The following is a 72,089-nucleotide window of genomic DNA, read 5'->3' on the forward strand; positions in this document are numbered from 1 at the left end:
TATTATTTTTTGCTTGAATGCAGTCCAAAAGGGACGAAAATTAGTCGGTGCTTTTTTCCAACAGTAACAATATGATAAAACAGTAAACACAATACACAGAGTTATTGTGGAAAACCTCCTTGCTCAAGGGGAGAAAAACCACAACCTACACCTCGTAGAATTTCCAACAAACTTCACTGACCTCAAAAAGTTTAAATTACAACTCAATAATCAAAGGGACTAACTCTAGTACCTCAACTTTTAACAATTAACTATAACCGCTAACTAAACTCTCTCAAGTAGTCAAACCCACTTTTTATTACAAACCTCACTTTCTACCTTAGAGAATTATCCCTCAATAACAACCCTAAGTAGAACTTCAATTACATCAACTTTCAGAAAGAAAACCTAACTCTAGTTCTTCTTTCTTCAATTATTTTTCTCTTGGAATACTGCGTTGTTCTTGCTTGAGAAATTCTTGATATTGGATTTACAAACACCACCGTGTTTATCAAAGGCCCTTTCCTTTTATAGTGCATGTGAGAAAACCTAGTTGAGTTGTACAAGGAAAGTAATTTGCCTAGCTAATTCTTTTACTTATAGAAGTCTTGTTGCACTTGTTTTCCTTATTTGGTGCCTTTTGACTTTTGATATTGATTTATTTTACTCTCGCATCCTCGGTGTTTATGTCATACTGCTAAGTAAACCTGGTTCACTTTGTCATCATCAAAACTCAGAACACTGTCATGTCAATTCTTTTCTTTTTGATGATGACAAATTAAAGTCTCCTTCGTGGTGGGTACCTGTACCTGTAACCAACCTATTCCCTATGTTTCCCTTTTTTACATCAACAAAAGAAAAACAAGTAAGACAGCAACATGACATAAATACAAACAAATTCATAGTCAGTAAAGACTATACAACTGGAGAATGAAGAAACAAGCAACACACAAAGTCTAATGATATTAGCCATCCACAAACATTCCAAGCATAGACAGTTCGCATATCAAAAAAAATTGTGATAACAAAAGAACAGGTAAGCACAACCATTAAGCCACCAAGAGGCATCCACATAATCTATCCACAAAAAGAAACATTAGTCTAACAACCTGCACACTAGGAATATGGTAAACTGAAAGGTGAACTACGAGCGGATCAAGGTGAGTGGGTAAGGGACTGAAAGGGAGGAGGAGTAGAGGTTGAAGGAGGTGGTGCAATGAGCTTGAGCAGCTTATCCATACGAAGGATATTGTCCTGCTACCATTGAATCTTCTCCTTTATAGCAACCACTTCACCACGTGAAGCCTCAAGTTTAGTCCTCAATGCATCATTTTCATCCCAGACACCAACATTTTGTTCCCATGTTAGATTTAGGTCAGCCATAAGACACTGGACCAACAACTTTAGGAGCAAAAGCATGAGGCGGATTCACAACTGAAATACAATCACACTCCACCAAGATGTTGCAATCAATCATATACTTTTTTGTAATGTCCCTACTTTTCCACAAAGGTGCCTTAAAAGAAGAAAAGACTTAGGTGAGAAGGTTGCCAAAAGCCAATGGATGTGGACCGAGTTTTGGATCAGACACATTTCCATGTGTTTAATCATCAGGAAAGGACAATAATGGGCTCCTCCTGATCCAGAGCATAAGTCAGTCCCATATCACTAAAGGTAGATTTATACCTACATTCCCCCAGGAACAATCCCTTTGTGAACAATCTTATACAACGGCTTGTGAAAGGGATGCATCTCCCCTTTTAGAACATTCTAGGATGCACTATAACATGCCCGTGTGTAAACTTCAAAGTGAGAAAGAAATTTTCATCATTCTTCCAAACATATCAACTAAACTAACAGTAGGAACCTTTAAAATTTCACCCAATCGAATAGAATCAAACACCAACTCGACTTCACGTACCACAGATGTCACTACATTATCTTCTAGTACATTGAGGTTGGTGTAAAACTCAACCACCTAATTCTCATGTATCTCTAATGAAGTGTCAAGAAACAAATATGTCCATTCTTGAATAGTAAGTTTTTTAATTAACTATTGCGCATGAGGTGAGTCCCTAATTAACCTCCAGATCAATGACCATCCCATAGAGAAAAGCCTTAGATGCAAATTAAATCTCCTTTCCAATTACAAGAAACTTGGTCAAGTATTTATTTATTTTAGTAGAGGTGAGGAAAGGGCCAGAGTGAACTGGATTAAGAGCCTCATAATGGCTAGACTCTAGGTTTACAAGTGAGGAAAGAGGATGGACGGGAGACTTACCCTTTGTGCAAGCACTTTTCAGACTAAATTCAGCTACTTTGTCTTTCTTTGTAAGATTTTTACTGTAAGTGACCAGAGTACGAGCCTAGTCCACTTGACAACAATGTGTTTTCTAGGACACTTGGGGGGTTCTGACGAAGCTAGCTGAGGGGAACATCATCACTGGAGCCCAGAGAAGGATGTGGCTAGGTAGAAGGGAGGTTGTGAGTCGGAGAGGGTTTTGAGAATAAAGGGATGGGGTTAATGACAAAGTCTAATAGAGGGGTCCAAAAGGCAATAGGGTTTTGAGAGGAACGGAGAGGAGAGTGGTAGGGTTTTATAAAAGGTAGAGAGATGGAGATAGTCAAATGATTAAGGAAGGATAGAGGTGAAGGAAACAAGGTGAAGGGTTCAGTGAATGCAAAATGAGGTAGTGGGGAGGGAGGCAGACATCTAATTTTTCAGTGACGAGTTATGATGGGGTAAAGGGGGGATATTTTCAGATTTGATGGAAATTTCTTCCACCCCTGAGAGTGAACCATGGTGGGGAGGAATAGTGATGGTACTTGAGAAGATGAAACCCTGAGCGAATGGAGGGGTAATGGTGTCCCTAGAGATGCATCCGTCGGTGAAGCGATAGGTGGTGACATTTGAGGGGACAGAGCTTTTTGTGATAAAAGAGGTAAAAATTTCCCTTGAGGCATTACCATTAGGAAAGCAATGAGCAACGAGAGTGGGAATGGATCCTTGGGAAAATGAGATGTTATCGCCCTGAGATGATGCAGTTTATTCATTATTCGAGTAAATTACTAGTGAGTTCATTTTGGAGATGAGAGATAGAAGAGAAGAGGGTGAGGTATCAAAGAGGTATGGAGGTATATTTAGTATATTTTAGATTTTAATGGCGGTGAAGGGGGATTTTATTTTGATGGGATTGAGGTATGATGATTTGTATCTGAAAGTTGACGTGATGGAGAAGTGATGGTTTAGGTTTCAAGATAGACAAGAAAGATGGGTTATTTAAGTGAATGCAAATCGTCTTCCTAGTACCTTGGTGAAGATGTCGGCGACTTGGTCTTCCATTTTGTAGAAGCTCATGATGATGTGTCCCTTTTCAACATAGTCCAAAAAAAAATAATAACGTATGTCAATGTGGTTGGTTCATTTAATAATGGACCAGGTTCTTGGCCATATTGACAGCACTAGTATTGTCACATAGAATGGGTATACATCTAACCTTGATGCCATAATCTAAAAGTTGTTGTTTAATTCATAGGAGCTGAGTATAGCATGATGATGCAACAACGTACTTTACTTCAGCAATAGACAAGGCGATAGTGTTTTGCTTTTATGTAGCCCATGACACTAGACATGGTCCAAGAAAGTGGATCATTCCAGATGTGTTCTTCCTATCTATGAGATAACCTGCGTAGTTAGCATCATCAAAGGAGTCACCTGTAGGGTACCACAAAACCAGGTTCAGGGTGCCTTTGAGATATCTGAGAATTCGTTTAATAGCCTTTATGTGTGACTCTTTTGGATATGATTGAAAATGTGCACATAATACCACACATAACCTCTTGAGTACCCATGTGTGAGGAAAAATATGGAGAATCTATCATACGATGCTTGTGGTGTCTGCTTAAGATGGATTTGTCCAATTTTTACACATAATGCAGATATTCATCGCTTTCAAAACCAGATGGTTGTCGAACATATATTTCCTCCTGCAAATATCCATCCAAAAAAGCACTCTTGACATCTATTTAATAGAGCTTGAATCCATGTGTGCTACAAAGGCGATCAACATTCTGAAAGCTTCCATTCGTGCCACTGGTGCAAATGTTTCATCATAGACTATGCCTTCCTCCTGGTGGTAGCCTTAAACAACTAGTTGAGCTTTGTTTCCTATGTGACTCCTTGATTATCAAGCTTGTTCTTGAACACCCATCTGATTCCTTTCATAGTTCGACTTTGAGGTCTGGGAACCAGGTTCCATACCTTACTTCGCTCAAACTGATTCAACTTTTCCTGCATGGTAATGATTTAATCTACATCTAGTAGTGCCAGTTTGATATTATTAGGTTCTATCAATGGAAGATATGCGGAGAAGGCACATAGATTTCTGAGTTTGGATCTAACTTAAATTCCTGAATAAAGAGAGGTGAGCGGATTTTGTATGACATGAGAGCTTTTATGTTTCCAGTTATTAGTTTGACTGGTTTTACCTTCCACTAGGGAAGAAGGATCGAGTTTTGTAGGGTCAGTGTTGAAAATAGGTAGTGTAGTCTCATCATGCTCATTTGGTTCAGAAACTGGATTCACAATTCCAACAACATTGTTTGGGAGCTCTGTATCACCATCTTCAGAGTCCTCGATGATATCCTTTAGGAGACTTGTCATCCCTATCTCCTCAAGTTTTTTCTACATTTCTTTCTCGACCAAGTGATTAGCTTCATTAAATATAGCATGTGCACTTTCTTCAACATGATTGGTTCTGTTATTGAAGACTTTATATGCTTTACTTTGAGAAGAGTAACCAAGAAAAATTCCCTCATCGGTTTTGGCATCGAATTTTCCTAGTACGTCTTTTCCATTGCTATGTGCATAACATACAAAGTCAAAAGATCTTTGGTGCGCTAAGCTTAGTTTTCTGCCTTTTAGCAATTCATAGGAAATTTTATTTAGCAACAGACTTAATCATGCATCTATTAATTAGGCAATATGCATTGTTCACAGCTTCTGCCCAGTACCCCTTAGAAATACCACTGGCAATCAACATGTTGCCATATCTTCCAAGGTTATGTTTTTTCATTCTACCACACCATTTTATTGTGGTGTATGCGGTGCAGAGAAATTGTGATCGACGCCATTTTAAGCGCAGAATTCAAGAAACTTAGAGTTTTCAAATTTAGAACTAGTTTCACAAAGATGAAAAATATTGTAACGATCTGAATCCGGATGTGATGTCACCTGTCCTTTTCAATCGAACAAGTCATCCAAAAACCCAATATTTACGAAAAATAAAGCGAAAAAATAGTTTAAATAAGCAAGTAATAATAAAAGCAAAAGTCTTTCAACTTAAATACCCCTAAATATTAATTTTCACATGTACAAACCGCTAAATAATAAAACGAAAATGAAATACAACTCTCAATATGCCTTCAACTCCCAAATAGAGTAAGGCATAAAAACACAGGGAAATTTGATAGTTCCTGAATGTTACTAGCTACATCTCTCAAACTCCTTGAAGCCTTGAATGATCAGAAAGAACAGTGATCAAAGTCCACGCTCAGAACCTACACAAGTGTAAAAGCACGGGTACCCAGTAAGCTAACTAGCAAAACTAAGTAAATCTAATAGGATACACGAACTCTTTTCCAACCCAACCAAACCTCCATAGCTACAACCTATATAGAAATGAGCCTAACCTAAAAGTTCATACTAAATAGTTTAATAAAGTTCATATCACAACCCAATATCACAAGATATTATGTACAAGTAGTGACAAGTCACATATAAGCATCAAGTTTGTCAGACACATATATGCAGTAAATGTATATGCACAGTCAATGTTCATACGTGTGTGCAATCACCGGGAAAGACCTTGGCATGATAATCTCTAATCGAAAATGACCTCAGTCTCACAATCTCTGAACAAAAATGACCTTGGTCCCATAATCTCCTGTCGAAAATGACCTCAATAATGTAATCCCACCATAAATGACCTCGACAATATAATCCCATCAAAAATGACATCGACAATATAATACTGCCAGAAATGACCTTGATAATAACATATCTCTAATCGAAAATGACCTTGGCCTCACAATCATATACATCTCATCAATTCAAACAAACCACAATCACGTTCAGACTATCAAGTATTTCATCAAATATATATAGATATCTAGATCAGGGAATATAATATTCAAATATCTACAATATCACACATCATCTTTTATTAACCTCGCTGAATAATTTAGAATAGTTTATATCATAATTCAACCTGTATCCTCATCCCCATTACTCTCCAACACATAAACAAAGGGAAATTCGGGATTCTAATAGATTCACGGAGTTTAAGAGTCCACTTGCCTTATCCAAATCGTGATTAATCAACCAACGTGAGCCTTTTCCTTCTGAATATACTCCGAATTTCCATAATCTATTCAAATAGTATTTAACAATCAACACCCAAGTCCCACGACATAAAGAATGAAAGATTCGATGAAAAAGGGTCAAAAGGCTAAAAATCCAATTTTGAAACGGGGACTTAAATCTGAAAGTTTTTGGATAAAATCATTCCTCAAAGTCTTAGGAACTCAATGGCGACAACCATTTGTAAAAAAAATCAAATCAGGTCATAATCACCATTTAAAGAATTTCTCAAAGTTGTTGAAAAAGGACCATTTTCACCCATTGAAATCCTCAAATTCTTGTTTAAATCTAGAATAAATCAATGGGTAATGAGGGTTTGAAGTTAAAAGAGCTTACCAATGTTTTTGCCATTAAATTCCTCTTGAAAAACGCTTACATAAGCTTCTCAACCTCAAAAATGGTGGAAAAGGCTTAAACCCCAGCTAATCCCATCTTTAATGTCGCTTAAGCGACGCTGGGTTCGCTTAAGCGAAGCCCCAAAAAATTTCAACCTTCGCTTTAGCGACAAGGTGTCGCTTAAGCGAACATCGCTTTTGCGACACAACCATCTCTTTAGCGAAGCCTGCACAAATGTTGGCCTTAGCTTTAGAAACAGGTTGTTCGCTTAAGCAAAGGTCTCTTTCATGACCCACCCTTCTCTTTAGTAAAGCCTGCGACCTTTCTAACACAACAGAAAGCTGTGGATATCGGGCATGCATGTCGTCCTCTAAATCCCAAGTCGCCTCTACGACTGAGCGATGCCTCTACTATACATTCACTGAAGCTATCTCCTTGGTCCTAAGCTTACATACCTGTTTATCAAGAATGGCTATGGGTTCCTCCTCAAAAGTCAAATCTGGACCCAACTCTACGGTGTCAAGAGATAACACATGAGACTCTTCCGTAACATACTTCCAGAGCATGAAAATATGAAACATAGAATGCACCACTGACAAGCTAGGTGGAAAGACCAATCTATAAGCCACCTCTCCCACTCACGCCCTTCATAGGAGACACTCGAAACCAAACATGGTCATCCTCCATGAACTCCAATGGTAAAACTCTCTTATCCGTGTACCTCTTTTGCCTACTCTAGGCTGTCAAGAGTCTAGCCTGAATCATCTGAACCTGCTCCATGGTATTTCTAAGCAAGTCCATATCTACAGAGTCCATTCAGCTGAATCGAACCACCTAATAGGAGATCGACACCGCCTACCATACAATGCCTTGAATGGGGCCATCTAAATATTAGAGTGATAACTGTTGTTGTAGGCAAACTCTGCTAAGGGTAAATACTGATTCCACCTTGCACCAAAATCAATAACATATGCTCAAAGTATATCCTCCAACAACTGAATCATCTGCTCGGATTGGCCATCTATATGTGGGTGAAAAGGTATACTCATATCAAGCCTAGTACCCAGACCATGCTGTAATTCCTACAAAAAGTGTGAAGTAAACATTGAACCCCAATCCGAAATAATGGATACTGGATATTATGAATTTGAATGATCTGATCGATAAACAATTGGGGTAGCTTATCCGTTATATACCTCACCTTAACTGGAAGGAAATGGGCGGACTTGGTCAGTTTTTCAACAACACCCATATAGAATCATAACCACCCACGATAGGAGGTAAGCCCATAACAAAGTTCATGGTGATCCTTTTCCACTTCTAAGTAGGAATAAGAATCCTCTGAGACACACCTCTGTGCTGCTGGTGCTCACATTTGGCCTATTGACAGGCCAAACACTTAGACATAAACTCTGCGATGTCCTTCTTCATACCACACCACCAATAATGCCGACTAAGGTCATGATACAAATGGAATATCGAGAATAATGAGGCTCCTCTAGTATCAATCTAATCAGATCACCCATATTGGGCACACAAATCTTGCCCTCAATCCTCAAGACACCCTCTGAATCAAGACTAGCCTCCTTGGCTTCAGCCCTCATCACCTTATCTTGAATAAGACATAGCTTCTCATCATCGAATTATCACTCCCAAATCTGCTCAACTAATAAGGAACAAGCCTCAATGAAAGCTATAAATCATCCACTCTCCTCAGAAACCCATAGTCAGACGAAGTTGTTGGCTAACCTCTGAACATCTCTAGTCAAGGGCCTTATGTCCATACTAATCGCTGCAAAACTCCCCATACTAGGAGCCTTCCTACTCAAAGCATCAGCCACCACATTAGCCTTCCTAGGTGATACAAAATAGTCATGTCATAGTCCTTTAGTGGATCAAGCTATCTACGCTACCTCAAGTTCAAATCCCTTTGACTAAAGATGTACTGAAGATTCTGGTGATAAGTGAATACCTTATAATACACACCATACAAGTAATGACGCCACAGCTTAAAAACAAACACCATCGCTTCTAACTATAAGTTATGGTTAGGGTAGTTCTTCTCATGAGCCTTCAATTGTCTAGACGCATAGGCAACTACCCTCTTTTTCTGCATTAGAACTCTACCCAAACCAACACCTGAAGCATTGTAATAAACAGTGAATTCCACACCTTCCTCGGGTAAGGTCAAAACAGGAGCTGAATCAACAAGGTATTAAGCTATTAGAAGCTCACCTCACACTCATCAGACCAATAGAAATCTATTACCTTCTGAGTAGGTCTTGTTAATGGAGCCGCAATAGTACAGAATCCCTACACGAAGCATCGATAATACCCATCCAAACCCATAAAACTCCGAATCTTGGTGGGGAAGTAGGCTTAGTCCAGCCTCTAACTGCCTCAATCTTGGCCGGATCCATACTAATACCCTTCTTAGACACCACGTGTCCTAGAAATACCACAGAATCAAGCCAAAACTCACATTTGGAGAACTTTGCATATAACTTCTTTTCCCTCAACTTTGGAAGCACTAACCTCGAATAACAACCATGATCCTCCTTTTGACTTGGATTATACCAAGATATCATCTATGAAAACAATCATAAAAGAGTCAAAATATGGACTAAACACCCCTTTCATCACCTCTATAAATGTTGTCAGGGCATTATTCAGCCTAAATAACATAACCAAAAACTCATAATGGCCATAACGAGTCCAAAATTGGTCTTAGGATTATCTGACGGTCTAATACTCAACTGATGGTACCAAGATCTCAAATCGATCTTAGAGAATAAGGTCGCTCCCTGAAGTTGGTCAAATAAATCATCAATACGAGGAAGAAGATATTTGTTCTTGATCGTCACCTCATTCAATTGCCTATAATCGATACACATCCTCATAGACCCATCATTCTTCTTCACAAATAGAATCAGTGCACCCCAAGGAGACACACTAGGGCGAATAAACTCCTTACTCAATAAATAATGCAACTGGTCCTTCAATTCCTTCAACTCTACCAGAGCCATGCGATAAGGTGCAATAAAAATGAGCTTAGCATTGGCAAACTTCTTAACTACGGTAATAGACTCCATTGAAGGTGACTCAGTACTAGTATCCCGAATAAAAGCCAATTAGGACATACACTTTCTATCAATCAATCTCTGAGAATGTGTCCTAACATGACCTTACTAGGATAAGAACCACTAGTGCCCTTCCACTCGATCCTCGGAACACTAATATTGCTAGAGTCATAGTCTTAACATTGTAATAAATAATGACACAATAAGGAAAAAGCCAATGCATACCCAATATCATATCAAAGTCTACTATCCCCATTATAATCATGCCTACCCAAAGTATCATACCCGGCTAAAGAAACAAGACAAGATTGATGCACTCGATCCACCACTAAGGGCTCACCCATGGGTAAAAGACATGTACAGGCACGGGCATGCGATCACAAGTCAAATCAAATCTAGATGCAAAATAGATAGACATATAGGAGAATATAGATCCAGGATTAAATAACACAGATGCAGGTCGATGGCAAACCGAGATGATACCAATAATAACAGCATCAAAAGACTAAACCTTGGGTCTCCCCAGAAAAGCATAGCACTAAGAACCTGTACCACCACCCGCCTGAACTGTACCTCTACCTCACAAAACCACACCACCACCACCAAAGGCTCTACGACCTCTATTTGTCTGAGCTCTACCCCGACCTCTAGTGGGAGGCAATGAATCTCTCTCTAGAGCTACTAAATAAGTATGTTGGGGCCCTGAATAAGTCTGTAGTGGACACTGGCATATCAAATGACCCAGATCTCCACAACTAAAACATGATCTTGAGATAAAAGACTATTACGATGACCTTAATGGAATAACATAACCACCTTGGACCTAACTCTGAGATCCTCAAAATATCTACCCACTCTTAGCTGCTGGCATAAAAGCGTGAACAGATCTCTAGCACTGAAACTGACTGTCACCTCTACCTCTAGACGAGGTACCCAAAAACTGAGAACTAGCAAGGGCCCTCTAGAGATCCTAAACTTCTCTCTGACCATCAATATTTCCTCCTTTGCGGTGCTCACAATGGATTGGAAGAAATCCCCCTCATGGGCCAATCTGAACATATAAGATTGAATAGATAAGGTCAATTCCTTCACGAACCTGTAGACTCTCTCCACCTTATCTAGGATCAATGTTGTAGCATGCCTCGACAATTAGCAAAAATGTGACTCATACTCCACAACTGACATACCTCCCTAAATTAAACTCTCAAATCTTAATATGCTCTCCTCCCATACACTCCATGGGATAAAGCGATCCTCATTGGCACTAGCAAACACTCCCCACTCAACTGGAGGGGATCGAACTGATTTGGACCTCATGAAGTCCTCTATCACTCTCTAGCCAGCCCATGGAGCTGGAGTGCAACAAATCAAACACCTCGGGCATCAGCCATGCTTACTGCCTCCAATATCTCATGACAAAATAACAAGAGATCATATGCATCCTCGCTCCTACCATCCTGGAACTAAGGTGGTTTTATCTTTTAGAACATCTCATAGCACTACTCTTCTGCTATAGTCATAACCATGTCTGGAGTAATTTGCGCACCGACAGCTAGTGCGGGAACCAAAGGGGGCTAGACCCACCTAACCCTGAACCACTAGGACCTAATGCTACTAAGGAGTCTGTACACCAACTCTAGTCTATGAACCCTGTGGCATGCCTGCTGCACCTTGTGTAAAATTCTCTAACATAACCAGCATCCTCAATAAGGTCTCCTGAAGTAATGATGAAGTGGGATCGGTATGAACCGGGTCTTCAACAATCTCAACATGTGGCTCTAGAGTGGTCTCTCAAGCACGACCTCGGGCGGGTGCTGCTCTTAGGGCACGACCTCTACCAGCAACCTCTCCACTACCTCGGCCTCTCACTCAGCCTTTACCTCTACCCTAGTTGGGGTCACAATAGCTATCTCAAGAACTGCCTCTCCTCTACCAATAGATATAGATTTGGTCCTCGACATCTGCCAAAATAACACATGACACTCAATACTAGCGATAATGACTTGACACAATAAGAAAGAATGAATAAATAATGTTTTCTAACAATCTTTATAGCCTCTCAAAGATAAATACAGATGTCTCTGTACCGATCCTCGAGACTCTACTTAGACTTGGCTAGTGCACGTGAGACCTATGAATCTGGGATTTTGATATTATTTTTTCATGACCCGAATCTGGGTGTGATAGCAACTATCCTTTTTCACCAGATAAGTCAGCTTAAAATCTAACATTTATGGAAAATAAAGCGGAACAACAGTCCAAATAGGAAAGTAATAACAAAAGCAGAAGTCTTTCAACTTAAATACCCTCAAACATTGGTTGTCATATGTACAAATAGCTATGACAAGACGGAAATGAAAATCAAACTCTCAATACGTCTTCAACTCCCAAATAGAGTAAAGCATAAAAGTAAAGGAAAATCTAAGTCCGCTAGATTTCAATAGCTACCTTTCTCAAACTCCTGGAAGCCTCAAATGATTAGAAATAATGGTGATCAAAGTCCAGGCTCAGAATCTACACAAGTGTAGAAGCAAGAGTGAGTACCAAATAACACAGTACCCAGCAAGCTAACTAGAAAAACTAAGTAAATCTAATGGGATATACGAAGTCCTTTCCAACCCAACCGAACCTACATAACGACAACATGTACAGAAATAAGCTCAACCTAACAGTTCATACTAACCAGTTCAATAAAGTTCAGATCACAGCTCAATATCACAAGATATGATGTACAAGTAGTGATAAGTCACATATAAGCATCAAGTCTGTCACACACAAATATGCAGTAAATGTACATGCACACTCAATAATCATGCATGTGTGCAATCATCGGGAAATACCTCGGCATAATAATCTATGACCAGAAATGACCTCAATCTCACAATCTATGATCGAAAAAATGACCTTTGTTCTATGTAATGACCTTGAGGGTGATTTTCGTAAATTTGTACAAAACACGCGTGAACAGTAACACGCGTGAACAGTAACACGCATGAATAGTAACTTTTTGGGTAGAAAATGCCCCTTTCTTCCCATTTCAATATTTTTCAACATTTGTTTGAGTTCTTGAACTCCTTGAGGTGATTTGAGAAGAGATTTTTGAGGCAAAGTGTTGGATAAGTGATTTTTGACCTAAAACCTTCCTTTTTCATTAAGTTTTTGACGATTTTAACTCTTAAATTTTAGTTTCAAACCCCAAAAATTCTTGTTTCTTCCCTAATCCGAATTTAAGGAAAATTGTGATTTCCAACTCGTTTTGAGCTCTATTTTTATGGGTTTTTCAATCATGAGTTCCTTATTACCAATAGAATGGGATTGTTCAATAAATTTACAGATTTGACCCTTTTCGAAAATAGTTAATTTTTGGACCATTTTACCCCCGGTTCCGAAACCTATCAATATGGGTGTCATTGGACTCCTTGTGACATGTGTGTTTCATTGTTGATAGTGGGTTGTCATTCCGAGCACTGAATTCGAGAGTTGCTTATCCGGTGGAGGTATTCGGGTGCGGTTTCGGCAATTGAGGTAGGTTTGGCTATCTTTCTTTGAGATTGAGATGGGGTAATTAATCATTCATATGTTATAGACTTTGGGATGGGTTGTAGTATGAGTTGAGAATGTTATATATATTGTGATGCCCATGTGGGGTCTCATTTATTAATGTGTTGCCGTGTGGGGGTTTATTCATATTACATAGCCCGTGGGGGGGGCTTATTTGTTATCTTATTTGCTTTGAGAGCATGTGAATTGTGATTTGCCTAAGAGAGGCTTGAGTATATTATTTGACTTGTGATTTGCCTAATAGAGGCTTGAGTATATTATTTGACTTGCGATGCCGCTTGAGAGATTGAATTGGGGGTTTTGAGCATACTTGAGTATTGAAATATTGTTGAGAAATGGGTGAATATTTAAATGAAAGTATGTTCTTCCCGTTACTATTTATTGAGGGTGAATATCATGTGTAGGTTAAGTTTTGAGAACTTTGAACCTTATACCACATGTGAGTTGATTATTACTTCCATGCATATATGTTTTAATGCATTCATCCTCATTCATCATATCATGAAACATGGGAAGTTGAGAAATATGGAAATTCTTTTTGAGAAAGAAAATGAAACATCTTTAAACCTTTGTATCTTGAGTCCCTGACCGAGGCAGTTTTCCGGCAGGGTAGTGGATGCATTGTGATCCCTTGACCACGAGGAGGTGGCAAGGATAATGAGATATTGTGATTGAGGTATATGGTCTGCGAGACCCCCATGGGTCCTGCTTGGTAGCACAGCTCGGCAGGTGTATACGACAGGCTGTGCGACAGTCTTGATTCCACCATACCACCACATCATTGCATCATCATATTGTATTGCATTGACATTTGTGCTGCTTGAATTATTTGATTAATTGTGATTATGAGTTGTTATTATGGGTTTACTTTACTCGTGCCACTATATATATAAACTGGCGGCACCGATGCCGAAGTGGGACTTTTCTGTATGCAGGTGGAAGCGTTCCTTAGTTTATTTCATAGGTTTGATTAATTCCTTATACTCAGTCAGCTAAAACCTACTGAGTACATGTGAATTGTACTCACCCCTACTTCTGTGTCCCTTTTTGATGCAGATACTAGTCGGAGTACCCCACGTGGCAGTTAATATTCTAGCGGATTGTGTATTCTCAAATTAGTGGTGAGGTCCCAGAATTCGGATCGTCACTAGTCTATCTTTATTTTCAGTCTTTTGTATCATTCAGAGACTTATGTTGTATCTTCAGATTCGAACCTTGTATTAGATGCTCTTTATACTTATGACACCAGGTTTTGGGATAATTTCTTCATTGTTTTTTTTTCTTCTTTTTATTTAAATCGTGGCATCACTTTCCCCTTTGGGAGTCTTGTATGAGTTTTATTTTTAGGGTTACACATCAGATTGGGTTTTGAGATGTGTGCCATCATGACCTCAGTTTTTGGGTCGTGACAATTGGTATCAGAGCACTAGGTTCACCGGTCTTATAAGTTAAAGAGTAGGGTGTCTAGTAGAGTCTTGCGGATCGGTACGTAGACGTCCGTACTTATCTTCGAGAGGCTACAAGATACTTAATAGGAGAATTTCTTTCTTTTTACTCCCTTCGTGCGATTTATTCATATCAAGTGTTGTATACCTCTGATCTATTCCTTCTACGCAGATGGTGAGGACTAGAGCCACAATTACTGAGGGTGAGGCTGCACCTGCTGCTCAAGCCCCAGTACGCGGGCGAGGTAGAGGACGTGGTGGAGTCAGGGGACGGGGCCGAGCAAGGGGAGCGGCACTTGCTCGTGGACGAGCTAGAGAGCTATCACCTGAGCCCATGTATGAGCATGAGGATGACTTAGAGCAGAAGACTGAGGAGCAGAGGCCATCCCAGCCACCTGTGGTTCCCGATAGTACTCCAATGCTTCAGGAGCTATTGGTTCGATTATTGGCTAGACTGGATGGTGCTCCTACCTCTGGTATTATTTCAGGTACTATAGGTTCTCCTATCACAGTTGGTGCTACACCGCCAGTTCAGGGGCCTAGTGTAGGATTTCAGACTCCTGGTTCATCTTCAATGCCTTCTATTGCACCTCCGAGATTTGTAGCTCTGCCAGTTTTTGCTAATGTTGCCATGTCGGTAGCTGAGCAGAAGAGTTTCGAGAGGTTCGTTCGATTGGCACCTCCAAGGTTTGATGGTAAAGCCGGAGAGAAAGCCTATGACTTTTTGACTGAGTGTCAAGATAGGTTGTTCAACCTAGGCATTTTAGAGGCACATGGAGTTGCTTACACTTCATATCAATTTGCGGGAGTGGCCAAAGAATGGTGGAGGTCAGTTCTTGCTCGTAGACCTATTGGTTCTCCTATGATGAGTTGGGAACAGTTTATTGAGGTGTTCCTTGAGAGATTTGTGCCATATAGCCTTCGTGATCAGCGTAGGGATGAGTTTGACAGACTGGAGCAGGGCTTCCTATCTGTATCTGAGTACGAGACTCGCTTCCATGAGTTATCTCGTTATGCTATGTCGAGTATTCCCACCGAGTTCGAGCGGATTCGCAAACTAGTGAAGGGATTCGCCGGTTATCTCCAGGAGGCTACAACCTCTCTTGTACTATCTTGGGGTACGTTTCAGAGTATTATTGATCATGCCAGGATGATAGAGAGTATCCGACATGCTAGACAGGGCGGGGCCAAGAGGTTCCCTTGGCAGGGTCAATTCAGCGATCATTCCTCCAAGGGTAGAGAATATTCGAGTTCAGGAACCCATGGTTATCAGGGCAGACCAGTCCAGGCAGCTATTCAGGGTTCTTCGAGCTCCGGAGGTCATTTTGACACTTCTAGTTATTCCCCATGGAGTTCAGGTCCTCGAGGTTGTTATGTGTGTGATGAGTTTGGGCATAAGGCCCAAGATTGCCCCAAACGTGCTCCTTCTAATGGACGGCCTGGGGCACCAGTTGTTCATTCTATAGATGCTCCAACTGTTCGAGGTTCTTCGCAGAATACTAGAGGTGGCACCCATGGTGCTAGGGGTAGAGTACGAGGTGGTGCTAGTGGTGTTTCGCAGGCTAAGGGTGACTGTCAGTTATGCTATGCTATACCGGGTAGATATGAGGCAGAAGCCTCTGATGTAGTTATTACAGGTATTGTTCCAGTTTGCCATCGTTCTGCTTCAGTATTATTTGACCTAGGGTCTACCTATTCTTATGTGTCGACTTATTTTGATGTGGGTATTGATTATGTGAGTGAGTCCCTTATTGTGCCTATTACTATTTCTACCCCAATAGGTGAATCTTTAGTAGTGGATCGGGTATACAAGGGATGTTTGGTGATATTTTCGGGTAGAGAGACCCGTGCAGACTTGATTTTATTAGACATGCTTGATTTTGATGTGATACTGGGTATGGACTGGTTATCTCCTTATCATGCTATATTAGATTGTTATGCAAAGACCGTGACCATAGTTTATCCCGGTTTACCTAGCTTAGTATGGAAGGGTAATCCGAGTTCATATCCTAAGGGGGTGATATCTTATATTCGTGCTCGTCGCTTGATGGATAAGGGTTGTTTGTCTTATTTGGCTCATGTGCGTGATCTCACCACGAAGTCATCTCATATAGAGACTACGAGGGTGGTGAGAGAGTTTATGGATGTATTTCCTACAGACTTGCCGGGAGTTCCTACTGACCGTGATATCGATTTTGTGATTGATTTGGAGCATGACACTAAACCCATCTCTATTTCTCCTTATCGGATGGCTCCGGCAGAATTGAAAGAGTTGAAAGAACAATTGGAAGATTTATTGAAGAAAGGGTTTATTAGACCTAGTGTATCACCGTGGGGTGCACCAGTTTTATTTGTGAAGAAGAAAGATGGTACTATGAGGATGTGTATTGACTATCGACAGTTGAACAAAGTCACTATCAAGAACAAGTATCCTCTCCCTCGCATTGATGATTTATTTGACCAGCTTCAAGGTGCATCGGTGTTCTCAAAGATTGATTTGAGGTTGGGTTACCATCAGTTGAGAGTTCGGGAATCTGACATCCCGAAGACTGCATTCAGGACTCGTTATGGGCATTATGAGTTTGTGTTTATGTCCTTCGGGTTGACTAATGCCCCGGCTGCTTTTATGGAGTTGATGAACCGGGTATTTCGACCTTATTTGGACTTGTTTGTGATCGTGTTTATTGATGACATCTTGGTTTATTCTAAGAATGAGGCGGATCATGGTAGGCACCTGAAGACAGTCCTTTAGAGATTGAGAGAGGAGAAGTTGTATGCAAAATTCTCCAAATATGAGTTTTGGCTTGAGTCTGTGACATTCTTGGGTCATATAGTGACCAAGGATGGTATTATGGTTGATCCAGCCAAAGTTGCAGCGGTTCGTGATTGGGTTAGGCCTACTTCGGTTACCGAGATTCGGAGTTTTATTGGGTTGGCAGGCTACTATCGTCGGTTTGTTTAAGGATTCTCTTCTATTGCAGCTCCATTGACTAGGCTAACTCAAAAGACCGTGGCATTTCAGTGGACTGATGAGTGTGAGGCGAGCTTTCAAAAGCTCAAGGAATTATTGTCTTCAGCACCTATTCTAGCCTTACCCGAGGAGGGCGTGGCATTTATTGTGTTTTGTGATGCTTCGGGAGTCGGCTTGGGTGGTGTATTGATGCAAAAAGGTAGAGTTATAGCTTATGCTTCTCGACAGTTGAAGGAACATGAGAAGAACTATCCTACCCACGACTTAGAGTTAGCAGCAGTGGTGTTTGTTCTGAAATTGTGGAGGCATTATCTCTATGGAGTGCATTGCGAGGTCTATACTGACCACCGTAGCCTTAAGTATATCTTTTCTCAGCCGAATCTGAACATGCGGCAGCGTAGGTGGTTAGATTTATTGAAAGACTATGACATTACCATACTTTATCATCCGGGCAAAGCTAATGTGGTAGCGGATGCCCTGAGTCGCAAAGCATCTAGCATGGGTAGTTTGGCCTTTCTTAAGGCTGTGGAGAGGCCTTTGGCGTTGGAGATTCAGTCATTGGCTAGACAGTTGGTCCGACTGGATATTTCTACACATCATGGTATTTTGGCATTTGTGGAGGCTAGGTCTACTTTGATGGACCAGATTCGTACACACCAGTTTGAAGATGAAAAGTTGAGGGTCATTCGAGACAAAGTGTTGAGTGGTGAAGCAAAATCAGCCTCTCTTGATCAGGAAGGAGTTTTGAGGATTAATGGTCACATTTGTGTGCCCAAGGTTAGTGAATGGGTACGTATGATATTAGAGGAGGCTCATTGTTCCAAGTATTCGATTCACCCGGGAGTGGCAAAGATGTTTCATGACTTGAAACAACACTATTGGTGGTGTGGCATGAAGAGAGACATTATTGATTTTGTGGCTAAGTGTCTAAATTACCAACAAGTGAAGTATGAGCATCAGAAACCAGGTGGTCCTATGCAAAGGATGCCCATTCCTGAGTGGAAATGGGAGCGTATCACTATGGACTTCGTGTCTGGATTACCCATGGCATTGGGTAAGTATGACTCTGTCTGGGTGATTGTGGATCGATTGACCAAATCAGCCCATTTCCTTCCGGTGAAGAGTAGCTACAATGCGGATCAGTTAGCTAGGATCTATCTTCGTGAGATTGTTAGGCTGCATGGGGTGCCTATCTCTATTGTATCGGATCGGGGTTCAGTGTTCACCTCTCACTTTTGGAAGGCATTACAGCGTGGTTTAGGTACGCGGCTAGAGATGAGTTCAGCATTTCATCCCCAAACCGATGGTCAGTCTGAGCGGACTATTCAGGTGTTGGAGGATATGCTTAGGGCCTGTGTGATTGATTTTGGTGCCCGATGGGACCAACACTTGCCTTTAGCAGAGTTTGCCTATAATAACAGTTATCACTCCAGCATTCAAATGGCACCATTTGAGGCATTGTATGGTCGTAGGTGTCGATCACCCATTGGATGGTTTGATTTTGTTGCGGTTGATGCATTGGATACTGACTTACTTAGGGATGCTGTGGAGCGGGTACGTTTGATTCAGGGTCGACTATTGACAGCTCAGAGTCGTCAGAAGAGTTATGCTGATAGGAGGGTTCGTCCCTTAGAGTTTATGGTAGGTGATTGTGTGTGGCTTAAAATATCGCCCATGAAGGGTGTGATGAGGTTCGGAAAGAAGGGCAAGCTGAGCCCAAGGTTTGTTGTCCCGTTTGAAATCCTGAGGAGAGTAGGTGGAGTGGCGTATAAGTTGGCCTTACCCCCTAAATTGTCAGCTGTCCATCCGGTGTTTCATGTTTCCATGCTTCGCAAGTATATACCGGATGAGTCTCATATGATTTCTTATGATGCGGTAGAGTTGAGTCCGGATTTGACTTATGAGGAGGAGCCGACAGTTATTCTAGATAGGCGGCTTCGTAGACTCAGGACCAAGGAGGTCGCTTCGGTCAAGGTGCAGTGGCAGCATCGGCCTGCTGAGGAGGCGACTTGGGAGTTAGAGTCTGATATGCAGGCTCGGTACCCTCAGCTTTTTGAGACCCCAGGTACTTTATTTTATCTTATGTTCGAGGACGAACATCCTTTTTAGTGGTGGATATTGTAATGACCTTGAGGGTGATTTTCGTAAATTTGTACAAAACACGCATGAACAGTAACACGCGTGAACAGTAACACGCGTGAATAGTAACTTTTTGGGCAGAAAATGCCCCTTTCTTCCCATTTCAATATTTTTCAACATTTGTTTGAGTTCTTGAACTCCTTGAGGTGATTTGAGAAGAGATTTTCGAGGCAAAGTGTTGGTTAAGTGATTTTTGACCTAAAACCTTCCTTTTTCATTAAGTTTTTGACGATTTTAACTCTTAAATTTTAGTTTCAAACCCCAAAAATTCTTGTTTCTTCCCTAATTCGAATTTAAGGAAAATTGTGATTTCCAACTCGTTTTGAGCTCTATTTTTATGGGTTTTTCAATCATGAGTTCCTTATTACCAATAGAATGGGATTGTTCAATAAATTTACAGATTTGACCCTTTTCGAAAATAGTTAATTTTTGGACCATTTTACCCCCGGTTCTGAAACCTATCAATATGGGTGTCATTGGACTCCTTGTGACATGTGTGTTTCATTGTTGATAGTGGGTTGTCATTCCGAGCACTGAATTCGAGAGTTGCTTATCCGGTGGAGGTATTCGGGTGCGGTTTCGGCAATTGAGGTAGGTTTGGCTATCTTTCTTTGAGATTGAGATGGGGTAATTAGTCATTCATATGTTATAGACTTTGGGATGGGTTGTAGTATGAGTTGAGAATGTTATATATATTGTGATGCCCATGTGGGGTCTCATTTATTAATGTGTTGCCGTGTGGGGGTTTATTCATATTACATAGCCCGTGGGGGGGGCTTATTTGTTATCTTATTTGCTTTGAGAGCATGTGAATTGTGATTTGCCTAAGAGAGGCTTGAGTATATTATTTGACTTGTGATTTGCCTAATAGAGGCTTGAGTATATTATTTGACTTGCGATGCCGCTTGAGAGATTGAATTGGGGGTTTTGAGCATACTTGAGTATTGAAATATTGTTGAGAAATGGGTGAATATTTAAATGAAAGTATGTTCTTCCCGTTACTATTTATTGAGGGTGAATATCATGTGTAGGTTAAGTTTTGAGAACTTTGAACCTTATACCACATGTGAGTTGATTATTACTTCCATGCATATATGTTTTAATGCATTCATCCTCATTCATCATATCATGAAACATGGGAAGTTGAGAAATATGGAAATTCTTTTTGAGAAAGAAAATGAAACATCTTTAAACCTTTTTATCTTGAGTCCCTGACCGAGGCAGTTTTCCGGCGAGGTAGTGAATGCATCGTGATCCCTTGACCACGAGGAGGTGGCAAGGATAATGAGATATTGTGATTGAGGTATATGGTCTGCGAGACCCCCATGGGTCCTGCTTGGTAGCACAGCTCGGCAGGTGTATACGACAGGCTGTGCGACAGTCTTGATTCCACCATACCACCACATCATTGCATCATCATATTGCATTGCATTGACATTTGTGCTGCTTGAATTATTTGATTAATTGTGATTATGAGTTGTTATTATGGGTTTACTTTACTCGTGCCACTATATATATAAACTGGCGGCACCGATGCCGAAGTGGGACTTTTCTGTATGCAGGTGGAAGCGTTCCTTAGTTTATTTCATAGGTTTGATTAATTCCTTATACTCAGTCAGCTAAAACCTACTGAGTACATGTGAATTGTACTCACCCCTACTTCTGTGTCCCTTTTTGATGCAGATACTAGTCGGAGTACCCCACGTGGCAGTTAATATTCTAGCGGATTGTGTATTCTCAAATTAGTGGTGAGGTCCCAGAATTCGGATCGTCACTAGTCTATCTTTATTTTCAGTCTTTTGTATCATTCAGAGACTTATGTTGTATCTTCAGATTCGAACCTTGTATTAGATGCTCTTTATACTTATGACACCAGGTTTTGGGATAATTTCTTCATTATTTTTTTTTCTTCTTTTTATTTAAATCGTGGCATCACTTTCCCCTTTGGGAGTCTTGTATGAGTTTTATTTTTAGGGTTACACATCAGATTGGGTTTTGAGTTGTGTGCCATTATGACCTCAGTTTTTGGGTCGTGACATCCCACAATCTCCCGTCAGAAATGACCTCAACAATGTAATCCCATCAAAAATAACCTCGATAATATAATCCCACCAAAAATAACCTCGATAATATAATCCCTCTAGAAATGACCTCGACAATAAGATATATCTGACCGAAAATGACCTCAGCCTCACCATTATATACCTCTCAGCAGTGTTTCAAAACCTATGTAATTAGTATGCTCACATAAGTAATGAGGAATAATCAATTCAAATAAACCACAATCATATTCAGACTATCAAGTATTTTATCAAATATACATAAATATCTACATCACGAAATGTAATATTCAAACCTCTACAATATCACACATCTTCTTTTATTAACCCCATTGATTAATTTAGATTAGTTTATATCATAATTCAACCCGTAACCTCATCCTCATTACTCCCCAACACATAAACAAAGGGAAATTCGGGATTTTAATCGATTCATAGAGTTTTAAAAGTCCAGTTGCCTTAGTCAAATCTTGATCAATCAACAAATGTGAGCCTTTACCTTTCGAATATACTTTGAATTGCCACAACCTATTCAAATAGTATATAACAATCAATACCCAAGTCCCACGACATAAAGAATGCAAGATTCAATGAAAAAGAGGTCAAAAGGCTAAAAATCCAATTTTGAAAAAGGAGTTTAAATTCAGAAATTTTTGGATGAAATCGTTCCTCGTAGTCTTAGGAACGCAATGGCGAAAACCATTTTGAAAAACAAACTGAAATCAAGTCATATTCACCATTTAAAGAATTTCTCAAAGTTCATGAAATGGGTCATTTTCACCCATTGAAATCCTCAAATTCATGTTTAAATTCGGAATAAATCATTGGGTAATGAAGGTTTGAAGTTAAAAGAGCTTACGCAATGGTTTTGCCATGAAATTCATCTAGAAAAATGCCTACCCAAGCTTCTAAACCTCAAAATGGTGGAAAAGGCTTAAACCCAGATAAACCCATCTCTAATATTACTTAAGAGACACTGGGTTCGCTTAAGCGAAGCCCCAAAAATCTCAACCTTCACTTTAGCGACAGGGTAATGCTTAAGCGAATATCTTTTTTGCAATAGAACCTTCGCTTTAGCGAAGCCTGCACAATGCTGGAACATGGTGTTCTCTTAAGCAAAGGCCTCTTTTGCGACCCACCCTTCACTTTAACGAAGCCTGCAACCTTTCTAACACAGCAAAAATCTCAATTCTAAAAATACTCTGATTGGGCCCTCGGGATTCGATTGGAATCCTATACACATAAATCATATATGCAATCCTACTAATTTTGATGTTCTAAACTAAACAAAACCATCCAAATTAGATTTTAAGGTGTCCTTGACCTGGAACTCAATTAGTCGCAACCAAACCATTTCTAAACCACAAAAAACCAAAATGCCCTTGGAGCTTCCAAAAAATATACAAGAACTCTCTCTAGGTCTAAAATCACCCATTGAATTAGACAAAGTCAACAAAATTCAATTTCAAGCGTTTGATCTCTAAACATTGATCAAAGTCAATTCTATCACCAAAAACTCATATATTTTCAACTCAACACCTCAAATTCACGATATAACCTCGAATATGATTTTGTCAACTCTCCTAGACCAAATTTAATATTTTAGAACTGATGGAATCAAAAAAAATCCATTCTGAGACTGGAAATTTCGAATGACCTCAAATACCTCTTTTGAGGCATTCAAACCTCTAAAATTCAAAGTTTATCAAAAATCTCAACTTTTCAAGAAAAACCATGGAACCGACATCAGATGTGAATCAAATATGACTTAGAGAAACTACCTAGAGGGGTAAAATAGTTCTTTATAAAAAATTCCAAAAATAACCTTCAGGGTCATTAAAAATACATTATACACTTCATCTTTTGTGCTTAGGAACAAGGTTCATGTGAATTTGGTGTAGTCATCAATAATAGTAAAAACATATATTTTACCTCCTCGACTTTGAACTCTCATTGATCCACACAAGTCTTTGTGCCATAGTTCGAGTGATTTCTTTGTACTCACCATTCCCTTTGGTTTAAATGATGATCTTACATGTTTACCTTGTGCACAAGCTCCACATACTTGGTTTTTATTGAATCTTCCAGTTGGTAGACCTCTCACCAGTTCTTTGGATATCAGTTTATTTATCGTTGAGAAACTTGCATGCCAAGTCTCTTGTGCCATAAGAGGGAATTATCATCAAGTGCACTTAGGCATTCGAGCATAGGCGTTTCTGGACCCATAATGTCAATTTTGTATACATTTTTCTGCTTTTCTCCCAAAAGAACCACTTTCTTTGAGTTTGCACTAGTTATTTTGCACACAGTTAACGTAAAGAGTACATCATTTCCTTTGTCACACATTTGTGACACGCTGAGAAGATTATGTTTCAATCCTTCAATGTAGTACACATTGTCCATTGCTTGAGAATGGAAGGGTCCCACTTTGCCAATTTCCATGATTTCACCTTACTTTTCATTTCCAAAAGCTAAGCTCCCACCATGGAAACCACTCAGTAAGAGGAAGTTATCTTTGTTTCCAGTCAGGTGTCTTGAACACGCATTGTCCAAGTACCACTGCTTACGTCTTCCTCCTACTTATTCCTGCACAAGCATTTAGAGATTAGTTTTGGGTACCCAAATCTATTTGGGTCCCTGTTTGCGAGTGAAAGGATGAATCAGGTTACTCTTAGCCCATTTAGATAAGAGCTTATGTTTGTGAACCATTTTTCTAATTTGTTTTTCATAAGAAGCCTTCTTTACAAATGTTTGATTGCTTTTCATACCCATGTTTCTCTTTTTACACATGTGGCTTTCATGATCATTTTGTCCACAATGAATACATAGCATATCATGACAATTTTCACCAGATTTTAAAGAATTATGTTTAAAACATAGTCCATGTCTAGTTGAAGAATGACTTGTTAGGATATTATCGAGAATTATGGATGCATTTGTCCATCTCATATTGATCTTTAATTCCATTTTATTCTTTTCAAGTTCCTAGAGAAGAGATTCATTCCTTTTAGTTATAGACTGTAACTCGTTGTTTCATCTCTTTATGGTTTCCTTTCTAGCTAAGTGAAAACTGTTTTGTAAATCTTTACCTTTCCTGGAGGAGTTAGACTATTTAGTTTTTCTTAGAGAGTTTTATTTAAGGTTTCTAAAGCTTCATTTTCTATTCTCAAGGATGCATAATCTTCCAGAACCTATTCCTTGGTAGCGCAGACTGAATGATATACATCTATAAGAACACAAGATAAAGACTCAAGGATGCATAATCTTCGAGAACCTATTCCTTACCTTATTTTCCTTGTCATCAACTTCATCCTCTAATGAGTCTGTTCCAACCATTAATGCCATGATTGTATCAGTTGACTGGCATGGGTTCTCTTTATCATCTGACTCAGTGATTGCCACTAATTCTAGAAAATCATACTCTCCTTCTACTTCCATTTCCAGTAATGATCGATTTTCAGTTTCCATTCCATCAAACTCTTCACAAGAAGAATTCCCCATCATAGCAAGGCTTTATTTACAGTCAAGTCAACTTCTTGATTGGTGATTCTTTGATTTGTAGGAATTTACTGATCATTTCTAACTTCTTTGGTTCTTTCAGAGTTGTTCATCTTGTATTCCAAAGACCACAAGGGATAAAATTTGATAAAGTAGTCAGAACTTCCACACGTGTGGCATAGTTGATCTCTCAAATCTTTGTCAATGGTTCTCTGAGGTTGCCTCCTTTGATTTTCTTGTCCTTTTCTCAGCATCTGTTGAAACCTTTTCATCATTAATGCAATATTCTCATCCTCAAAGTTATCTTTCTCAGTTGCTTTAAGGAACATGTTCTTCTCTTTCCCCTTGCCTCCAATTTCTTTCTCTTGATTCTTCTTAAGTTCATAGATCAGCAGATTTCCAACGAGCTCATCCATCATCATGGTATTCAGGTCACATGCCTTAGTAATTGCTTCCACCTTGCTTTCTCGTGATTCAGAAAGAACACACAGGAGTTTTCTGATAGCTTTCCCAGTTGGAATCACTTATCCTAAAGAATGGATTTTATTGATTATAGCAGCTAACCTGGTATGCATATCTTGAATTATTTTGTCCTTCCAACATCTTGAATAGCTCATACTGCCGATTCAGATTATCAATCTTAGATTTATTGACTTGACTATTTCCCTTATGAGCAGTTTGAAGGGTCTCCCAAATTTTCTTTGCATCTTGACATGGTGAGATCCTATTGTATTTGTCTGGACCTATTCCACATATTAGGATCTTCTTAGCCTAAGCATTGTTTGGAATAACCAGTTTGTCTTCAGTATTACACTCCTTTCTGTCCTTTGGAACATGTATTATTTCATCTGGCGCAGTCTTTGGGTCAATCAAGAAGCTCCAGAGATCTAAGCTTTCTCCTATCAGGTGATCTATTGTCCTATTCTTCCACCATCCATAGTATTTTCCATTGACTAATGGGGATCTTGTTTGCGACGCTCTTTCTTATGCTATCGGTGGTGCAGCTATTGCTCCTTTTCAAGAGTTGAATCTTAGAATGAAAATACCTGCTCTGATACTAATTGAAAAAATCTAAACCACCTAACGAATATAAAAATCAAGTTCTTGCGTAAGTAACAGTATGATGAAATAGTAAACACAAGACACGGAGTTATTTTGAAAAACCTCCTTACTCAAGAGAAGAAAAACCACAACCTACACCTCGTAAGATTTTCAAAAAACATCACCAACCTCAAATAACAGTTTTAGATTACAACTCAATAATCAAAGGGACTAACTCTTGTACCTCAACTCTTAACGATTAACTATAACTGCTAACTAAACTCTCTCAAGAAGTTAAAGCCACTTCTTGTTACAAACCTCACTTTCTACCTTAGAGAATTATCACTCAATAACAACCCTAAGTAGAACTTTAATTACATCAACTTTCAGAAAGAAAACATAACTCTAGTTCTTCTTTCTTCAATTATTTTGCTCTTGAAATGATGCGCTGCTCTTGCTTGAGAAATTCTCGATATTGGATTTGCAAAAGCCATCATCTTCCAAGGCATTTTCCTTTTATAGTGTGTATGAAAAAACCTAGTTGAGTTGTACAAGGAAAGAAATTTCCCCCGCTAATTCTTTTTCTTATAGAAGTCTTGTTGCACTTGTTTTTCTTATTTGGTGCCTTTTGACTTTTGATGCTGATTTATTTTATGGAAAAGGGTCAAATATACCCATAAACTATTGGAAATAGTTTAAATATACCCCTCGTTATACTTTTGGGTTAAATATACCCTTCATGTTATACTTTCTGTTTAAATATACCTCTCTCATTTTATTTTGGTATAAATTTGTCTTTAATTTTAATGGAAGAACACTAGAAATATTCAAAATTAAATAACATGTTTCCAATTTTAAATATAACACTAAATCATCTTTTTTTTTCTCAAAAGTTATTTATATTTTAAAAATAAAAAAGGTGAGATGTGTCATTTCAGTAAAAAAAAATTAAGTTCAACGGGAGTTTACATTTTTGATTATTATGATTGTTGATTAGTAGGATGATTATATATTATAATTTACGTATGTTGTTTAATCAATATTTTAAATAACATTTGATAAATTTTGACATGCCAGCAGTGTATTCCCTGCCTAAAGAAATTCTGCATCTATATTTTATATCTTCTTAATATAGCTAAATTAATAAGAGATGTGAGTAAATTTTTTAAAATTTTGCAGCATTTTCTGTCTTATCATTTTATAATAAAAAAAATCAAATTAGTACTTAGAAATTTCATGTATTAGTACTTAAAATTATGCAACACAATCTGTATTGTCATTTCTAATTAAAAAAAATTCAAATTAGTACTTGAAATTTTTATTTATTCCTAAAAAATTGAATATTTAAAATTGGAAATGAGTTATTTAATTTTGAGCTTTTTAAGTGTTCTTCCGTTAAAATTAAGGGCAAATTTGTACTCAAGTATAATGAGAGAGGTATATTTAAACCAAAAGTATAACATGAAGGATATATTTAGCTCAAAAGTATAACATGGAGTATATTTAAGCTATTTTCAACAGTACAGTGGTATGTTTGACCATTTTCCATTTATTTTATTTCCACATCCTCAGTGTTTATGTCATACTGCTAGGTAAACTTGGTTTACTTTGTCATTATCAAAACTCAGAATATTGTAATGTCATCAGACTTCTTAGGTCTTGTAGAATTGTGCTCGTCAATTAGAATGATATGTATTACTATAGAAAGGGCAGAGAAGTGTGGAGTTGCACACATTATATAAAAAATATTTTTAGCGGCAATAGCAAAAATTGCCTTTAAATATGTATTTAGTGGCAATTTGCACTCTTTGTAAATGTTCATAAAACCTATAGCGACATTGGATCCAACGACAACTAACTAACTGTCACGACCCAAGCCTAGGGCCTAGACGTGACATGGCGAATGAGAAACCCGAAAGTACCTCAAACAAGCCTCTTAGCATTCTTTTAGCCTTTCATAGGTAATGATGATAAATAAACAAGCGGAAATCAAAATAGTAAATCTTTAACTTACATATGTCTAACAATACCTCTAACTATTAGATTTAACGGGGCTAAGGCAAGTCTCTAGCTCACCCTCAATCATAATAGAAAAAATACCATACTAAAATATCTTAACATATCATAAGCTAGAAAGATAAAGGAGTATTGTTTCCGGAACATGGGAACTCACCAAAAGTAGTCTTCAATGAAATCTCAACTAGCCACGTGGAGGAGAACGAGGAGGAGCACCGATCCCTACATGGTGATATCATGTAGGCAAAAGAGTATGCGTTAGTACTTTGAATGTACTAAGTATGTAAGGATGCATGAACATTGAGGAAACATTATAACATTTATGTAATATGGTAATGCATGCATAATAAATCATATAGATATTCTTTAAAACATTTATTTTGTGGGAAATTAACCATAACCGACATTTAAGACCATGCGAGCTATTACATGGAATCCAACATAACCCCCTACGTTGGCCGGGGAGACTACTTGCCAGGTAGAACTCCGTCAATTTCATTCATTTATTTAGCTTTAACTTTAAGGGCTATTTATGGATCCATTAGTCTAAGCCTACAAGGGCTCCTATGTTGGCACATAGTTAATGAGACAAGGGGTTGCTACTAGGATTCTCTTACCGAATCCCACCTCAATGCCTCATTCGGTGCTAAGTCAATCCCACAGAATAGTTTAATACTTCAAAATATTCATAGCATATAACTTGAGAATTCAAACATCATATTCGGTAGAATAGCTCATTAAAATATTTGATAATTCAAATATGCAAGAATTGTACTTATTGCATAAAGAATCCATCATTCATATTATTTCATCATTCTTTCATTTCATAAGACTCCCTTTTGATCATAGATATTACTTTTATAAACATTCATTTGGAGTCAAAGCTTTCAAGTCAAACTTTATTAAAAACATAGTAAAACTAGGTGGGTTCAAATCACTTTAACTTGCAAATATGTAAGTAAATAAATATACATAAATACTTTGAAATCCATTAATTAAAAATCATGCTTTAAACAACCCACCATGAATTTCAAGAACCTTTAAATAGATAAATAGAGGAATTACTTGCAAACCATCAATTCATACATATGAAATTATGTTGCATCAAAATAGACCAATATTCATTAGTTTAACCATGATTCATACTATTAAGTAAAAATAAGAATTTCCCATAAAAAATATTACTTGAAACCAAGAGACTTAATTGAAAGAGTTTTTGGACTACATGGGTGGAAGAACCCATGGATAAACACCCACATAACTTAGAGTAAAGCTTAAAGAAAATAAACATAATTTATCATATAATCAAAATAATTTAGACATGAGAGTGGAAGAAATACTCTCATTGAAGCCTTACATACCTGGAATCCGAAGCTTTAGTCGGAACCGAAAGACTTAATGAACACTCTTGAGTCCTAGCTTTTTTCCTCGCCGGAACGTTTTGTGTACTACCCAGAGTATATGAATCACCGGAATAGTATTTCTTCACTACTAAGAACTAAAACTATATTTGAGAAAGTGTAAAGAAGTATATAGAGAGAAGACTTGCTTGAAAAAGCTTGATAAATAAAATGAGAAAATAAGATGGGTATTTATAGGTGGGAAAGAGGGACCTAACAATAAATAAAATAATTATAAAGAAAAATCTGAAAAATTTAGTGGAAAATTATGATGCCATGGATGATGTTAATTGGAGGGCAATTTATGTCATGAGTGATGTCAAATGTATCTAGATTTTTCCATGGTAGGTGAAATGAGTTATCTTTGACAGAATACTCCTTTTTGAAGCTGCTTTTGAACAAGATAAATTCCTTATTAGGATTTGGTGTCTCATAAGAATTGTAGGTATAGAAGTCTAGTTTTATGTCGTTAAAGAATCAACCAATTTGGAGCATCCTACAGTAAGATATGAATTTTCTTCTACAAACACTCCATTTCATCACAGCACACTGTCTTACAATAATTAATTTATTTGACCTACTTAACCTCCGAAAAGAAAATTATGGTCTTCACTAAAGTTGTACGTAATGATCTTGTAGTTACTAAGAAATTTGAATCATCCAATTTGGACAATCCTATAAAAAGTTATATCCAAAATACAGAGGCTGTATCATTTTTAGGCGAGAATTGAAACTTCGTATACAACATTTTTAGGGGATGTTAAACTAACACTAGTAAATATTTTAGCACTCTCTTTGTTAATGTGTATATTAGAGATAAGTGCAAAAAACACACCTAAAATATCTTTTTGTTTTGAGTTTATATCTAAACTATTAGAAGTGTGAGTTTTATACCTAAACTATCACTTATTAGTTTGAGAAACACACCTCAATGATGTGGGTAATACACTCTCTGTATTCTCTATTTTTTAAAATAAATTTGCCACATGGTATTCCACATGGATAAAATATTTCTCCTTGATAAAAATTAAATAAACTATTAATATTAGCTAAAAGTTAAAAACTAAAGTATTTATATCCCCAAAAAAAGAAATTATTTTTATAAAAGAAATTACTTTTTTAAAAAAGAAATTATTTTTAAAAAAAATTAAAATTTAAAATACTTTGCTCACACACTCCACCACCTCCCCCCCCCCCCCCCCACACACACACACAATCCCCGTCCTTTAATTTTTTTAAATTTCTTTTATAAAATACTTTTTAAAAAATCATATTTCACCCCCTTTCCCGCTCCTTTCTAAAAATGTTATTACTTTTATTTTTAAAAAGATAAAATTATACCCACCCCATCTAACCCTCCGCTCTTAATTTTTTTATATATATATATTATTAGTTTTCTTATTTTGTGTTAGATATGCATATATATTTTTTAGGAAAATATTTTCTTCTATTTGCGTACCGAATATAACAGAAATAAAAATTTTATTTTAAGAAAAGTCTGGCGGCAAGTAAAAAAATACTTTCCTAAAATTATATGTTTATATCTAACACAAAACGAGAAAAAAAATTGAAAGTGGTGGGTTAGGATGGGGTGGGGTAGATTGTTGTTTTTAAAAAAAATATATATCTAAATTATTATTTGAAGGGAGGGGGGAGATGAAATAAGAATTTTTTTAAAAACTTTATAAAAGAAATTTAATAAATAAAAATAAAATTAAAAAATTGGGGGGAGGGGGTATGGTGAGAGAAAGTGGTGGATTGTGGTAAGAAAAATAATTTATATTTTATTTTATAATTTTTTTGGGGCGGGAGATAATAAAACTTTAATCTTTAATTTTAAGTAATTCTAATAATTTATTTAATTTTTATTAAGGTGGAATATTTTGTCCATATGGAGTGTGATGTGACATTTTTTTTTAAATAAAAGAGAGAGTATAATACACACACCATGATGAGAATGGAATAAAAGAGAGAGGTGTGTTTCTCAAACTAATAAGTGAGTTTAGGTATTAAACTCACACTCCAATAGTTTAGGTATGAAATTCAAGAAAAGGAGATAGTTCAAGTGTGTTATTGACACTTATCTCTATTTATTATCATTAAAAGTTGTTTTCTAATAGTGACACCCACCCAAGCTTCTTAGGTAGTTAATGTTTCTTTATTTGTTAAGAAACATTCGTTCATGTCACGTTACATATTTAACTTGAAGAGAGGTAACACTATAATGAATAAAGGATTTAAAGATAATTATTTAGCAATAATAATATAATAATCGTTATATTATATTTAGTTGCAATAGTAAATATGAGCATTTATAACTAGCACTTTATATAAATGTCGTTAAAGATTTTAGCGACTCTGAATGCAATTAAATTAACTCAATTATCGCTAAAAGAAAAATCTACTATCACTAAATGTCCCTTTTATTGTAGTGTAATATGGATTATCAATTACCTCGAACTAATTAATTGTTCCCACTTTTACCCAAATATAACATAATTCATAATTTTCCACTTACGTTTTCAAGAAATAGCGTGTAGTAGGAGAAATGTTACGTTTGTTGTTAATGAGACTACTATTTGGACCTACAAATATAAGTGGGAGCTACTCACAATATTAATTTCTTAGATGCCCATATGTCCACGTATTGAACCTAGCAACTTCCAACAATTCCCTAAATGTGAAAAGGATAAGAAGATAAAAATGTGGATATATATTCCAACTTTCAAGTTTTTTTTCTTCAAAATGTTAACTAAACAAAATTTGAATTTATTAGCATAAAGAAAAGTTGGTGCAATGATATTTCAGTCACTGTTGAAATAATATTGAGTCGGCCTTGTAGAAAAAGGAAATAGGAAAGGGAAAGAAAGTAAACAAAGGAACAAGAGAGGAAGGCAGAAGCGTTTTGGAATTTAATTTGGATATGCAAAGTTTTGGCCCCCAAAAGGTGGGAGCCACGAGGCATATATTCAAAGTTCAAGTGGCAGGCCAATGATTATGATGGATTCCATTTTTAATTGATGAAAGAGACTCCACTCAATTTTACAAGTGGTCTATTGGTAGCTAGTTAGAGTAGTTATCAAAAATTTTATATATTATTTTATTCAGATATTAATTATGTCGAATTGAGTTATTTATTTATTAGTTATATATGTATTAATTTTGTCATTTTTAATTTGATCACTATAAAATTATATATAAATTTTCTCATAACTTTTACATGCATTAGTTGTTTGAATTTCTAAATTGGAAACCACATATCATATCTATTTTATACATGAATAACGTACCTCCTAACCAACTACGTCCAAACAAGGTATTACTTATGCATGATTTGATATATACATAACTCGCATCCAAACCAATTACCAAAAGACCCCTAAATTCAAGAATTTGTATTTTGAAAATTCATTGGATCAATTATTCCAAGTTCAAGTATAGTATGCTTAGACTCGAAAGTTTTAGTTGACGGGTGATTTTTATCAAATTCATGTGTAGAACATTGATTGAATTTTTTCAAGCTCCCTTCACAAAACTACTTCAATTTGAAAGTAGAATTTGTAATCTTGAAACAACTATTAAGGGATGAGTAATCTTTACCATTCACCACATCCTTTTGTGAGATTACTATATATATCTTTTACCTTTCTATTTCAATCGCCCATGTCACGATCCGAATTCAGGTGTGATGACACTTATTCTTTTTCACCAAACAAGTCAACCTAAAACTCAACATTTGTAGAAAATAAAGTAGGAACAGTTTAAATAGATAAATAATAATAAAAGCAGAAGGTTTAGTCAACTAAAACACTCCCAAATGACTGGTTGTCACATGTACAATCCTCTAAATTAATAGAAATGGAAGTAAATGCAAGTCGCAATATCTTTGTCACTCGAATAGAACAAAGTATAACAAAAAAGAACCAAGGGGTCACCGGCGATGAACAACTACCTCTCAGTCTCTTTTATCTCGCCTCGGATGAAAAGAATTGGAAGTAAGTCATTGTCCGAGATCGGGACCTAAACAGGTGTAGATAGCAAGGAGTGAGTAGCAAACGACATGGTGCTCAGCAAGCCAACTAAGAAAATCACATAAATCTAACAGATACGGAAACCCCTTTCATCCCAACCAAACCTCCTCGACTATAATCTGCACAAAACTCAGCCCAATTTACTCTACACAGTTCATATAGAAAATAGATCAATAATACTCATCATCATCACCGAACAAGCCATACCAGTCTCAAATAGATCAATCTCAGAACATAGGGGTGTATACACAATTTCACGATGACAAATAAGATGCAATGCAATGTAATATGATGTCACGTAGGATGATACATATTTGTCCTAATGATACACATCCGATGTATAACAGATCGGAACCCATGGGGGCCTCACAAGGACCATATATACGCCACGGACGTGTTGCCCGATCCATATTTTCCTTTCAACATGAATCCGCCGAAATCATTTCTCATCGTCATAAGTATCAATCCGTTGGAATCATTTCCATTGGCATAAGTATAAATTAGTCTCATCACAGTGATCCAGAACCAATGTAAATAAGCATGTCCACACAGATAATGATAAAATGATAGTGCTCACAGTAACAACGCAATTCATATTAATGCAATTAACACCACACTATCAATAATATATCAACATCAACAAGTACATCATTTACATTTTATAAGTCATCAAGTCTCTATTTCAACACTCCTTTTATCACATTTAGAATCCATCAGTGATCAAGTATATCTAATTAATTCCCATGATCAACAATGAGGAAATGACAATTTCATCAATTCATAATCACATTTTGGGCTTCATAGCATTTCATCAAGTTCATGTCAATTTCAAGTCAATGAGTTCATCTTTCTAGTCAAATCATAACACACAAGTCTTTTTAAATACCCTGACTTTCATTAGGCACAATTTATATGATTATCATCCCAAAATTTATTCCCATTTCACCCCAATACGTATGTGAAAGCAAGTTCTAGTAATCTACAAAATTTGCGGGATTTCAGAAGTTCACTTACCTTAGTCGATATCTGGTCAATCAAGTATTTAAGCCTTTCCATTCTGATTCAAATCTGAAATACTACAATCTATCCGAATAGTGATTCACAATCAAATTACAAAGCTAACAACACCAAAATTATGAAATTTGGATAAAAGGATCACAATGACTTGAAAAAATGATTCCAAAAATGGAATTTGAAATCTGGAAATTTTTGCATAAATGTGTTACCCAAAGCATTTGGAAATGAACGACAAAAACCATTTCAAAAAATGGGGTTGAAATCAGTCGATAAACCTAAAATTTTCAAAATACCAAGTTCTTGTTGAAACCACCATTTCCTTAATTCAAAATCCCTAATTTGTTGTTAAAATAAAGGAATAATCATAAGATTATGAAGGATACAAGTTAAAATAACTTACCCAACTGATTCTACGCAAAATTTCTCTTCCAATTCACCTATCCCTAGCACAAGAACTCAAAAATAAAAGAAATAACATAAATCCTAGCTAACACCCCACCCACCCACCCCTCAGATGTTGCTTCAGTGACACAAGATTCGCTTTTGCAACTTTCGCTTTAGTGACATGAGCGTCACTTTTGCGAAACCCGCAAAATTACCAAACCTTCGCTTTTGCGAAAGGTCTCCACTAAAGCGGAGGTGTCTAAAACGACACCCTTTTCGCTAAAGCAGAGGCACTAGATTTCAGCAACCCAAAATTTCACCAAGTCACAAAAAGTCTTAGAATAGACCCTCGGGATTAGTTCAAAATCTTGTAAACACAAACCATATATGCTATCATACTAAATTTAATATTCTGGACTCAATGGAACTTTCAGAATTCGAATTCGAGGTCTCATTGACCCGAAATCCAATAAGTCGCAACCAAACTAACTATAAGCCTCAAAAAGACCAAAACACCCTCAGAGCTTCCTAAAAATACACTGAAACTCTCCCTCGGCCTAAAATCATCCCCCAAAATCAACGGAGTCGTGAGAATTTAATTTTGAGCATCCGAACTCTGAATATTGATCAAAATTTCAAAAATTCTCAACTCAAGGCCTCAAATCCATGATATAGCTCTAAATCTGATTCCGTCATCTCTCCTAGACCAAATTTCACATCAGAGCTAATGAAATCGATGGAATTCCATTCTGAGATTCGAAAGTCCGAATGACCCCAAATACCACTTTTAAGCAACTTAAGCTTCTAAAACTCGACTTTTTCTAAATTCTCAATTATTTTTAACAGAATTTCACAAATTCGACTTTGAATACTTATAAAACGTGACTCAGAAAAACTACCGAAAGAGGTAAAATGATCATTTTTAAAAATTACAAAAAATGACCTTCAGAATCATTCAATTAAACACTTTATTACTTTATAAGTTCTAACCTTTTTCCTGAATTATTTATCATTATTCTTAAGAAAAAGAGAGAAGAATATCTCTGAACTATTATTGCTATTATTATAGGTCTATAATAGTCACATGACATGATATGCATCCAAGCTTTGATTCAGTCTTACCAACCTCATTCCCCTACCCTCCGCACAAGTCAATTATATTCCTTTCCAAGCTTATGGGATAGGACATTATTAGCAGTAGCTTAAAGGAACCACATTGCTAAGGCACAATGGTAGATATTAGAGTAACATTGTGGTATGGGATACTGAATATCTCGATTAAATTAATACGTCACCCTCGCTCCGTTTTAATTTATTTATCTGAATTTTTGATTTGACACTAAATTTGTTTTCTAAGAAATTCTTTTAAATTTTCTGGTCTTAAATTAAATATATATCAAATGTCCTTTAATCTTGTTTATTTAAATAAGTCATTGGAATGTAAGAATTAAATAATTATCAAAAAGGAAAGAAATATTTTTTTAAATGCATTAAAAAAAATAAGACAAACAAATTGAAATCGGTGAGTAGTATATGATGAAAGAATGCCAATCATAATTTAGATCAGATACACACATCAATTCGAAGCATGAATATATTAACATTTGTTGCAATACACTCAAAGCACAGATACATGCACCTCATAAAACTAAAAAGAATACAAGATTCAGAGAGAAGCGTTGTGAAGAAAAAGGAATAACTTTGTTAGTAAGTGATCAGTATTGGTTGAAGCACAGCTCACTCCCTTTTGCGAGCCATTCTCAAGCTCTTGAGGAAGAAGAAAAGGAGTAGCTAGAACGATGCCCTAGACTGACTATGCATAGTGCTTTCGAGAAGATTAAGGAGTCCAATTGGAATTTAAGATGCATAAGGTTGATCTCTTTTTTTCTTCTTATCCCACGTGAAGTCACCCACTATCAACTTTAATAGTTTGTTGAGAAGATGATGTAGTAGAAAACCTCAAATTCTATTGCATTCATAATATGTGGAATATATATAGATGTGGTCGTCATACATGAAGAGATATTAGGGTTACAAGTCCTAAATGTACAAGGATAGAGAATACATTTAGATAGTAGTCGACAAGAACTAGTATACTCTAATACTCCTCTAGCAAATAGAAGGTGGTTTCTTCACCTTGAGTCAAAGGCTTAGTCCAAACATCTGTCAATTGGTTTCTTTAAGAAAATGATGCAGACACGAAGATAACCTTATCTGGAACTGAAGAATTTATTCAAACACTTAGTTTGCAAGATCATTGAATTCGTTTCACTAGTCAAAAAGTATAATCACATACAAAGATGAACTACACCATATAAGGTCACAGTCTAAAATTGTACATTGTTACAAATTCGTTCCACATTCTTCAAAGAAGAAATCTTCAAAGAATCTTCAATGAAACTTTTCAGAAAATGGAGAAGGAAGAAGGAGAAGAAGCAGAAGAAGTGTCTGTTCTTTTTGGTTTTCAGATATAATGAAAACATGCGTTGGTTTCTCATGTGAGAACCCTTTTATAATCCTAAATGGACACAACTATTCAAATAGTTGTATATTTTCCCTTTATATTTATGAAAATATATAATACATAATTATATATCTTTAATCTCTCATGGATCCAGGTTGACCCACATGGGTGACCCGTCCAATCTCCTTCATCTCCCACTCAGCATAGCAGATCAACTCTCATTCCTATTCTGTAACTTTCATACATTATAACTAGATGCATACTTTGAGAGCTTTATTGCTATACTTCTGTTAGGAATATATAACATCTCAATCAATGAAACTAGAGTAGATTATAGTATGCAGTACCCTAGATCATTTATAACATTCATATTTCTCATCATCTTTTTTTCTTAATTTTGAGTTCATCATTATGTACTTGTCTCATAGGCAAACATAAAGGGCATCAATAAACACAATTGATGTGATAATATCTAATGATCTTTCTCATCTTATGAATCTCTTAATCTCAACGTGATATACTTTTCTAGAAATGTCCCGTTAGATCGAATCAAGCATGATCTCTTGGTAGCATACTAAGATAGGAAGCACCAAATTAAACCTCAAGAAACTAATTAAAGTCATGAGGGCATAGTGTGAAAATTACTTATAATATTCAGGGCTTCACACGATAGCAAGTAGAGACTAAACTTGTATCGCCCTTATGGGTCACTCTATGCATACATGGTATAAAACATGTATCACAGTACTAACTCCTTTCTCATTGAGCGTAAGTCTTTCATTAATAAATACTGTGCAAATGATAGCTAAGACAACTCATGTCTAACTTTGAATTCACAAATCTACTCATCATTTTATTCTTCAGAACTCGCATCTAGCATTAGAAACAGACTAACTCACTTTTAATCACACATGATTAAACACACACTAACAAACAACATTCTGATTATAAACTTCCATCTCTCTATTATCACAATTTTTAATAATAACTAATTTATAATTGTCTCATCTCTACTTGTCACTTAGACAATAGAGGCGATTATCTGTGCGAATAGGCCAATCTTTTTATCTGTTTGACATACTTTTTATCCTCAATTTTTTATGTACACGACATAAAAAATGATATATGTATATGAATCGATAAGAATGAAAATTAGATATAAATCAACAATTAACGTCAATAATGTGAATTTACATGAACATGTTTGGGAAAGACAAATATAAATACACTAGCATCTACACAAAACCAATGACTTCATAAGTCTCTCATAAGCATCACATTCTATGAATTTTGTTAAGGGATCTGCTATCATTTGATGCATAGATATGTATTTCACGTTCACTTTTTTTTGTGCTATCATGTCTTATATAAAATTATATTTTATATCAATATATTTCATCTTTTCATGGTACTTTAGATCTTTTGTGTAGGCTATTGCAGCCTAACTATCATAACTAATTATGATAGGCTCAACAATATTGTTATACACACCCAAGTGAATCAGAAAACGCTTAAGTAAAAAAGCTTCTTGCACAATAGATGAAAGTACTATGAATTCAGCTTCCATAGTAGACAAGATTTTCTTTCATCTAAATCTCCTCCCAAATCAGTATCATTGTAGCCTTTGAGTTGCAAATCATTTACTTGATAACATGAGGAATAATCGACTGTACCTTTGAGATACCTCAATCAATATCCTTTTAACTGCTTTTCAATATTGTGGTCCTGGATCAGATTGAAATATGCTAACTAATCCTGAGGCATAACAAATATCCGGCCTTGTATACATCACAGCATACATAAGACTTCTTACTGCATTGTCATAAGGAATTTTTCTCATTTTTTCCTTATTACATGGAGTCTGGGGGCACATCATTCAGTTCAAAGCTTCACTTTTAGAAATTGGAGTGTTTATGGGTTTGCAGTCTTGCATATTAAAGCTTTCAAGAACTTTCTTAATGCAAAATTGTTGTGAAAGAGATAACAATCTCTTCGAATGATCTCTTGAAATCTTAACTCCAAGAATGTATACTGCTTCACCTATATCTTTCATCTCAAAAGTAGATGATAACCACTCTTTTATTTCTTTTATAAAATCAATGTCACTTGCAGCTATTAGTATGTCGTCTAAGTATAATGATAAGATCACAAACTTATCTTTGAATCTTTTGATGTACACACAATGGGTTTCATGAATCATAACAAATTCATACAATATGATTGCATTATAGAAATGTAAGTACCATTGTCTAGAAGATTGTTAAGGTCATAAATCGATATTTGAAGTCGACATACTTAATTTTCATTGTCTTTTTTCACAAAACCTACAGGTTGTTCCATATAGATTTCTTCTTCTAGTTCTCCATTGAGAAATGAGATTTTCACATCCATTTGATACAATTCAAGACCCAACTTAGTCACTATAGACAAAATTAATCTTGTTGAAGTAAAGCGTACAACAGGTAAAAAAGTTTCTTCATAATCAATTTCTTCCTGTTGTGTGTACCCCATAGCTACTAGGCGAGCTTTGAATCTTTTGATAGTACCATATACCTTACGCTTGATTTTGAGAATCCATTTATTTCCAATTGCTTTTTGGCCTATTGGTAGATTAACCAATTTCCATACTTTGTTAGATTTTATTGACTCCATCTCCTCATCCATTGCTTTTAACCATTTTTCTTTAGCGAGGTATGTGAGAGCCTCATTTATATTTCTTGGCTCATCATTATTCAGAGTAACTATAAATGCTTTCCCTTTGATCTCAAACTGACGATGGGAAATTTGTAGATGACTTGTTCATCGAGGTTGAGATTGACAAATTGATTTATCAATTGATAAGTTACTCCCACTCGAACCAACAATATCAATATAATTATCAAATGGTGTATGTGTGGAAATGGGAACTGATCCATTATCATTAAAATGACTCCTACTCAAATTCATTTGAGCTTCGGCAGCGAAAACGGTCTGGTCCATAGTTTCATAAAGAGATAAGTATATAAATATAACATCATGTGACTCAACTTCAGTTACAATGCCATTATTTTATTCACCTATGAACACATAACCCTTAGATTGTTTAGAATATCTTATAAAGATATATTTTCTTCCCCTTGGACCTAGTTTTTCATATTGGAGAAGGCTTATGAATAAAACTAGCACAATTACAAGGCTTCAAAATGCTCAAATCGGGCTTTCATTTAGTCCATAACTTATGGCATAGTCGTAACTGATTTTGAAGGGACACGATTAAGTACAAATGCAGAAGTGAGCAAAGCATCACCCCAATAGGTGATTAGCAATTTTGCTTGCGCCATCACCAACCTAATCATTGATAGAGTTTTCTTACAATAACAGTTACTATTCTAGCATTGAGATGGTTCTATTTGAGGCTTTGTGCGATAAGCGGTGTAGATCCCCTATCGGTTGGTTTGAGGTTGGATAAGTTGCTTTAATAAAACCTGAGTTAATGTTTGAGGACATGAAAAAGGTTAGGCTCATTAGAGAAAGATTAAAAATGGCTCAAAGCCGATAAAAGTTCTATTCAAATGTGAAGTAAAGGGAACTTGAATTTGAATTTAACGATTGGGTTTACTTGAAAATTTCACCCATGAAGGGTGTGATTCATTTTGGTAAGAAGAGAAAACTAAGTCCCCGCTATATAGGGCCATATCAGATTTTGAGGTGGATTGGTAAGATGACTTATGAGTTGGATTTGCCTTTTAATTTGACATCGGCGCATCTGGTGTTCCATATGTCTTTATTGAAAAAGTTTATTGGTGATCCTAGTTCCATTGTTTCATTGGAAAACATTAAAGTTAAAGAGATTCTTTCATATGAGAAGGTTCCAATTGAGATCTTGGATCGAGAAGTTAGAAAGTTTAGGACAAGGAAATAGCTTTATTTAAAGTGTCAACCAAGATGTTGAGGGTGCTACATGGGAAGCCGAAGCCTATATGATGTCCCGATATCCTCATCTCTTTCCTTCTGTGCTTAGTTAAGGTATTTAGTTCCTTCATGATCCAACAAGCTCAAATTATGTGTTTTAGTTATTCTCATGGTTTGATATGCATTCATGTTCATGAAATGAATTTTAAAGTCATGTTTTATCTTGAGATTAAAGATTTCATGTTTTATGCATTTTTGAGATGTTTGGCATTCATGTTGGGCTGTTAAGTTCCTTTCCTATTCTATTCATGCTAGCTTGAGTCTCATTTGAGGATGAATGTTCCCAAGGAGGATATATTATAAGACCCCAAAAGTTGGAAAGATAAAAAACGAAGATCAAAAGATGAATTTCTCAGAAAAATTCAGTTTTGACACCAGGTGATAACCACGAAGCCATCACGGATCATATTCATCACCACAGCTCATGGTATGCCACTGTAGTGGTGATTTAGAAACTTAAAACCTACAGGGAAGGGTCCACAACAAGGACTATGGTCTGTGGTGACCCATCCCCTAAGACCCTCAAAAATCTTTCTAAGGCAGGGACCACGCCTCACCACCATGGGTCATATTGCCCTTCATGGAATGTGTTGGGTTCTGTAGTGGAAACCTCCCCAGATCTTAGTTAAGTCCATAAGTACGGACGACCACCATGGGCTATTTTGCCTTTCACAGTCCGTGGTGGGCAAGGCCCCTTTTCAGAAGTTGAATACCAACTCCACAATGGGGACCACGGCCCGTATTGACATTCATGGGCCGTGGTGATGGGCCATTTTGGTTTCGAATTCAGTTTTAAGTAAACGTTATTTTGGTCTTTTTTCAATATTTCATTAATGAATGTGGACGATGTTTGGGACTAGATTCTTACCTATTAACTATCCTAAAGTCTTCTAACTCTCCTATTCTCTCCATAATTCCCAAAATCCAAAACCCTCTCTCCTATGTTTTCTCTCTAAGGTCTTCTTCTTCCTCAAGCAATTCAAAGAATTCCTTCAAGGTCAAGCGTCCATTCTTTTCAATTTAGGACTCATCAAGGTCAAGGTATGTGAGACTTCATCCATGGGTTCCTTTCACCCATGGAATTCCAAAGATTTCTTCTCAATTCTCTTATGATTTCTTCAAGTAAAAGCCCTAATTGCATGATTTTTATTGGATCTTCTCAATTATGATATTTTTCAATGCTATTAGCCTAATATGCATAATTCACATTATATTTCATGATTTCAAGTTAAATTTTAATGACCCGTGCTATATTCTAGTTTCAAGTATGATTTATGAGATATGATCATGATTTTTAAGTTATATTCTATGCAAGCTTTATGAATGTGTTTAATATGATTTATGCAAAGAAGTTTATGAATGATGATTCTATGATGTTTCAAGAAAAGTTAATGATAGGGAAATTTAAGTCCTTAAAGATGTTTATGATCAAAGATATATAATGATAGAAGGCCTTCATCCACATTTCATTAGTTATATGATAGATGAGCTAATCCTATGATGTTACTATGATGATGTTAGATGAGCTACTCTTATGTTATCTTATAAATATGGATTGATATTCATTATTATCTTTTTCTATGATGTTATGATCAAGTTTTATGAGTTTCGTTGGGGTAAAGACCAAGCACCGAGAGGACTTTTAGATGAGGTTCGGTTTGGTAGCGCAGTTAGTTACCCTAGAAAATCCTAGTAACAACCTTTAGTAACAAACTACATTGTCTGCGTAGATTTACATATGCCTATATAGTGAAGCTAGTGGATCCACACAGCCTAGTTAGATGAGTATTAATAGAGTATGCCCTGGCAAGGTAGCCTCCCATGTCTCAATGCAAGAGTCATCGAATTCTATGTATTAGCTCACATGATCTTATATGTCGGTTAAAAGTCCTATCCCATACAGTTTCAGTTGAGCTATGAGTTCTTATGATGATTATAATATTTTGATGCATTGACCAATGAGATAAATATTGTAATGTTTTCATGACTTTATTCATGTTTTAAAGATATTGGTCTTGCATCCTACGGTTCATATTGATTATGTCATATGTTTATCATTCATGCATATTCTCACATATTTAGTGCATGTCATGTACTAACACATACTTTTTGTCTACATTTAATCATAATGTAGGGATAGACGATCACGTTCATCCTCCTCCCGCTCGTCGCTAGAGTTTGCTATTAGCTCCTTACTGTTGGTGAGTTGTCACAGTTCGAGGACATGACACTTACTTCCTATTTTAACAGTTATTGCTTCATTTCTCTTATATTGTCTATATGGGTGAGCTAGGAGCTTGTCTTATGCCCCCCATCGAGTTATTAGAGGCATGTTAGATAATAAAGAGTCTATATTTTAGCTTTCTCATTTTGAGACCTATGATTCCATTTGAGATTTTGCTTATGTATCTTTGATCTTGTTGGTTTACTTCATGTACCTTATGTATTCTCATGAATGTTATGCTAAGAGGCTTGGTTGGAGTCCTTTGAAATTCTAATAGTCGTGTTACTACTAGGCCATAGATCGAATCGTGACAAAAATATCTTTCTAACTATTGAAGGAATGAAGAAACTAGATGCATAGACGTGCCCAAGATTATAATGTCATCAACATAGATTAGACAAAATAATTTTTTCGGTGCCCATGCTTCTAAAAAAGAGTGAGGAATCTATTTTGGAGCCTTGGAAACTAAGCACATGCAAAGCATCAGTCAAATATATATTCTAGACTCGAGGATCTTGTTTAGGAAATAAACAAACGTCTCTAGCTTGCATATGTAATTAGGTTGATTAGGATCAACAAAATCTGTCGGTTGAACCATGTATACATCCTCCTATAGCTTACCATGCAAGAACGCATTAGAGATATCAAGTTTATTAACAATCTATCCCTATTACACGGCAATAAAAATAAATAGTCGAATAGTTGTAGATTAGGAAACAGAACTGAAAGTATCATCAAAGTTAATTCCAAAGCATTAATGGAAAACCTTGACAACTAGTCTGGTCTTATGTCATTCAATGGAGCAATTTGGACTTTTCTTTGTCTTGAAAACTCATTTATAACCAATTACATTTGTAGCTTGATGAGGTGTAACCAACATTTATGTACCAGTTACTATAAGCACATTATATTCTAGGGACATAGAAATCTTCATTTAAAAAATTTAATAGCCTAAGTATAACATGTAGGTTCGAGCGCAAGGCTAGAGAAGACAGAGAAGTACTAGATATATTTGGGCTTAAGATTTTTTGTTTGCACCTATGTAACCATTGGATGATTATGAATGGGTGTGACTAAATCCAATGAAGTAGCACTGTTAGAATTAGAGTCACCTGAAGAATCAAGAACATCACCACCAATCAGAATGCCAAGACCTTGAACTTGTGCATCATGTGAGCCACTACCAAGTGAAATGGGAGAAGCCTGTGATGGAGATGATGCAAGATAATAGTGCGGAGAGTATAGCGAATGAACTGAGATGGGTTCTTGGTTGACTGGTGGTTGAGGTTGCGACATAGGTGGATGCATATGTGTAGCTAGAACAATATGAGGAGTAGTAATACCTATTTTCGGTCTTTGTACCTTTAAATGGACCCCAACTCAATTTTATTTAATCTGATATACCTATTTTCGGCCTAGCACATGAGGTTCAAATTTTTTAAATAGGATTGTCATTTCAAAAGTCATAGCATAACTGCATTCCTTGTATTTGATAGCTTCGAAGAATCAGAATGAGTTCAGTTATAAGAGGTGATGGACGGGATGAAGAGGATAGTGAACTAGAGTAAGATGAAGGTGACATGTGGTGAGTGCACTTGGGAAGTATTTAGATTTACAGATGATGAGTTAAAGAAGTAGTTGCTTGAGTAGGAGAAATAACTAAATATTGGGTGTCCAGTGGTAACGAATGTGTTGAGGAGTGTAATATTTAGAGAAGTCAATTACCAAAGGGACTGACGGAGGCGAAGCTATTAGTAGTCTCATTGATGGGGAATTGAAGAAGATTCAACTGGAATGGTACTCGCAAGGGATTCATAGATTGCTTGAGTGGAAGAGGATAAATAAGATGACTGAATGTAGTCAAGGCACTAATTTCATCAATCAGAGTAAGAACACGCAAAATAAAGCAGCAATAATACAAGAAAATATGAATGTACATAATGAATAAAGAAGACGGCCAACATATTTACAAAGTATGCCATAACTACACATTCTGATTGTGATCATCCTAGCTAGTCTATTCTATTCTAGCTATGAAAAAGCAACTTCACGAAAAGCAATAGATTGCGATGTCCAATTAAAACTTGAAGCTCGAAGTATGAAAAAAAATCCAAATGAAGGAGTGCAAGCACGTCTTCCACACCATAACCAACTAATAAAGTATAGAAGAAAATCAGGATTACCTTGGAAGGAGACTTACATAGGGATTGACATACTTCAAACGACACCCTTTTCTAGTTCCATTTAGAAATGGATTCACCCCAACATCCTATAGAAATCACCATCACGAAATGGGTTCAAACAACCAAAAGACAAAGAAATCAAGGAGAAAAAGGAGATGGTAACATACTTTGGAATGGTGAAGGCTTGATGAAGAGGTTAATGCTACAACCATCATCAGATCCTAGCAGGAAGATCATCCAGAGAAACATATGGAGGAGGCGGTAGTTTAGAAGACAACACTTAGAAAATATTTTTGAAAGTTCACGTGGCATTTGGAGAAGATTTTCGGTCCAACTCCTGAAATCAACAACCGATAAAGTAGAAATTATAGGGTTGGGTCCAGTTGTTGGACTAGGCTTTCTCTCTGCTTTCTGTTAGTATTGTTTTTTTTGGTTTATTGGCTAGACCAGTTTGTTATTTGTTTTTTCTGCCCAATCTTATTAATAAAATATGCCACTAACTGTCGGAGAATCTTAGTAGCTAAATCGGATGACTATCTTTTATTGATGAGGTTTTTATCTAGTAATTTCCTCCCCATTTTTCCTTATCCTTAATTTTCCAAAAAATAAAATAAAATATGTCACTGCCCATTATCTATATATATAATATTATAATTAAAAGGAAGAAAGTCTAGCTTAGGAACATGTCATGTGGCAGTGTAGAATAAAGACATGTGTTAGTTTTTAGGACACATTAGTTAAGCTAGGTAATAATTAACTACTTTTTAAAAAAAAAATTAAAACAAATATTTTTGATAGAGTATTCAATTTTTATCGTTTAATAAAATAATAATAATAATATTATTAACAATAACTCTTTAAGTTATATCACGTTAATTTTAAAAATTGTTTTAAATTATAACACGTTATTTTAAAAGCTGTCAATTTAATTTATTTTTATTCTTTGTTATATAAACAAATATAAGGTATTTTAGGTCAATAAAAGGCAATAGGATAAATTCAGAGATTGTGCACAAGTTGGAGTATGCTTTTGTTTTTTGTTTTCCTTATTTTTTAAGATTAAAATTTTTAAAGACCGCAGAAGTGAGTGTATGTATATTGGACAGTTTTAAACCAACAAATTTAAATTTAAATAGGTAGATTAGTAAATTTAATTTTATAAATTAGAAAATACATGAAAATTTGTGTTAGTTACTTTTTTATATATAAATTCAAATAACACTTCTTCAATTTTTATGTTTATATAACTATCTACACGTCCCTTAGACGGTTAATACCCAATTACCCTCTACTCACGTTTTCCACTTTCAAGATAGAGGCAAAGGCATAAAAAAAATCACTTTTCTTCGAAGCGCTAAAATCAGTTTTTAAATTTTAAAAACAAACGTTTTGTTATTTAAGTTTTAAGAAGCAGTTTTCTTTCTCAATAAATTGAAATTCACCGAAATAATTCCTTTTATGCAGTTTGCTCTTTTATGGTTGATAAAATTTGCTTCTTAATTCCTCAAATTTTGAATCGAAAAGTCACGAACCAATTCTTCGACAGACATCTCAACAGTATCCTTTGTTCAGTGAATTTGATTTGTCAGATTTTCACTTTATTATATTTTTAATTTTACATTGTTATTGATAAAGTTTACTTCTTACTTCCTTAGTTTTGACTAATTTGTAGAGTTCAATGATGGTAATTTGTAGAGTTTTTGAAGTATAATTTTTTTTTTTCAATTTATCTGTATCCCTTTCCTTTTTCATATTTGTTTACAGAATTTTTTCACTATAAAGTTGTTTGTAAACTTGCTTTTTTCATGTGTATGTAAGAATTTCATAGACGAGGAAGAATACTGGCTTCTCCAGATTGATCTGCAAAAATTGTTCAAACAAAACAAAAAAAATTTACTCCTCCAAGACAAAAATTTCTGTTGCAGAACCGGTATCTCTTACTTTTGGCTATCTTTATTTTTTTTAAAATGTGAAAAATGATCTAAACTGTGTTTATAATACATGTCATAAAACAAATTCAAGCTTTTGATAGTTGGACTTCACTTTCCTGCAGATTCAATCACAAAATCTCAGAGAAGCAATTTCCAATAATTAGAACAACGATCAACAAAGTCTCAATCCCATGATGTAAGTTGTTTTCTCTCTTTTCGTATGTGTTGCACTGTAAGAATAATTTTTCTAATAGAGTTCTTTCATATTATTTCTATCATGAGGTATATATATATATAAGACTTCTACCTATTCTAGGAAACAAATAATTATTAAAAGGTAACAAGATATATTCTCTAATTATGAATCCCTACACTTATTATGGATCCCTATAATCATGATTTACTATAATCATGTTGATATTCTTACAATCATGCTAACACTCCCCCTCAAGTTGGTGCATAGATATCTCTAATGCACAACTTATCAATAACTCCGTGAAATATCCTTCCTGAGACCGCCTTTGTAAGAATGTCTGCAAGTTGGATTTCTGACTTGACAAATGGAAACTGAATAATCTTTTAGTCCAACTTCTCTTTTGATAAAATGACGGTCAATTTCAACATGTTTAGTGCGATCATGTTATACTCAATTTTGAGCAATTTGGATAGCAACTTTGTTATCATAGAACAATCCTATAGGCCTTGAACATTCAATTCCAAGATCATGTAGCACTCCTTTAATCCATAACAGTTCACATAAGCCATGTGCCATACCTCAAAACTCTGCTTCCGCACTTGACCGAGCAACAACCTTCTGTTTCTTGCTTCTCCAGGTGACTATATTTCCTTCAACAAACATGAAATATCCTAAATTGGATTTTCTAGTTGATTGATCTCCTGCCCAATCAACATCGGTGTAACCTCCAATGGTGGCGGCTTCATTCTTTGAGTACAATAAACCTTTTCTAAGGGCACCTTTAAGATATCTCAAGATTCTATAAAGTGCTCTTATGTGTTCCTCAGTTGGAGCATGCATAAATTGACTTACCATGCTTACAGCATATGCAATATCCGGCCTAGTATGTGTTAGATAGATCAACTTTTCCACTAGCCGTTGATAGCGACCTATGTCTACCAAAATTTTGCCAGAAGAAATTTTAAGTGAATGATTCATTTCCATTGGTGTTTCAGCTGGTTTGTATGTTAACATTCCCGTTTCAGTCAATAAATCCAACACATACTTCTGTTGGCACAAAGAAACTCCCAGATTTGATCGTGATACTTCAATACCCAAAAAATATTGTAATTGTCCTAGCTCTTTCATTTCAAACATGGTGGCCAAATACTTTTGTAGTCTCTTCATTTCTTCAACATCATTAGCAGTCAAGACCATATCATCTACATACACTATTAATGTTGTAACATTTTCTCTTTCATTTTTAATAAATAAAGTGTGGTCAGAATTACTTTGCCTATAACCAACCAACTTCATTGCTGAGATAAACCTTTCAAACCATGCTCTGGGTAATTTTTTAAGCCAGTACAACGATCTCTGCAATTTACACACTTTACCTTCATGTACAGATTCATATTTAGAACCAGGTGGAATCTCCATATATACTTCTTCCTCCAAGTCACCATTCAAGAAAGCATTCTTTACGTCAAAATTATCGCAAAGGCCAATTTTGATTCACTGCAATTGATATGAGGATGCGAACAATATTAAGCTTAGCAACTGGTGCGAAAGTTTCTTGGTAATCAAATTCATAATTTTGTGTGTAACCTTTTGCTACTAACCTTACTTTATACCTGTCAATGCTTCCATCAGCTTTAAGTTTTACAGTGTATACCCATTTGCATCCAACAGGTTTCTTCCCTTTCGACAATGAAATCAGTTTTCAAGTTGAGTTCTTTTCCAGAGCCTCTATCTCTTCATTCATTTCTTTCATCCACCTCATATCTGCTAATGCTTTCTGCACACTATTAGGAATACACTTTGGAAAATTGATCAACATTTAGGGCATATGAATCTGGAAGTCTATGAGTAGATGTAAAATTATTGATAGGATATTTGACATTTATTCTAGCATCAGGTTCATATTGTTTCTTTGGGACACCCCTATTTGATCTTGGTAGTAATCAAAAGAGTAAAGGACAATTTGAGAGGGAATCATTTGTTACCTGGGCCAACATTAGCTTGATCATTCTGAGAAGAAGGCTCCTCGTTTAATGGTGTTAACACAAGCTCTTCTAATGGATTTGGATCATCATTATTCACAGTTGCATTTGGCAAACTTGGAGCATCTACATTGGTTTGATCAATGGTGACTGGGGGTATATTTAATTCTTCTTCGATGGCCTCTAATTCTGAAAAAGCAATTTCACCTTTAAAATTTTCATTATTTCTGCCACATAGCTCAGTCTCATCACTCGACTTCTCCCCCTGAGGAGATGAGCCCAAAAATTCCCCTGTGTAGTATGGCTCAGTTTCATGGAAGGATACATCTAAGGAGACTTGCAATTTTTTCGTGCGTAGATCATAACATCTATAGTCCTTTTGAAAATATGAATATCCAACAAAAATATACCGTGTGGCACAAGGATCTAATTTATTTCGTAAGACTTTAGGAATATGAACATACACTGTAGCCCCAAAAATTCTTGGTTCGAGATTTGATAGATGCGGAATTGAGCAAAAAAATTTTAATTTCTCTTGTGGAGTCTTGAAGTCAATAACTCGGAAAAGAACCCGATTGGTAAGAAGATTTGACTGCCTCCCCCCAATAAAATCGTGGCATGTTCATCCCAAAGAGAGATGCATGTACTACCTTCATAATTTGTCTAAATGTTTTTCTGCCAACCCATTTTGTTGTGGTATATACGTACAAGAAGTAGGGTGTCATATTCTCAATTGGCCCAAATATTCACCAAATGAAGCATCAACAAATTTCATGGCATTAACAGATTGTCAAATTTAATTTTTTTGTTGATATTGGATATGGACCATATTGTAGAACTCCTTAAATGCCATACATGCATCACTCCTCTTACGAAGCAAAGATACCAATGTAAATCTTGTGCATTCATCTATAAAAGTAATAAAATAGAGAGCATTTGAGAAGGATGGAACCTTTGCAGGTCCCCAAGTTTCAGAATGTATGACAACAAAAGGCAGGGAGCATTTATTTAAACTGGGTGAATACGGAATACAGTGATTTTTTGCCAACTCACATACATCCCATTTAAAATCTGAAATATCTAAACCAAAAAATAAAATTGGCCTAAGTTTATTAAGGTAGGCAAAGAAAATGTGACCGAGCCGCTTATGCCATAGCCAAACACTATCACGAGTCTTCTCAATCCCACTTGTGTGAAATACATGATGAAATTATTTTTTCCATCTTCAGTCAATTCCAAATAATACAACTCATTTCTTTTAACACTATAACCAAGAGTCCCCAGGTCAGAATGTCCTGAATAACACAGAATAAAGGTCAAAAAGTTATGATGCAATGGAGTGTTGAGGAAATTCTGCCAACCGGTAAAAGATTATAAGCAAGTGTGGGAATCACTAAAATGGTAGCAAGCTTCAAAGTATTAGAAAGAACAATTGATCCCTCTCATGTAATAGGAGAAGTGCTACCATTTGTAGTAGAGATGTCAGATTGAGATGATGATTTAAAAGTCGGTAATTTTATGAAATCATTTTTCATATGATTGGTTGCTCCTGTATCAATAATCCAATCACTATTCTTAGTAGTGATAGAAAATACATCCACCTTACCAGAAATACCTGGATGAACAATATTGGCAATGGGTTGCAGTTTTTCTTCTTGGGTGAATCTGTTTTGTCCTTGTGTAGCCATTGATGCATTGCCATTGATATTTTTTTTAGGTTTTTTTGAAAAATACCACCAGCTCAGGTATCCAATAATCTCATAACATTGTTGTTTGGACTGTCCTTTCTCACCACAATGATTACAAATAAAATCATTAGATTTCCTAGATGATGAGTTATTGTGCCCTTTGTTTCGGTGAACTATCATGGCTGAGCTTTCAGGAATTGGGCGAGAAGTTCCCATGGCCTGCCTCTGTTGAAGTTCCCATCTAACATATGCTATGTACTTTTCAGATCCATCTTTGAATCCTTTCGTAGAATCTCTCCACGAACTTGATCAAATTCTGCGTCAAGTCCACTGAGGAATATATGAACTCGCAGCCTAGCCATAATGGAATGTGTATGTATGACTCCAACAACTGCTTCCTCTTGTGCGGCTATTCAATGGTTGATTTTCTGAAAGATTTCAACCAATTTGTTATAGAAAGTAGATAAAGGTCAACCATTCTGTTTGGTGGTGAAAGACTTTTGATTTAACTCAAACAAACAAGTTTCATCAGATTCATCATAGAAGGTTTTTGCAATAGCTTCCCATATCTCCTTGGTTGTGTCCAGCCGGATAAATCGCTGCATAAGATAGGGGCTCATTGAATCAATGAGCCAACTCTTTACTCTGTTGTTGTCAATAATTCATGTCACATATTCCGATCGTTCGTTGTTGGTTTCACTTTTTCTCTTGTCAAGTACCCAATTTTATTTCGTGCACCAATGTGCATCTCCATCAATTGTGATCAGAGGAAAAAAATTATTTCATCAAAAATAATACTGGTAGGAAAGGTTGAATTATCATGATGAACAATGACAGATTATGGAAGAGAGGTGATGAAAACTGTAGAATTTGTCTGGTCTCCCATTGTGAAGAAAAAATTGATTCGAATTTCGTTTCGATTTCAATTCAGTTGTTAATCAGAATTGCTCTGATATCATATTGCACTGTAAGAATAATTTTACTAACAAAGTTCTTTCGTATTATTTCTATCATGAGGTACACCATACATATATATATACAAGTATCTGCTTACTAAGACTTCTACCTATTCTAGAAAATAAATAATTAATAAAAGGTAACAAGATATATTCTCTAATTATGAATCCCTACACTTATTATGGATCCCTATAATCATGATTTACTATAATCATGTTGATACTCCTACAATCATGCTAATAATATGTCTTAGTTCAGAAAAATATGGCTCTCGACACTAATTCTATCAACAAACTAAAAGCAACAATATGTTGAAAGTACCGTAAATTAGTTTTCACTAAAGTTGATTATGCAGAAAGTAAAAGGTAACTTAATCGACTTTTACACTTACTTATAGTACTGCATGTACATGTATACGTCTATATAGTACAATTGAAGTGCTCATTTTCCTTATCATAGAGAAATGTTAAAGGAGATAGCCTTCATATAAGATTTAAAAATTTATAGATAAGCTCATTTATAGATATTGAGATGTTGCATATTTTAAGTGATTCAAAGAGAGGTTGCTCTAAGTTGAAAGATATAGTGTTGAAATTTGGACTGAAATATAACACAACATGTTATTTAAATTTTAAGATACAATTTTGATACCCTCCTTTCTTTTTCCTATTTAAATGAAGTCGTTCAAGTTCACCGTAATGACTAAATTTTTGTGTTGATGCAATAATTTATTTTGTGTTTTCAATTATTTGAATTTTGAATTCAAATCAACATCATAGCCAGTTGGCAATTATTTTAATCAGATTACAACTTCCTCTATGGTTTTAGAGTTTTATTGTTAGCCTAACTCTTATTGCTTATCAATACTTAATTTTTGTTTTAATTTAAAACACTGATAATATATTAAAGAAAGATCTATATTTTTTTTGCCAACATTAATTCTCTGTAAATTATTTTGGAGTTTCACAAACAATCATAAGTCATTCCCGAAAGGTATGGTAATTCATTTTCCAAATATATTTTACTGAATTTATTATGATTATTACAATTACAATAAATTTATTAATTACGTCTTTCTTTTTCATTTTAAGTATACACATTGATATGTAACTTGACAAATGTTTTGGGTGTAAGGAACATAGTTTCTCCTTTTACCGTATCTTCATCAATTTCACTTTGAAATTTTTCAAGGATAGCACTTTGATCAAGCAACTTTCTCAAATCACTCTCTCAAACTCAGCTATACAAATAATTACTCTATTATTCTAATAAAATTCTATAATTTAGAAAGATTTGAAATAATATTTTATAAGAGAGAAAGAAAATTCATTGTGCACGAAATTAGGGATAACATAATTGAAATTTTTAAGGTACTTAAATTCCATATATACTAAGTGTATGTAAATATTATCATATTATTGTTAACTTAATGTTTTTTTCATAAAAATAATATGATAATTAAATATTTATTAATTTACTATGATCTAATATGTTTAATAAATAAAATTATAATTATAATTTGATAATATCCGCGCATCGCGCGGTACTATCCTCGTTCGATTAAGAAGAGAATATTTTCATAAATAATGTAAAATATTTATAGCTTCTTAATGAAACAGTAACTATCTTGATAGATACATTAAACAATTACAAGAGGTATTTATAATAGACAAATATGATACACAAGACTAAATTATATATATATATATCACTTTATACTATCTATATGCTGCCAGAAGCGGCCAACCAGTCATATTTCAACAACTATGTCAGCCCTGCGATTTCAATCTCTTATTGCAAAGGAAATAGGTGACAGACCATTTCTTGCTCAGTGGGGACAATATCACTCAAAACAAAGTGTCCTATTCTTTGTGTATATAGTCTTAGAATATGAAAATATTAGAGAAGCCTAAGTCTTAAGTAATACAGAAATTTACAATTTGACCGGCAAATATTTACTTGTGATATTCTCTCTTACTTAATTGTGCGGTGCATATTTAATCAAGATTAAATAAATAATCAGAAATTAGACATCAACAAGTATAATACTTAAGCTTCTTCAACTTTGTTTAATTATAAGTACCAAATACAACTCCAATATGTTGTATATATATGTTTCTACTTGATTCTTGTATCTTAAAAGAGAATATTCCATTCTAGGTCATACGATAATTCAATAACTACCTAGCTTCTACAATATAAGAATTACAACACGCAACGTCATTGACAAAAGGAATCGTCCAAAATCCATCACAGTTATAGCAGAATCTCTGTTCAAAATTGTAATGATCATGAATCCAACATAACCAGGGCATGGAGCTACAGTCTCCAGGTTACCCACATTCCAAGGTGAACAAGTCCAATAATAAACTCCGACTAATCCAGAGTGGAGCTAGCGTTTGAGATATGGGTTCAACCAAATTCAATAATTTTAGTTCAAATTCTATATTTATCTTAAGAAATTCATTCAATATGTACAAATTATTAATTTAAAACTCAATAACTTAAAAAGGCAAATATTCCGAACCCATAAGCTTCAAAACTTAGCTCCGCCTCTTGCCTACTATAACGAAATTAATTCTATGGCCCAAGCCAATAACATATTCATAGAATATACTTGGTTAGATAAGTAGAGTTGTAGCTTTTAGTTTGTTAGGTTGTAATCCTATCCTTATATAGTGGTTGAGGTGCAGGATGCTAAATTCAGCCCTCTTCCCCTTTCTACGTTATATCCTGTTTATGGAACGGATCAACTCAATCGCAAGAAGTGCTAATTAATTAATCATTAGTTAATCCTTCACATAATTAAATCCTAATTAATGTGCTTATAAATACACCGCTATGATTCTAAATAAAAGATATGCCTAATTTCATTGAGCAAGAAAAAAGCAGGATGTTAAGATGATCTATAATCACATATTGTAAATGCCTATTACCAAATAATGTGGAAGGATGAATCAGATTCATTCACCCTTGTTAGTGTAGTATTTTAATCCTATACACCAACAACCCTTAATTAAGGGAGCTTTTCTTGTTAAGTGAGCCAGACACGACGCCAAACTGAATTAATCGAATCGATAAATTCTTGAGTATCACCACATGATAAAAAACATGTAAATATCTATATAATTCTAATCTTTTGACATAAAAATTTAGTAATATCATGTTATACCTAGCACATGATCATATACTTTATAGGAAAATGGCTCAAATATGCTATTGAACATTGAGAAAAGGTCATATATGTTATCCGTTAAACGTTTGGCTTATTTATGTCATTTCTATCTGAGAAAAGGTTCATTCATGCCATTATTTGCAAAATAAAAATATTTTTCGTGTTGCAAAACTATTTTGTACACGTGTTCAATTATGATTCGGCCACGTGATTAACTAAGTTATTATTTAAAATGGAAAAAGTTCAAATATGCTATCGAACTTTGAGAAAAGGTTCATCTATGTCATCCATTAAAAATTTAGCTCATTTATACTATTTTAATTAACAAATAATGACATGAATAAACCTTTTCTTAAATAAAAATAATATAAATAAACCAAATTTTTAATAAATGATATATATATAAAAAAAAATTCAAAGTTTAATAATATATTTGAGTGTTATAAACACAAATACGTTATCCAGTAATCAAGATGCTATTAATTGTGATGATAATTCAACTGTTTTGACACCACTTGTTTGAACTTTGAAAGACAAAAAAAAAAAAAATACTGAGAAGGGCCCCACAAATACGGGAATCTTAGGTGACGTGTTCAAACATCAAAGTGGGGTCTCGTTTGGGGCTTCTCCTTATCCGACCCGACCCGATCCAATTCTCCTCTTTATCTTCTCCCATTCCCAAAAAGCCAACTCTATAAATAAGTGATAAAGGTAACCTTACTTAGGCTTGAAGACGTCACTACAAGAACAACCAATTAAGGCCTCTTCAAAAGCCCTTAAAATTTCATCCCTCACTATTTAGTCTTTTCCAATTTATCACTTCTCTAGTTATAATATCTCCAACAGTTGCAAAATAGAAAAGAAAAAAAATTAGAAGCATGGTTAATCCATCCATCAATTCCCATAATTTTCCTCTAAAATTCCTTTGTAGCTATGGTGGCTACATTATCCCCCGTCAAACCGATGGCAAACTCCGTTATTATGGTGGTGAAACCCGTGTCCACTCCATCGATCGTTCCATTTCCTTCTCAGGTTGTTATTTATTTCACGTATGATTTATAATTTATGCTCCATCATTTTGATTTTATATATTACTCTTAATTTATAGTATGTATCAACGAGATACAACATTTTTTTTTTTACACTTTTACCTTTACATGACATATTTTATCATGTTATATTTAAGATAAAAGTTCTAAGAATACTTTTGATATATATAAATTTCAATTATTTTGATATATGGAATTTTGTTTTTTCAGAGCTATTAGTGAAGCTAGGGGAGATGTATGGATCAACAGTGAGTTTAAGATGTCAATTGCCAAATGAAGATCTAGATGCTCTTATATCCATAACATCTGATGAAGATTTGGCGAATCTTATTGAAGAATATGATCGTGCTTCAACACCATCATCATCTCTCAAGATCAGGGCTTTCTTATTTCCACCTAAATCCACAAAAAAAGTTGTCTCTCCTCCACCTTCCATTGATTCAACCTCATCCACCAACAGTACCACTATTAGCAACCCCGATGCCACGTCATCACCAAGTTCATTTTGTTCCACAGTTGCTAGCCCTCCTTCGATGATGAGGCATCATGATTCTTCAAGACCATATAAGAAAGTAACACGCAATTCTTTAGATGAAACACTTAACGGACGCATCCGTCATATTGTAAGGACAAGATCGTCACCCGTGATGTTTCCTATTTGTCATGAGAAAGTTGCAGCGAAGATTCCCCAATATGCTTATCAAAGTCATGGGAATAATAGTAGCCATATTTATTTGATTTGATTCACCATGGCAACCATTGGCAATAGCAGCTGCTATTTTCCGTGGACAAGGGCAATTCTTGGAACATATATACTTTTATTATATAAAGAAAAGAAAACCCCATCAAGAAAAAAAGGAAAAAAAAAAGAGAAGAGGATGAGGAATATATATTTTGATGTAATTAAGAAGAGAAGAGTGTATATCAATAACAAGATTGGTAGTTTTTGTGTCATACATATGAGAGAGTCCAATATTTTTTTTTAATTATTCGTTATTGATCTATAGTACCATGGATGAATATTACCTCACCTCTTTATATGTGATGCCTGCCACATTAAATCTCTTTTTTAAAAAAGAAAATTATATTTCTTTTAATCTTCTTGGCATTTTCCACCAAATCCTAAAAATGAGTCCTTATCATGTTTGCTTCCCTCTACATTTCCTGATCTTTTTCTTCTGTACTTCTCTGACACCTGTTGATATTATTTATTTCCCATGTTGTCCCTTATTAGTAGTTATTATTTTTTACCTCTTTATGTTTGTCTCTTATTTATTTCTCTACCTCAGAGAGAGAGTAATAAAATTTGATAAAATTTGAGTACACTTTATTTTTTTTAGACTTTATTTTATAGAATTTTATCGAATATTTTATTGTTGTTTAGTATTTTGTCGCTTCATTTTCTATTTGTTAGTATATGGTACCATGATATACAATTATATGACGTATTGCTAATTTGGTGCTAAGTTTCTATGATTTTGTGTACTGCAGGTATATGATGATGCAAAAATCAATTGAAACTCTCTCTATCATAAGGACAGGAAATTCTAGTAAGTCTGAATGATATAAGAAGAGTCTCACATAGGTGATTACCACATGTCTCTAAGTTCATTTTTCAAATTAAAGTCAATACAAATCTTTGCTATTTGTTATAACAATCTTCTTTAATTTCATTTTTTTTGGTTTCTCATCTATGATATTTTCTTTGTAGTCCAATTAATCAAAATTTGTGTCGAAAAGTTCTACTAATGAGTAAAGTGCTTCTTATCAAAGACGTGTTTATGCCTGGGACTTGAAATTGATAAAGTGCTCAAGGATGAAAGAATACTTTCCACTCTAGTACCACAATCTTTGAAATTAAAAAAATAATCTGTTACGGTATATGCAAAATAACTACTCCATATGCTCCTAAATCGCTGAACATAAGAGGTAGTGGAGTTTTTAACTTCTATAAATTGATCGTTTAAAAAAAGTTCATAATCTTTTTTAAATTTAACTATATGACTCGTGAAATTATTGTCATAAAGTGCATACTTGACATGATAATTAAATTGATAATGACGAACGTACTAGTTTAAAACAACATTTGCCTATAATATGAAAATTAGTTTTAGGATATCTCAATATTGATTTTCTAAATTAAAGTCCTTGTATATATCTCTATCATCTTTTCACACACGATGCAAATTGTGCTTCATTTGATGTGACTTTGTTATAACTTTTATATTAGGAGTACTTTTTCTTAGTTCCGGGATCTCATCCTTCATAAGAAGTAAGAAGTTAGGCATATTTATTAATCACTCCCAAGAACCTCTTTTTTCTAATTAGAAGTTTCGAAAGAATCATGATATTTAGCCTCCTATTTTGTCTTACTTAAATTTATTGAATGGGTTGTTATTTAGTTGCTTACTTGATTGTGATCATAACCATTCATGGCCAAGTGTTCCAATTGGTGGTTTTCCTTTATGACAGATTCAAAGGAAGAAAAAAGAGCTTTTGGTGACCAAATATTAAATGAACTAGACTAGATTTTGATTGGATATGGCAGTTGCAGGGAAACTAAGTTTTGTTCTTTTATAGAAGGCATAATAAACACGTTAACCTTAACTAGTATTTATATATTTTAATTTTGTATATGCATAAGTAGACATATAAAATTTATATAAAATTAAACATGTCTTACGTTGCAATTCACCTAACGTCACATAAAATGCATGTATCTATTTGTTCAACTATATACAAGCCATAGCTAAAATTGAGGACATAAATATTAGCTTAGATCAAATTAAAATAAATATTTATTTGTTATTTCTTTATAAAGCCTTTGAAAACTTTATTAAAGTGAAGAAGAAGGTATGGTGCCGTCACCATGGGTCCATGATTGCCTGTAACTGAAAAGAGCCATTCTATGGAAAGAGATTAAAAAGTCCAAAAAATAATAATAATAATTCTGTTTAGACTTTGAAAAATTTACTTATTTTGAGATATTGAAAAATCTCAACTTAATATGAGTCAGAAAGAGTACATTTTAAGGAATAGTTTATTTTGCCACACTAATAAATTATTATTATTATTATTAAAAAAAGGATTTTATAAAAAGAAAAAGAGAAGAAAAGTACTGTGTTTTTTTTTCTTTTTCCTTTTTGGCCTAGGAAATGTGCAGGAATAATGTGGCCATAAATTGTGGAGTTATCCAATTGCCCAATTTTCAGTCCATTCAAATCAACAAAGCAGATATTTCAAAATAGAAAAACAAAAAAGAAGAGAGGAGGAAAATGGTTTGATGAAGATAAAAAAAAAGTGGTTTAAGGTAAAGCTACCCCACCAATGCCTTATCTTTTCTGCTCTCAGTAGAAAGCCAAAAGAAGAAAGGTTTTAGAATTCTCTTTGGTTAAGATGGTGAAATGTCTTTTATTAAACACAAATTTTTTTATTTATTTATGGCAAAAAAATATTTATTTTTATTAATGACATAATTTAGCTATTTTAATAATTTTAGAAAAACGATCCTGATATATTTTTTAATATCTTTTCTGTTCTTAGTAGAAAGTCAAAAGAAAAAAGATCTTAGAATTCTCTTGGACTAAAATGGTGAAATATCTTTTATCAATCACAAATTTCTTATTCATTCGTGGTGAAAAAATATTTATTTCTAGTAATGACATAATTTACCTACTTTAATAATTTTAGGAAAACGATCCTGATATATGTTTTAATATCTTTTCTGCTCTTAGAAGAAAGCCAAAAGAAAAAAGGTTTTAGAATTCTCTTTGACTAAAATGGTGAAATGTCTTTTATCAATCACAAATTTCTTATTCATTCGTGGCGAAAAAATATTTATTTCTAGTAATGATGTAATTTAGCTACTTTAATAATTTTAGAAAAAAGATCCTGATATATTTTTTAATATCTTTTCTGCTCTTAGTAGAAAGCCAAAAGAAAAAAGGTTTTAGAATTCTCTTTGACTAAGATGGTGAAATGTCTTTTATCAATCACATATTTCTTATTCATTCGTGGCAAAAAAATATTTATTTCTAGTAATGACGTAATTTAGCTACTTTAATAATTTTAGGAAAAAGATCCTGATATATTTTTAAATATCTTTTCTGCTCTCAGTAGAAAGCCAAAAGAAGAAAGGTTTTAGAATTCTCTTTGGTTAAGATGGTGAAATGTCTTTTATCAAACACAATTTTTTTATTTATTTGTGGCAAAAAAATATTTATTTTTATTAATGACATAATTTAGCTATTTTAATAATTTTAGAAAAACCATCCTGATATATTTTTTAATATCTTTTCTGTTCTTAGTAGAAAGTCAAAAGAAAAAAGATCTTAGAATTCTCTTTGACTAAAATGGTGAAATATCTTTTATCAATCACAAATTTCTTATTCATTCGTGGCGAAAAAATATTTATTTCTAGTAATGACGTAATTTAGCTACTTTAATAATTTAGAAAAAAGATCCTGATATATTTTTAAATATCTTTTCTGCTCTTAGAAGAAAGTCAAAAGAAAAAAGGTTTTAGAATTCTCTTTGACTAAGATGGTGAAATGTCTTTTATCAATCACAAATGTCTTATTCATTCGTGGCGAAAAAATACTTATTTCTAGTAATGACGTAATTTAGCTACTTTAATAATTTTAGGAAAAAGATCCTTATATATTTTTAAATATCTTTTATGCTCTTAGTAGAAAGTCAAAAGAAAAAAGGTTTTAGAATTCTCTTTGACTAAGATGGTGAAATGTCTTTTATCAATCACAAATTTCTTATTCATTCGTGGCGAAAAAATATTTATTTCTAATAATGACATAATTTAGCTACTTTAATAATTTTAGGAAAACGATCCTGATATATTTTTAAATATCTTTTCTGCTCTTAGAAGAAAGTCAAAAGCAAAAAGGTTTTAGAATTCTCTTTGACTAAAATGGTGAAATGTCTTTTATCAATCACAAATTTCTTATTCATTAGTGGCGAAAAAATATTTATTTCTAGTAATGATGTAATTTAGCTACTTTAATAATTTTAGAAAAAAGATCCTGATATATTTTTTAATATCTTTTCTGCTCTTAGTAGAAAGCCAAAAGAAAAAAGGTTTTAGAATTCTCTTTGACTAAGATGGTGAAATGTCTTTTATCAATCACAAATTTCTTATTCATTCGTGGCAAAAAAATATTTATTTCTAGTAATGACGTAATTTAGCTACTTTAATAATTTTAGGAAAAAGATCCTGATATATTTTTAAATATATTTTCTGCTCTTAGTAAAAAGCCAAAAGAAAAAAAAATTTAGAATTCTCTTTGACTAAGATGGTGAAATATCTTTTATCAATCACAAATTTCTTATTCATTCGTGGCAAAAAAATATTTATTTCTAGTAATGACGTAATTTAGCTACTTTAATAATTTTAGGAAAACGATCTTGATATATTTTTTAATATCTTTTCTGCTCTTAGTAGAAAGCCGAAAGAAAAAAGGTTTTAGAATTCTCTTTGACTAAGATGGTGAAATATCTTTTATCAATCACAAATTTCTTATTCATTCATGGCGAAAAAATATTTATTTCTAGTAATGACGTAATTTAGCTACTTTAATAATTTTAGGAAAAAGATCCTGATATATTTTTTAATATCTTTTCTGCTCTTAGTAGAAAGCCAAAAGAAAAAACGTTTTAGAATTCTCTTTGATTAAGATGGTGAAATGTCTTTTATCAATCACAAATTTCTTATTCATTCGTGGCGAAAAAATATTTATTTCTAGTAATGATGTAATTTAGCTATTTTAATAATTTTAGGAAAAAGATCCTGATATATTGTTTAATATCTTTTCTGTTCTTAGTAGAAAGCCAAAAGAAAAAAGGTTTTAGAATTTTTTTTGACAAAGATGGTGAAATGTCTTTTATCAATCACAAATTTCTTATTCATTCGTGGTGAAAAAATATTTATTTCTAGTAATGACATAATTTAGCTACTTTAATAATTTTAGAAAAAAGATCTTGATATATTTTTTAATTGCTATTTAGAGCTAATATAAAACTTGTTATGAAAGTGACTCATGTATGCCCTTATTTGTACACAAATGATTCACCTATATCCTCACCGTTATAAAAGTAGCTCACATATATGCCCATCGTTATAAAAATGGCTCTCATATATCCTTTTCAATGTTAGGGAAGTGAATTTTTTTTATTTTTTTATTTTTAATATTAAATTTTTTTATGCAAGAGTATATATTTTTTGAGAAAGTAAAAAATAAAATAAAAAACTATACCCATACATGGATTTTTCTTTTCTAGCAAAGTTTAGGATTATATTTAAGTTTTTTCACAAATGAATTATTTTTTGACTTTTTTGGTTATCATTATTTCAGTTTCTTATTCTTATTTCATTTCTTTCATTCTTTGGTATAAAAATAAGAGAAATAAAAAGAAAGAAGTGTGAATGGAAAAAAGAGAAAAAGATAAGAAAAAAATTTAAAACTATTTTTTGCGGCTATATTGTAATATAAAAACTTATTATTTTGTAGATATATTGTAATTTAGTTTCCATATCTATAAAAAAATTTGGAGCATTTATAATAAATTTTATAGGAAAAGTAGTGAGAAAAATAAATTTGACATCAAAATAATAAATCTAAATTAGCCGTTGAATAAAAAATTCAAAAACAAATGTGTGAGAAGGAGATTATATTTTTTAATAAAAAACTTAAAAAAATAAATTTAAACTTAATTTTTTCACTTCCGTTAAAGAAAAATGATATATGTGTGTCATTTGTGTAATAGTAGAAATATATATAAGCCAATTTCATATCAAGGATATATTAGCTCTAAATGACAAAATTGAAGGGTATATCAGACCATTTTCTCATAATTTTATGACTTTAATGTTCTAGTGGGTGAAATTCCATTATCATAGATAAAAAAAATAAAATTAATAGTCTAAGTTTACTCTCAATATTTCGATCATAATTTGTTTTAAAAGGTGAAACTCAATAGCAAACAAACAAAGAAAAGAAAAGAAAAGAAGGCTCTAGAAATGAATGTATAAAGACTAAAGTTGAGGGAGATGGTGAGAACGGCAATAGGTACGACAAGAAAAATGAACAAGTTCAAAAGTCTTGATATGTGATTCACTTTCCCACCAAAAATAAAGTCTAGCAAGAAACAATATAACAATATACTTATAAATTGATTTACACTTTAGTTATTACCTGAAGAATGTATAGCAGAAAACAGTTTTTCTCAACAAGATTGAAGAAGGTGTATCCGATATAAAACATAATATAAAGGTATCTTTTTACTTGGTCTCAAGGATATCTATATCCTCCGATTTTAAATGTGTATAAGTAGTCAGTTAAACTATATAAAATTGATAGGTAGATAAATGTGTAGTACGAATCACTCGTCCTATGTTTCAACTAATTTGTTTTATGTTACATAGAATGTGTATGTTTATTTGTTCAATTTTATGTAAGTTTAAATGATTACTTGTGTACATTCAAAGTTGAAGGACATAAATCTTCGTTGATATTAAGTTAAAAAACATGTTTATATATTATGCCTAGATATAACTTCAGTAAAGGTCCAATCAACGTTATGAATCTCTTTACTTGCATGATCGAAAGTGTATTGTGAATTATTGGTCCATGTACCTAGTACTCTTTTGGTTTTTAATACCTTGAATATTTCCTTGTTTTGTTCTTTACTCAACATTGAATTCAATAATTTTGGCCTACTTGATGCTTCTTATCTCATGTGTGAATACGAACAAAAGCTAAGTTGATAGCTTTAGATTTAGATTGAACTAATGTCTACGCCTGCTAATAATTATTACCACATAAGCCCAGAAGATATTATACAATGCATTTTCTAGCAACCCAACATCAAAAAATATCTGTTTTCATGAAAAATAGTTCCATGAACAGAGGATTATAGGCAATATGTTAATCAGCAGACATTCAATTATGGAGGCAAAATTATCTTGTGGAAACATGATTCACACACCTGTTAATGATCCACCCACCCTTTAATTCAATCTATTTTGACTCTTGTGGAAACATGATTCACACACCTGTTAATGATCCACCCACCCTTTAATTCAATCTACTTTAATAGTAAATAGACATATAAACGAATATATAATCCATTAAAACTTTTGTTAAATTGAATAAACAATTATTCTACAATAAATTCTATATTTAATATCATTATTACTAGTATATATTCCAAGGTTAATAGTTGTAACACTCCTCAAAATTTTTCCCTAAGATTCGGACCCTTCTTGTATTCGGGTAGGATCGAACTCGAGTATTGTGGGGCATTTGCAGGAGTTAAGTTGAGTCCTTGAGAAATTGAGAAGTGCTAGAGGTGATGTGGGGTCACGAAGGACCCCTAGGACCAAGCTAAGTCCAAAATATTCGTCGTGGCTAAGTTTTAGGATGAGTTCATATGAGGGGTCGACTTCTAACGATCCTATCTTTTGAAACACGATAATCTGGGTGGCCCACGACCCATCAAATTAAAGGTCACCGAGTCTTCTTTCCAACGCCACCAAGAATGTAATTTTTGGAGTTCGGAGTCAAAAGATATGACGATCCTAAGATGAACTAGCACAGTAGAGATTTTCAGGCCTGGGTTGCAATGGCTGGAAAACTGGGCTTGGCGCCGCAGTGGCGCGACGCGCCACTATCGCGCCAGAAACATGCCTCAGTAGTTTGGGCTCTAGCGCGGAGCTCCACTAAAAGGTGTGCAAGGTTTTTCAAGCCAATTTCCAAAACCTAGAAAATATTAGCCTTGGCGCTGTAAGGGCGCGACGCGCCACTATCGCGCCAGAAACATGCCTCAATAGTTTGGTCTCTGGCGTGGCGCGCCACTGCGAGGTGTGCAGGTTTTAGGCGTAATTAGCCTGGCGCTGCAATGGCACGATGTGCCACTATCGCGCCAGGTGCATTTTTGCCTATTTTTTTCAGAACTTTTGAGAAGGGGCAATTTGGGAACTTACCCAAATTATATATGTATCACCCTAGACTATTTTGAGATCATATTTTCAGCCCCCGCTCTCTCTCTAAAAAGCCCTAGGAGTTCTTTTCTCTTTCTCTCTTCTTCTTCCTCTCCAAATCCTCCTCCAACAAGAATAGTTCTAAGAGCTTTAAGGTTTGAGTTCTCCATTGCAGACCCAACCACAAGGTTTTCTTCAAGTCTTCACTAAGGTATGTAAGGCTATCTAAAACATGGGTTGAGTCCACCCATGTGACCTATACCTTCTTTGAGGATAAATGCCCATAGAAATGGAGTTTCTTGCTAGGGTTGTGTTCAAATGAGTTTTGTTGTCTATTAGAGTAATTTTTGCTATGTTGATGAGGTTTAGTCAAGAACTCCCAAAAAGAGTCTTTTTGTGAGTATGAGTTGATGAAGATGAGTTGTTAAATATGTTTTATTGATTTTCTTAGCTATGTGGATTATAATAAAGGATGCTATTTTCTTAAAAATGATGCTTATCTTGAATTGTAGATTTAAAGCCTTGGAATTGTGATGAGATTCAAAGATTGATTAAATGGATAGAGGAAATGATTGGTTATGTTTACATGTTGCTATAAATGTGCCTTTAAATTTCTCTTGAAAGATGTGATTTAGAGATGATTGATTGAGCTAGAGTGGATGAGTTGACAAGGTTTAAATGAGACTTGTCGATATGATTTGATTGAGTCGATTAGATGGAGTTTTATAAGCATTGAGTCTTGGGAGGAGTATCGAGCACCGAATTAGGTAAAAGTAAACTCCATACTCGAACCCAATAACTACGTCGCCAAACGTAGAAGGGGATTGAACCGTTAAAGTCGGATGCTTGCCCAAATATTTGTCTTGACATTATAGGACTTAGTTGGATTGGATCCATGATTGGTTGACTCGTTCATGCCCTGGCAAAGTATGAACGGATGCGGCAACAACGTCGGCTTATTGTACTGTCACTGGCTCATAAGTGATGGTTGTCGGATAAGAGAAACTCCCACATAAGTCTTGATAATACTCTGAGTCAGATTGAGTTGAATGATATGTGATTGGTCCCGTTTAAACCGTATTTTCTTTAGATCTAGGATACTTGATTGAGTTGTTATTTCTTTGAGTTGAGTTCTGATAGAATTGATGTTTCCTTTATGTCCTTCCATTTGGCCATTTTACATACCAGTACATTCCACGTACTGACGCCATTTGGCCTGCATCGTTTCATGATGCAGAGACAGATACCAGAGATCATCAACCGGTACTCCGTTGAAGATCCCCACCCCCCTTCCAGCTAGCGGTGAGTCCTCCTAGTTCCGGAGGATGTTGAGCTCTTCTTGTATAGTTCTAAGGTTACTTGTTTTATTTTGATTGTTGGTATCCATGGGCTTGTCATGGGCAGCTTCCAAATTGTAGATAGAGGCTTCATAGACCGGAGTGTAGAAATGTTGAATTGTTCTTTTGGGTAGCCCTTTTTAAAATTTCTTGTCGAGTTGATGATTGTTTGGCCTTTGGCCCTAATTTATGAGTAGTATATCCTTAATTGAGTTTTTCCGCTAAGAAAATGTGATTGAATGAACGTGTGACTGGACCAGGTGGTTCGCTCGGGGGTCAGAAATGGCCTTCGAGTGCCGGTCACGCCTAGGGTACCCTCCCGAGGCATGAAAAATATGGTATCAGAGCCCAGAGTTCAAGAGTCCTAGGGAGTCTATGAAGCCGTGTCTAGTAGAGTCTTGCTTATAGGCGTGTTGTGCACCACACTTATAAGCAGGAGGCTATAGGACATTAGAAATTGTTTCACTTCTTTCATACTCTAAATTCGTGTGATGGAGTTAAACTCTATGAAACTTCCCTTCTAATTCGTGCGTTTATACGTTACAGATAATGCCTCCAAAATGTACCGCCAGCCAGAGAAATGCCGAAAATGCAGAGGTGCCTCAGTCTGAGGTACGCTCGGCAAGGGCTAGAGGCCGACCTGCGAGGTATGCGGAGGTGCCTCAAGTGCCTGCTACCCCGCCTGCACCCACACCAGGGGCGGAATTTTGAGGGGCGATTGCCATGCTCACTCAATTAATGGCTGCCCGGAATGGTAACCAGAGTTCGTCCACTCTTAGCTCTAGTCCCCAAGAGCCGTCTGTTGCCGCCAGAATTCGAGACTTTCTGAGAATGAATCCGCTAGCATTCACGGGTTCGAAGGTTAATGAGGACCCCCAAAATTTTATTGATGAGATGTGGAAAATTTTGAAAGCTCTGCATGCTACGGAAATTGAGGGGGTTGAGTTGGTGTCTTATCAACTCAAGGATGTGGAAAACATCTGGTATAACCAATGGGGGCAAGGTAGGGGTGAGGATGCTGAACCTGCGAGGTGGGATGAATTTGAGGGAGCCTTTCTTGACCACTTCTTTCCCTGAGAATTGAGGGAAGCGAAAGTGGAGGAATTTGTGAATCTGAGACAAGAGGGTATGACTGTTAAGGAGTATAGCCTGATGTTCATCCAGTTGTCCAGGTATGCTCCAGAAATGATCCCAGATATGAGGTCAAAGATGAGGAAGTTCGTCTCCGGATTAGGGAGACATGTGAAGAAGGAGTGCAAAACAACATTGTTGATCTCAGATATAAATATTTTCAGATTAATGGTGTATGCTCAACAGGTAGAGGATGAGAAAAGAAGAGACAGAGAAGAGCACCTGAGCAAGAAGGTAAAATCAGCGGGCCATGAGAGTGAACAGAGGCAAAACAAGGGCAACATATCCTTCTTCCAGAAGAGGCCTTCCAACTAGGGGTGTACATGGACCGGGTTGGTTCGGATTTTTTACAAACCAAACCAAACCATTTGTGTCGGGTTATTAAATCTATAAACCAAACCAAACCAATAAAAGTCGGATTTTTCGATATCAATTTTTCTCGGGTTTTTCGGGTTTTTTCGGGTTTTTCGGGTTACTCGGGTTTTTTGGTTTTTTCGGATTTTTTTGGGTTTCTCATAGTATGAAATAAAAAGCACAGAGCAGTGCTTCTTAAAACGAGTTTTAGTACAAAATATCAACATATAAGATGGAGGCACAACACTGTTTGAAGTTTTAACTTTATAATATAACTTTATAAGATAAGTTTTTTTTGTATATTATTTAGATGGGCTACTCAAGTCCAAATCTAAATGTAAGAAAGAAAACAAAAATTATGAAAAAATTTTAAAAAATATTTATAAATTACATTTTAATAAATATTTTTATGTATAACATAATTTAAAAGTAGTATATATATAATCGGGTCGGTTTGGGTTCGGTTTGACATTTTTTAGTTAAAACCAAACCAACCCTATAATGGTCGGGTTTTTTTTTCAAACACCAAACCAAGTCAAACCAAACCACTAGTCGGGTTTTTTTTCCGGTTTGGTTCGGTTTGTCGGTTTGGTGCGGTTTATCGGTTTGTCTTGTACAGCCCTACTTCCAACTATGCCTCATCTACCGCTAGTGCACCTATGCCGCAGAACAGGTATGATCGGCAGGGTAAGAGTCGCCAGAATTTTAGACCCCAGGGTTCTCAATCACAAGCTAGCGTGGGTCAAGGTTCACAAGGGAAACCACCATACGTCAAGTGTGGTAAACTCCATTTGGGAGAGTGCAGAGTGGGGAGGGCCGGTTGTTATAAATGCGGCCAAATGAACCATTTTTAGAGAGAGTGTCCAGCATGGGGAGACAGGGCCCAGTTCTCTACTACCGCACCACCGACTAGGGGTGAGTAGAGAGGCACTACTTTAGGAACAAGGGGAGGTACGAACCGTTTATATGCCATGGATAGTCGCCAAGATCAAAAGGACTCTTCAAACGTCGTGACGGGTATGATTCGAGTCTCTTCTCTTGATTTTTATGTATTGATGGATCTGGGTGCCACCCTATCCTTTGTAACTCCTTACGTGGCTAGTAAATTTAATAAAATTTCTGAATGTCTTCTTGAGCCTTTCAGTGTAACCACTCTTGTGGGTGATTCTGTCTTAGCTGAGAGAGTCTATAGGGATTGCACTGTGTCAATTCATCACAAGGATACCTTGGCTGACTTGGTTGAGTTGGACATGGTTGATTTCGAGGTGATCCTTGGCATGGACTGGCTTTATGTCTGTTATGCCTCTATTGATTGTAGGACTTGGGTGGTTAAGTTCAAATTCCCGAATGAAGCTGTCATAGAGTGGAGAGGTAGTCCCGTTATGCCTAAGGGTAAGTTTATTTCTTACCTTAGGGCCAGAAAGCTAATCTCAAAAGGGTGTATCTATCACATTGTCCGAGTGAAAGATGGCAATATTGAGTCTTTATCTCTCGAGTCGGTCCCGATTGTCAATGAGTTTCCCGATGTTTTTCTCGAGGATCTGCCTGGAGTCCCTCCTGATAGGGAGATCGACTTCGGGATTAATGTTCTTCCTGACACCCAGCCTATCTCAATCCCTTCATATAGAATGGCTCCAGCCAAGTTGAAAGAGTTGAAAGAACAGTTGAAGGAATTGTTAGATAAGGGATTCATTAGGCCGAGTGTCTCACCATGGGGTGCTCCAGTCCTATTCGTGCAAAAGAAAGATGGGTCCCTTAGAATGTGTATTGACTACAGGCAGCTGAATAAGGTCACCGTAAAGAACAAATACCCTCTCCCCAGAATAGATGATTTATTTGATCAACTTCAGGGTGCCACGTGTTTCTCAAAGATAGACTTGAGATCCGGTTACCACCAGTTGAAGGTGAGAGAATGTGATATTCCGAAGACCGCTTTTCGGACTCGTTATGGCCACTTTGAATTTTTGGTCATGTCCTTTGGGTTGATAAATGCCTCCGCAGCTTTCATGGATCTCATGAACCGGGTATTTAAACCATATCTTGATATGTTTGTGATTGTATTCATAGATGATATTCTGGTCAACTCCAAGAATGAAGAGGAGCACGCCTATCATCTTAGAGTCATTTTACAAACCTTGAGAGACCAGGTATTGTATGCAAAGTTCTCTAAATGTGAATTTTGGCTTACATCAGTGGCCTTTTTAGGCCACATTATGTCTGGAGATGGTATTCAGGTTGACACCCGGAAGATTGAAGCTATGAAGGATTAGCCCAGATCCACATCCCCGACAAAGATAAGAAGCTTCTTGGGTTTGGCCGGCTATTATCGAAGGTTTGTAGAGGGATTCTCATCCATATCATCACCATTGACTAAGCTGACTCAAAAAAAGGCTAAGTTCCAATGGTCCAATGCTTGTGAGGAGAGTTTCTAGAAATTGAAGACCAAGCTAACCACTGCTCCTGTCCTGACCTTGCCCGATGGAACAGAGAGCTTTGTGGTCTACTGTGATGCATCCAGAAGTGGTTTGGGTTGTGTGTTAATGCAAAGGGGGAAGGTGATAGCCTATGCTTCAAGACAGCTTAAGGTCCATGAGAGGAACTACCCAACTCATGACCTCGAGCTAGCAGCTGTAGTGTTTGCGCTTAAAATCTGGCGCCACTACTTGTATGGAGTGCATGTTGACGTATTCATCGATCATAAGAGCTTACAATATGTCTTCAGCCAGAAGGAACTCAACCTGAGGCAAAGGAGATGGCTCGAGCTACTCAAGGACTACGACATGAGCATCCTCTACCATCCAGGTAAAGCTAATGTTATTGCTGATGCTCTTAGCAGGTTGTCTATGGGTAGCACTACCTATATGGAGGAGGGAAGGAGGGAATTGGTGAAAGAGGTACATCGATTAGCCCGATTGGGAGTTCGACTCGAAGAGAACAATGAAGGTGGAGTAAATGTTCAAGATGGGGCTACGTCCTCACTTGTAGCAGAGGTAAAGGAGAAACAAGATCAGGATCCCATCCTTCTCCAGTTGAAAGAAGTTGTTCACAAACAAGGAGTGATGGTTTTCACTAAAGGGGGAGATGGTGTGTTGAGGT

At 35.4% G+C, this 72,089-nt stretch overlaps 1 protein-coding gene and 1 long non-coding RNA gene across 2 annotated transcripts; one reads left to right on the forward strand and one right to left on the reverse strand.

Annotated features, from left to right (window-relative positions):
• Nucleotides 1-33,717: 33,717 nt before the first annotated feature.
• Nucleotides 33,718-46,626, reverse strand: LOC129875715 (uncharacterized). The gene is made up of 3 exons (XR_008763218.1): nucleotides 46,369-46,626; nucleotides 46,202-46,287; nucleotides 33,718-33,967 (listed from the first exon to the last, which is right to left on the reverse strand). It is a non-coding gene; the product is annotated as an uncharacterized LOC129875715 (long non-coding RNA).
• Nucleotides 46,627-56,865: 10,239 nt separating this feature from the next.
• On the forward strand, nucleotides 56,866-58,135 carry LOC129880393 (uncharacterized). The gene is made up of 2 exons (XM_055954405.1): nucleotides 56,866-57,162; nucleotides 57,390-58,135. Exons 1-2 carry the CDS (start codon nucleotides 57,009-57,011, stop codon nucleotides 57,920-57,922), a joined length of 687 nt encoding a protein of 228 aa, XP_055810380.1. The 5' UTR covers nucleotides 56,866-57,008; the 3' UTR covers nucleotides 57,923-58,135.
• Nucleotides 58,136-72,089: the final 13,954 nt, after the last annotated feature.

This window comes from Solanum dulcamara, chromosome 2, assembly GCF_947179165.1.
Source record: "Solanum dulcamara chromosome 2, daSolDulc1.2, whole genome shotgun sequence".
NCBI classification, from domain to species: Eukaryota; Viridiplantae; Streptophyta; class Magnoliopsida; order Solanales; family Solanaceae; genus Solanum; species Solanum dulcamara.

Excerpts from the sequence above, each read along its gene's own strand:
- LOC129880393 (XM_055954405.1), top strand. The coding sequence starts at position 57,009 with ATGGTTAATCCATCCATCAATTCCCATAATTTTCCTCTAAAATTCCTT. Across the intron at positions 57,163-57,389 it reads TCGTTCCATTTCCTTCTCAG|AGCTATTAGTGAAGCTAGGG; the intron begins GTTGTTATTTAT and ends TTGTTTTTTCAG.